The 72,089-nt window shown below is 40.6% G+C and overlaps 1 protein-coding gene across 1 annotated transcript; it reads left to right on the forward strand.

Annotated features, from left to right (window-relative positions):
• Window positions 1–5,841: 5,841 nt before the first annotated feature.
• LOC103719243 lies at window positions 5,842–28,507 on the forward strand. Its single transcript, XM_008808391.4, has 3 exons — window positions 5,842–6,181; window positions 26,401–26,728; window positions 28,148–28,507. Exons 1-3 carry the CDS (start codon window positions 6,034–6,036, stop codon window positions 28,350–28,352), a joined length of 681 nt encoding a protein of 226 aa, XP_008806613.2. The 5' UTR covers window positions 5,842–6,033; the 3' UTR covers window positions 28,353–28,507.
• Window positions 28,508–72,089: the final 43,582 nt, after the last annotated feature.

Here is a 72,089-nt window from a genome sequence, read left to right on the forward strand (position 1 = left end):
TACCTCATCGTCATTGGCCATATGACACATTTGGGCGTCTCTTGATGATCTTCCTCTTCCGAGCTTGACTCCTCACTTTCACACCATTCAGCCATGAAGTTCTTCTTTTTCAGTTTTCTTGCCATCCATTTCAAATCTGGGCAATCTATCTTATAATGCCCGGATTTGTTACACTCATAGCAAATAGGAGTTTCTTTTTCCTTTTCTTTGTCCTTACCCTTTTCTTTGCTTGAGCTATCTTTGAGGAAGAATTTCTTTTTATAAAATCTATTCTTACCTCTCATAAATTTTCTGAATTTTCTTCCAAGCATAGCCATCCCTTCTTCATCAAATTCATCATCATCATCTGAATCTTCCGATTCAGTTTGTTGTTTAGGGGTGGTAGTCTTTAGGGCAATGGGCTTTCTTCTCTTGACCTCATCTTTCGAATTTTGCCTCATTGTCAACTCATGGGTCATGAGTGATCCTAGAAGTTCCTCTAATTGCAGTGTGTTGAGGTCCTTAGCTTCCTGAATTGCGGTTACCTTGGCCTCCCAAATTCTTGGTAGAGACCTGAGAATTTTTCGCACCAATTCAGAGTTAGTGTAAGACTTTCCTAAACTCTTAAGCCCATTTATAATTTCAGTAAAACGAGTAAACATATCAGTTATGGACTTAGTAAATTCCATTTTAAACAATTCATACTTGTGTACTAATATGTTTATTTTTGACTCCTTAACTTGATTGGTCCCTTCATGAGTGACCTCAAGTTTGTCCCAAATTTCTTTAGCAGAGATGCAAGTAGATATTCTATTAAATTCACTTACATCTAATGAGCAATAAAGTACATTAATAGCTTTTGCATTTAACTGTGCCAATCTTCTATCACTTTCATTCCAATCCATTTCTGGTTTGGGTATGATAGTGCCCTCTATATTAAGTGTGGGTGTGTGAGGTCCTCTAGTAATGATGTACCATAATTCATAGTCCTCATCCTAGCTTTTCAGTATGTGTAGTTTGTGCCATTAAATAGAGGTGGTCTATTTGTGGATTGCTCCTCACTCATAGAACATCCCACTTGGGTTGTCATGATCTTTAACTCTTGATTGTGAGATCAATGAGTACTATTGGAGCACCTTGCTCTGATACCACTTGTTGCCCAAGGTGACAAGCCAAGAGGGGGGGTGAATTGGTTTCTTTTAATTTTAACTATCTTACTTGTGTTAAATGAAGAGTTAGTTAACTTAAACAAATCACAATACAAACAACAAGAAGTATAGTGGTTCGGTGCTCTCCTTAGCACCTACGTCCACTCCCCAAGCGACCCCTTGGGAATTCACTATAATCCCGCGGATTACAGTTGGATTGTTTTCCGGGCTCACAATCCAAAAATCTTTACACTTTGGTTTTTCGGGTTCACCAAAAAACTATGTTGGTTTTACGGGCTCACCAACGAACCTATGTTGGTTTTACGGGCTCACCAACGAACCTTTACAATTGGTTTTCCGGGTTCACCAATCAACCTATTCCGTTGGTTTTGCGGGCTAACCAACCAACCTTTACAAGTAGTTTAATAAACAAAGAAAGAAGATTTAAACTCCTAGATGAGCAAATATAACAATATAATCTACAAAGAAGTGTTTAGAGAACATTTATCGCTTGATGTAACTTCTCTCTTCTTTGTCAAGGATGCTTCACTCTTCAAAGGTGGATGGAGCTCTTGATGACTCTTTGAATCTGCTCAACCACTTTCTTTTGACTCTTGAATGAAGCACTTGGATGAAGAAGATTAGGGCACTTTCTCTTTCTTGTGTACTCTTTGATATGCTTTTGAAAGGATGTTCTATCTGATGAATAATGCCATTTTAAATAATTTCCTTCATCCATTGGACAAGTCCCAATGGTTAGAATTCAAAAACTAGCCGTTACTCACTGTTGGAAGGACAAAAAGTACTTCTGCAGAACTAGCCGTTATGCTTCTGCCCGTGTTTGGGTCGGCTCAACCTGTCCTTGGGTCGACCCAACTTTCACTTGGGTCGACCCAACTTTCACTTGGGTCGACTCAAACTTTCCTTGGGTCGACCCTCTCAGAAACACAGAAACTTGCAATTCAGCCTTCCTTCACTTGGGTCGACCCAACCTTTCTTTGGGTCGACTCAAGGTTCAGTTGGGTCGACTCAACTTCTTCTTGGGTCGACCCTCTCAGGGTTTCCAGAGAACCTTTTCTGTCATCTGTTCTGTCTTGCCTTTGGGTCGACCCACTCAGGGTTTGGGTCGACTCAAGCTTGGGTCGACTCAACTTCATCTTGGGTCGACCCTCTCAGTATTTCCAGAGAACCATTTTCTGAGTTGTTGAGAAACTTGATGTTTGGGTCGACTCATGCTTTCCTTGGGTCGACCCAACTTACTGTTCATCTGTGCCATTTTTGCAGAAGTGTGCCAAATGATTTTCTGACGTGCCGGGGTCGACCCAATCATCCTTTCGACTCAATCCACACTTTGCTGCATCTCAAGGTTAGATTCATTCATATAAACAATGAAATGTATCTTTATCAATTTATACAAATATACTGAGAGTAACAGACTTATAAATGAAGTATCGATTTAACTTATAACATACTCTTGATAATTGCTTGTTAATCATCAAAATAACACTATCATCCTCAAGAGAGCATCATGTTTGTAAATTATATAAATCTATCTACGGTCTGAAACAAGCCTCATAGAATTGGTTTAAAAAGTTTACCTCTATTATCAAAGCAAGAGTTAGGAGCAATCCAATGTGGATTACTCACTTTTTACGCTTAATATTGAATCAGGTTTCACAATGGTCCTTATATATGTTGATAATATTATAGTGACCGATAGTGATCCTCAACAAATTGTTACGTTTAAACAATTCTTAAACACTCACTTTCACATCAAGGTTCTTGTCTCTAGTATTTTCTTGGCATAGATCCAGAGGCATTTTTCTTAATCAACACAAGTATGCACTGGATATTCTCTCTGAGATTAGGTAGTTAGGTGCAAAACCATGTGATTTTTCCATAGAATAGAAGTTGAGGCTAATTGATGATGGTGTTGCACTAGAGGATCCTTCTGTCTATAGGGGGTTGGTTGGTTGGTTAATTTATTTGACAATCATTAGGCCAACAATTGTGTATTCAATTCACATTTTTAATTAATTTATGCAAAATTCAAAGAAGCCACACTATGATGCGCCTATTTGGGTGTTGCATTATTTGAAATCATCTTCTGGTAAAATAGTTACTTCTCCTATTCTCTAGTGATCTCACTTTGTATGTGGACTCGGATTGGGCTACTTATTCTATGACTTGGCGATCTACCACAAGCTAGTTTACTCTCTTTGGCTCTTCTCCCATCTCCTAGAAGATAAACAATCCATAGTCTTCTGCTCTTTTGCTGAGGTTGAATATAGGTGTATGGCAGCTGCCACATGCGAATTATTATAGCTCAACTCTCTATTATCTGACCTGGCTATTGCACATACCTAGCCTATGAAGCTCTACTGTGATAATCAAGCTGTACTTCACATTGCTACTAATCCAGTATTTTATGAACGCACCGAGCGAATTAAAATTAATGGCCACATAGTTCATGAACATATTCAAATGCATGATATCTCTACTACCTATGTTCCTAGTGATCGTCAATTAGCTAATATCTTCATTAAGGCACTGGCATGTGATCGACTTCTTCTTTTTAGTGTAAGTTGAGTGGTATGGACCACCACGCTCCAACTTAAGGGGGAGTGATAGAATCTTGAAGTTTCCTCCAAACTTTCCTTACTTATCATGTTTATTTGGTCAACTTGGATAGTTGCTACTATGCATTAATTTATGGGATATGTCTTCACTTATCATGTTTACTTAGTCAACTTGGGTAGCAACTATCATGAATTGATTTATGGGATTTGTTTAGCTTGACTTATGTTTCTTTTGATTTTGTACATATGCTGAATTTGTATATGTGATGTGTATGTGTGTGTGTGTATATATATAAATATCAATTCACTATACTCAATAAAATTAGGCCATTCTAGTAAACTTTTCTTCATCCATCTTCTTGATGAGTCAATTTGTCTTTAAATGAGTAAAATCTGCTTGATGAAAATAAAATTTTGGTTCAATTATGTAGTAATTTTTTGTATCAAACCAATTGTTTCACACTAAGATCCTTTTCTTTTTCCTTTTTTTTTTGCAAAACAATTATAAAAAAATAAATGCAGCCTCTACATTCTAAAATCAATGTTTGATAAATGGCGCATAACCATTAAGAAAAATATCATGAATATCATCAAAATGAAAAGCTTAGTCATTTGTTGGTATAAAATTCAATACTAATTCTTCTATAAATATTTTCTTATGGAAATTCTTTTAAATCATAAATATCCTTGGTAGAATATGATATTTTTTTAAACAATACAAATGATACTAACTTCATTAGATTCTTGTCTCTTGACTTGATATCTAACTTTGAACACCAGGCAAGAAAAATAAAAACTAATTATTCATTATAGAAGGGAGATGGAGAAGCTAAAGAGAGGAAAGAGATAATACAAGTTTGGGTGCATTGTGGGGTAGGTCTCAGGTATTGGGAAAGGAAGGATAGAGAGAAAGGAGGCAATACAAATGACGAGGGCAAGGGATGGGGTGCTTGCAGCGAGAGTACAAGAGAGAGTCATGAATTGGCAAAAGAGCCACCAAGTGGACACTCTGAGTGTATGACAACATGAATCAAAGCTAAGAGGGTGCGAGCCTTTTAGATGGTATGTCTTTGAGGTGGCCAATGGTGCATGCATGGCCTCTTGTGAGGTATATGAGAGAGGTGACAAAGGATTTAGATGATAAGATAGGAGAGAAAAGGAAAATCATAGGTTAAACATAGGAGAATGAGAGGTAATGTTGGAAGTAAGTTGGAGTTGTAATCCTGCAAGCATTGTGTACAAATATTGGATCTAAAAAAATTATAGTTGGTCATTATCATAACTATTTTCAAAATAATAAATATTACCATGCTTAACATTTAACTAGATTAGAACAAACTTGGCATACCATTTTTCTTTCTTTTTTCTAATATGTAAGAATTAAACCATCAACATCCAAATCTAGTGATGCCTCATGCCAATTACCTAAGCTAATACTTGTTGCCAGAACGTAGTCGGACTGCTATCTATGAAAAGTTTAGCCTATTTTTTTAATATTAGTTAAAATGTAAATGCATGGGATTGCTAATAATTCGGATTGAAATATTTTAATTAAAATATATACTTAAAAAGATTTGAAATAAAAATTAATAAATAATTTTTGTTCTAATGCATGATTACTTTTTTTTTCCTCTTGGTTCATTTGTTCTCTCACATATTAGTTTAGAAGTTTGTACAGATCTTTTCCTACATATACTCTCTGCTCTTCCTTTTCTTATAGACAAAAGTCAAGCAATACTAAAACTTCTTCTTTTCTTATTCCTAGAAGTCAAACAATGTTAAAGTACTTTCATCCATAAAAGTCTAGCATGTTTTAACCTTTGCAAAAGATATCTAATTAGAGGTAGAGCAGTATTGAAGTTATTCTCTTTAGAAATCTCTTATATTTTAATCCCTTTCAAAACTGAAATTTGATTAGAATTATTATATAAATATTTTAAATTTTATTTGGAGTAATCTAATTAGGATTATTTTGAAATTGAAAAACTGAAAAAAAAGCTAGTTTATATAGAAATAAGGATAAATTAATTTTTAATTAATTATCTTATGTCACAATGGCTGGTAAAAGCCGGCATGATCACTGTTTTCATATCCATCATCCAAGCGGATTTGGAAAAATAACAGCAGATTTGGAATATATTGGTATTACTGAAACATCTCGCGGTCTTACCCTCTCACTTTCTGCCACACCTTACCCGTTTCCTAATTTCTTCCTCCAAAACTTGGATCTTTCAACACCCTAACCACTCAATCCTTCAAAAATCCCAATCTTTCGAGCAGATCTCTTGATGGGAGAGGATCTATAGATCTCGGCGTCGTCGGCGGAAATGGGAGGCTTCACCGCCGAGGATCTCTCCACGATCGGCGGGATCGCCACCGTCTCGCTCCTCCACTCCTTCATCCCCACGCATTGGCTCCCTTTCTCCATCGTCGGCCGCGCCCAGAAGTGGACCCTCTCCAGGACTCTCCTCGTCAGTGAGTCCTCCTACTTCTACTTCTCTTATAAGAAAAATCCGATCTTTATCTATTAGTTTCTTCGATTCCGTGAATTTGTTAGTAGATTTCTGGTTAATAGCTGAGAAATTGACGTCATTGCAATCTAGTTTTGCGTTGCTCGATCTAGAGATTTATAATCTGGAAGAACTTTGTATCTTTGGTGATGGATTTGGAAATTAGATCGTCTAAATCTCCAGCATTTCGTTTCTCGCTGATCATGAGAACCTAAACAATGTTCCTAAAACAGGTGAATTAAGTACAAGAAGATGTGCTATTTGGACTACTTTTGGTTGCTTTGAATTATATTATGTATATTAAGCATTGGAGCTAGATGTCCAGCTCGTTTAAAGTTTGTTATAGTTAAATATGAATGCTATTGCTGGCTTCAATTTCCAAATACATTATAATGTTTAGTCCCAAAATACAGATTTATGTTTGGGAGTCTCTTTTGGTATGGAGTAACAATGTTTAAAGAGAACAATGTATAGGATAAATTTAGTATACTAAGGCATGCTTGATTGTGGAAATCCAGAGTAATATGTTACCATGCCATTCATATGTCATTGGATGGTGGAATAAAAGGACCATCATGCATAATGGTGCTAAGCATAACTGATGCAGGAGCATGGGCCCAAGTTGGAGGCGCGTGTGGTGATTGAGTTCTTTCCTTGGGTAAGCACCAAATCAAATTGGGTCCACAAAGTTCCAGCAATAAATTATAGTGGGTCCAGATTTTCAGCATCAAGTCACATTGGGTTTAGTTGTCCCAACACTTGATTTAATTGAGTCTAAGGCGTTGGAGGGTCTTGATTTAATTTAGGAATTGAGTGGTTGAGTTTATGTGTGAGAGGATTGAGTTCGCGTGAGAAAAAATTAAGTTCAAGTTGTGGTGTGATTGAGTCCATGTAATAAGTGATTTAACTTCACAATGGGTTAGTGTCTTCGACGCCTAATTAGATTGAGTCCAAGGCGTCGAGTAGGTCATTGATTAATTAGAAGTGGCCACATGTCATTTGGGATAGAGTCCTAAGGAGTTGGATTTGATTTCATGCTGCAAGATGGAGTCCCACTTGAAGAAGACTCTTGCTTGCGGCTGAAATTTCCTTCCTATTCTCCCTTCCTCACGCCAAGAAGAGCTTCCACGTGTGGCTAAGCTTCAATTGGCAAGTTGTCTAGGTGATCAATTAGGAGATTTGAATTTTAAAAAGAATCCTTATGTGGATAGGAGTCCAAATAAAATTCTGGTTGTAATTTTTATCTTTGCCAACCTCCCTCTCTATATAAGGGAAGGTATGAAGAATGAAATCAGAATTTTGGTGTTTGAAAAAAAAAATCTTTCCTTGTTTACGTTAAGAGAGACTCTTCACCTCTTTGGTGCGACACCAATTGGCTGGAGGAGAGGTGGGATGCCTCTCCCCCTTCACGCCTTCAAGTGAGTGGTTTGGATGAGACTTCTATAACTAACTCATTCTTATCCTTATCTTCTTGGATCCACACCTCCCCCTCCTTGTGTGCGCCATCTGACTTGCCACATCAGCCACCAACGAATCCCCTCACGTTCCCTTTGGAGTCCCATTCAATTAAAAGTCCAACCAATCCCATGTCAGCCTACATGCAATTGATCTAACCAATTTCAGCCACCCACTAAAATTGGTGTCCAATTTTAGTCAATTAGTTGATTTTCCTCAAACCCAATCTAGTCCAACCAGCAACCCATCTTCTTCCTCCTCCCTTCCACCAACAAAGAACCCTAGCCGCCATTGACAAGCAAGGAAGACAAAAAAAAGAAAAAAAAAATTTCTGCAACCCACCCCGACTGCGTCAATAACCAAGTATTCCGGAAGGTCTGCAACCTCAAATAACTGATTTGATTAATAGAATGTCTTTTATTTATCATAACAAATACCTTTTGCAAATTTACTTTCATATTTTGATGGTTGTTGAAAGAGGACTTTATACAAAACGGTCATTCTGAACATGAAAAAGAAAAAAAGAAACAACCATAATTATAATAATTAATATATAATAAATTTTAAATATTTAAATTTGTAAGCATGCTTCCGAGATGCTTCCACCCCTTAACCTATTGAACCTTGCATTCCCCACAGTCTCACCCATGTCCGCACCCGCACTCACACCTGCATTAGCTACTTAGGGTTCATATGTTTGAGTTGGAATTGCCAGCCTCATGCATGTGGTGTCAAGTGGATCATAAAAGATGACATCAACATGAGTAAGACTTTTGACAACATGAGCAGTCACGGCATTGGTTGTATTGTTGTTTCGGTTGGATAGATTGAAATTTATCATAATCTCATCAGGACAATTGAAGACTGCATGTTTTCAGACAATCTTTGGCTGTTGTAAATACAAACACCAATATTTGAAGGTTTTGGTCATATCTCAAAACTTATGATTCACCCCCTGTTAGATTTTCAGATCCATCAATGTATGCCATTGGAGATAGTCTAATCATTGATCAAGAACTACCAGTATCATCATCAGACAATCTGATTGCAAGGAAGTTAGTACTTGATCTTGTAATCAAATTTGGGAGATTCCATGGTGGAATCTGATGAGTTGTAGGTTGATAACTACTTTTTTTTATCATTTTTTCTCTTTGGATTTTAGTTACCGGCATAACATTTTTGGTGTTGCCAGTTGAGATCCAAGCATTCCTTTTAGCTAATTACATATGAGCTTGGATTGTCTCAATGCTAGGCATCTTATAGATTATCAGAAACATAAGACTTTAGGCCAAGTTATCATGGCCTGAAAAAGCTAAAGTGGAGTTAAGGACATGAGCACTTTGATTAGTCATAAATTTGTTCTAAGATTAGGATTGGTTTGCTTAAATTAATGCTTCGGATTAAGTATTGCCCAATTTTATATCATGTTGATGAGGAGGAGGCAATGCAATATGAATAGTAAATGTTACTTCTATTCTTTTTCTTCTTCCATATCTCAGTTTGTCTTCTTTATGTTTTCCTTCTTATGCTGGGGCTTGAGGTATGCCGTTGAGAAGAAAGATTGTTCAAACTTCAAATCATAGTAATCGATCCATATGCAGATTTTCTGTAAATTGAAATTTACTGTAAAATATTTAGATCTGAAAATAATTTAAGATTGTACAAAGTTTTACAGATGTGATCATGCCAGTCTTGGTTGCTCCAAATAACCATTCTTTATCAAATGAGAATTTTTTGGTGTTGTTCAATGCACCTTTTAATAGTAGTCGCTGCATAAAGAGTTTCTATCACCCCTATGATACTGAAAATGGAAATGATGCTCTAGTTCTCCTAGCTTCCCCTTTTATTTCCATGGGCCTTTGCTCCACTATTGTGTCTCTATCTAGCCTCTGTGAATTCCTAGAATTATATCCAAAGCCTTCAGAAAGCAACAAGGTATACTCTCTTTGATTATTCTAATTGTGTGCAGTTGATACCCAAATAATGGCAATACAAGAAAGTCAACATAAAACTGCATGAATATGTTGGCACTGCAAATTCATAGTCCATCAAATAAAAGGACAGTCAAATAAGGTAAATTAGAAATAGAAAAATAAATTGGAATGAGGGTGAGCCTTGGCGCAATGGTAAGGTTCCACCATTATGACTTAGAGATTATAGGTTCAAAAAACAAGGAAACAACCTCTCTGCATGCTGAGGTAAAGCAATATATTTCGTACTTCTGATCCTCCCCAGATCCTGTAATGGTGGGAGCCTCGTGTGTTTGACTGCCCCACTTAAAAATAAATGGGAATGCCAAAAGCACCTCCATTTTCATTTACTACTAAATTGGAATATAAGGAATATAAAGTAATTTTTTTAAAAAGAAAGTCTTCCTGTACTAGATTATATATGAAACAAAATATTAAAAATATTTGAAGTTCTATAGTTAATTAAAATTCATTAATCATCTTTCATATACCATTCTTAATAAAAAGAAAAAAAATTGAAAAGTAAGAAAGCTCTCCCAATTTCTAAGAAAACTAAAGGGGTTCTAGTGAATACAGCATGGTCAGAAGAAAAAAAACGCTTGCAACAATCCGGATTTGAACCACAAAGGGATTGGATTAATAACAATTTATCATCGACTTTTTGTTGTTAGTAATGCTTTTTATTGTTATATTGTTTGTTTTCTTACGTCATATGTTTTGTATATAATTAGCAACCCATTTTTTTACATACTTTTTATGATGTATAATTTTAGGTTGTTTCTGATTTGATTCAATCTGAAAATATTTTTTCAACCTGATTTGGTACAACTGAAGTGGTAGTTGATCGGGCTTGGGTTCCTAGGTCCAACTTGATCAAAATTTAGATTAGTTTTTGATTCTACAAAAACCAGATCCAGGTAGGTGCCCATAATCCTAGCTCTGGATGGTTGGAAATTTGTGATCATGCATACACACACACAAACACACACACACATACACACATATTTTAATCATGGATAGGATTAATTGAGCTCTTAATGGAAATTATAGATCAGCATGACTTTTTCTCCTTTTTTTCTTTTTAAGTCTCATTACTAGGTGCATGTCTGGATGACTAACTGTAATGCATAAATTGGTTTGTTAGCTAAGATCATGTCATAAGAAATTTATAGGATGGGGAGAAAAGAGATTTGTAATGTATGAGATTTGTAATGTATCTCCTTGACAAGCCATTAAGGGAATTCTATGATGTAGAATAAACACCATCCCCACCATATGTAGCAAGAGACTCTTGTCTACTAAAGATTTTGTTTAAGAACAATGTAGACAAGTAGCAAACTTCACTTTTGGTCTTCCTTGTTGGAGGACCTTAACAGAACTTAGTGGGGAAGGATATCCTATGCTAGTTGATGGGCCAAACAACAAGCAAGAGATATGTTAATAGAAATGGTGTAGGACAGCCTTGATTAGTAAAAATTCAGGGATGCTTAATAGGTTGTTTTGGGCTAAAAAAGGTAGGGAATTTGTGTAAGAAGCTAAAGTTTGTGTTGGTATATGGATGGGAAGTGATTTGGGTGCAGGGACAAAAAAAGTGAAGTTTTGAGGGTTTTGTGTTATCTGGAAAAAAGAAAAAAGGGAATAAAATTTTTGTTTGTTTTGTGAATCTAAAAGCTAATTGATGGATGGGTGGCTATGGGTTTGTTGCTTTTGGTTGCTAGGCTTTAATGGGGATGGAATTAGATCCGAATTTGAGGTTTTAGGGTGTTGTAATTAAAGAAAAGAAAGCATAATTACCTAGGAAAAATCTTTGAAATTTTTTATTGTCTTCATAATTAGAGATTATAGCCCTATTTATAGAGTTCTAGTCAAGGTTTGCAATCTCGGTATCGGGTACCGTATCGATACTTTATCGATTTGGTATGGTATGGTATGCACCTTGTATTGTAATAGCTCTGTAACCAATTTTCTCTATTTTTATCTTGGTATGCCTCAATACAGGTCGATACGCTTCGGTATGGGCTGGTACACACTTTGGTACATCTCGGTACGCCTCTGCGTGGGGCGGTACGCCTCGATACGAGGTGGTATGGTGCTTGTCATGACTCGAAGTTGAATTTTGTACTAGTTTCCTCCAAGTACGGTACGGTATTTTTCGTATTGGGCAGTTCGGGCGGTACGACAAATCATGGTTCTAGTTCTCCTACTCCTAGTAGGACTTGGACTCCAAGTAACAATTTTGTAATTTTAACTAATAAAACCCCACTAAAGAGCATAATAAACCTCCAAAACATAAATAGATCTAAAATATAACCGATAAGCCTTATAACAGCCCATGTCTAGAAAATATGAAAAATTACAAAAGTACTCCTGACCAAGATATGTCGAACCGTCCGGTTCACCCCATACCGAACCAATCCTCCTCGAACCGCTCTGAACTGCTCCGAATTGTTCCGAACCGGGCGGTTCGGAGCTCAACCGGTGGGAACCGCGTGGTTCGCACCGTTTTGAACCGGTTTGGGCCACCTACCTGTTTAAAAGGCTTGAATTATGGTCTATTGAATTGGGGTGAACTACTCTGTACCGAACTAGTAGCCGACCGGTATGAGTTCCAATATTGGTTCGGTGGACCTTGTTCCTGACTCTATAAACTTAACAAAATATTCATGAAACTGAACCAACATTATAGTGCAGCTGAAAAACATAAAATTAAGATTCTATAGTGACTAGTTAACTTGGAGCAAGGTCCTTATCACTAGCATATGTTAAATCAAAGCTTAAGCATTAGAACTTGACTCAGGATGTGTTCTATAGGTCTCAATGGTTGCTACCGACATCCTCCATCATCTCTCCCTGGGTTGAGATGACTCGACTCCAGTAAGATAAAAGCATGGAATCTATCATAAAGATTAGGATCAAGCTTTTTGAGCTCTTCATCTGTGATCCATGTATACTTCAAAAGCGGACACCCTCTCCATTTTACACTATACTTTTGGTGGCCACCCCCCCTTTGTAGAATCACTTGATGGTCAATAATGTCTTCAATCTCCTTCAGTCGTGGGGCTAGTGGAAGTCTAGCAATGGAGGTGTCATGTTGTGTAGCACGTCATGGTCTGGATACAAAGTGAGATCTTCAACATTAAAGATATTACAAATTCCCATTTCTTCAGGCAAGTTAAAGATACAAGCATTAGAGCTGATTTTCTTAAGAATCTTATAGGGACCAGCACTCTTTGAATCAAGTTTCTTGTACGTACCCTTAGGATAACATTCAGGTCTAATTTGCACCATAACCATGTCTCTTTTGAATTCAACAAATCATCTCCTCAAATTAGTATGTGCTTTATAGCCTTCTTTGCTCAAAGCAATCTTTCTTCGAACTTTATCATGTAGCTCACTAATATGCTTGGCAAAAATTTCAGCTCCTAGGACGTGCCTCAACAGGTAAAAGTACCAAATCAATTGGCTTCCTCGGAATTGAACCTGTTACAATCTCAAAGGGACTACGACTTGTAGTTTGATTTATTCAATTGTTATAAGCAAATTCAGCCAAAGGAAGAACTTGATCTCAATTATTAACATGATTATCAATACAACAATGAAACAAATCAGCCAAACTCTTATTAACAACTTCTATTTGACCATCGGTTTGTGGATGAATGGAAGAAGAAAATTGTAGCTTCGTTTTCTGCATCTTCCGTAAAGTGCTCTAAAAGTAACTCATGAATTTGACATCACAATAAAACACATTAGTCTTAGGCAGCCCAAGTAGACGAACAACTTCCTTATAGTAGAGTTTAGCAATATTGAAAGCATCGGAAGTCTTCGAACAAAGAATGAAGTGAGCCATTTTAGAATAGCGATCCACAACCACAAGGATAGAATCATGACCTCTAAGGGGCTTTGGCAACCCAAGGACAAAGTTCATGCTTAGATCTTGCCAAGGCTCATGTGGCAAAGGTAATGGTGTGTACAAACCTGTATTTTTCTTTGAAATTTGTCAAGTCTAATATCGTGAGACAATTCTTGCAACATCTTACATCAAACTAGACCTATAGAAATGGTCCTTAACCATTGCAATGATTTTATCTCTTCCAAAAAGACTAGCCATCCCACCAGAATGTAAATCTCTAATGACTTCTTCACATAGGGAAGTATTAGGCAAGCGAAGGCAAGTTCCTTTGAAAAGATACCCATCATGCAAAGAAAAATCTGAATGGTCAGCATGTTGTCCAGCCATCAAATCAGCATGTATGAGGCCAAAATCCTTGCAAGTAAAATAACCTTTCTTAAGCAAATCAAAGCCCACAACTTGGACAGCAATAGAAGAAAGAATTAGTGCCGCTCGACCCACTGCACAGTTGAGAGCATCAGCTGGTTTGTTCTCATTTCCAGCTTTATGCTTAATAACAAAAGCATATTCTTGTAAGAAAGAAACCCACTTGCCATGGAAATAGCTCAATTTCCTTTGAGAGTTGATGTATTTGAGAGCTTCATGGTCGGAATACAATACAAACCCTTTAGGAATAAGATAATGGCACGAATAATGAAGTGCTTGAACTATAGTATAGAATTATTTACCATATGTTGAATGCTTTTGCTTATTTACATTCATCTCCTTGCTAAAATAAGTAACCGGATAGCTTTCTTGACTAAGTACACCTCCTATACCAACATGTGATGCATCACAAGACACCACAAACACCTTAGAAAAATCTAGAAGGCGCAAAACAGGTGCTTCAATCATCCTTAACTTCTTCAAATGCCTTTGTTGCTACTGTGGTCCAAACAAACTGTACTTTCTTCATGTAGTTAGTGATTGAAGACATTATAGTATTGAAATATTTGATGAAATGCTCTAACATATAGCTAACCCATGAAAACTTCGAACTTAATGCAAAGTAGAAGGAATAGGCCACTCTTGAATAGCTTTGATTTTTTCTGGATCAACCTCCACTCTTTTAGAAGAAACAACAAAGCCCAAAAAGATAACACTTGAAGTCATGAATGAACACTTTTTCAAATTTATGTAAAGCTACTCTTAGCAAAGAACTCTCATAACTTGTTGTAGATGAGAGATGTACTCCTCTTTGGTCTTGCTGTATATCAAAATATCATAAGAAAACAACCACATAGTGTCCGAGAAAGGGCTGTTATATATGAGTCATGAAGTGCATGAATTTGCAAGGGGTATTAGATATGCCAAAAGGCATGACCAGCCACTCATAGAGGCTATCCTTGGTCTTAAAAGCTGTCTTTTATTCATGTCCAGGCCTTTTGCGGATTTGATGATAGCCACTCTTCAAATCTATCCTTTAAAAAGATAATAGAACCACCCATAACATCCAACATGTAGGCTATTCTTCTTGGACATTGATAACCCCATGTGACCAGGCTCTCCACACTTAAAACAAATGTTCTTGTTATCCTTCCCATTAGGTCTATTAGTCAGAACTGCTTTGTAGTTAGAATCAGCCTCATAAAAAGAAGAAGGCTTAGACCTATTGGAATGATTGAAAGATTGTGAAGGTGCTAATTTCATGCTACAATTTGCATCATTAGATCTCTCAGCTTGAGACCTGATTTTTCTAGTGATAAAGAATCTCAAATACTCCTCCCTATTTAGAGCTACTTGGAATGTATGGTGGTCTGCCGTACTGGCCCATACCGGCCGGTACGTACCGGTACCGTCCTGAACCGGTACCGGATCAGTGTGGAATCCAGTATCGGATCTTTTCATTAGAGAACCGGTACGGGACCGGTACAAGATCGGTACGGGCCGGCATGAGATCGGTATGGGTCGGTACGTGACCGGTACGGGCCGGTACTGGATCGGTACGGACCGGTACGGGACCGGTATGTGAAATCCCAAAAGTCAGCCATTTAACAGGATCGGTACAAGACCAGTACCGGCCGATACGGGGCTGGTACTGCCTACCACCGGTACGCCGACCGGTACCGGTACAGCGGACCTTGCTCCACACTATAAATTGGCTGTCGAATTAATTCTCTCCTTGTTCATCCCTTAAACCATCCGTAAGTCTAGCAAACTTTTGGTGGGGATCCTCCACAACTTGGCACCTAGTCTTCAGTTCATCAAACCTTTGTGTATACTCTACCACTGACATGTTTCCCTGTTTCAAAATCACTAGTTGTTCGCACAATTTATCATGATAATTTGCAGGCATATATTTCTGATGAAGCTTGGCTTTCATCTCTAATTATGTGCTTGTTGGTGGCTTCTCCAATCTCCTAATATCACTGTCAATACCAGTCCAAATTTTTCCTAAGACTACTAGTTTCATTTGGCCAAATCTCACTCTTCGCTCATCAGTTATGTCATAACAATCAAGATACTCCTCAATAGAATCCAACCAATCGGAGAATATTGTAGGATCAAGCCTTCGTTCAAAATCTGGAATCTGCATCCTAACTTTCTTTGTGACATCACCAGCTGTATCATATGGTTCATAGTAAGCTCTTTCCAAAAATTCTCAAGCCCACTTAAGATTAAGATTTGATGAGCTCCTTGGACATGAACAGCTCTCAAATTACATCTCTGGGGAGGATTTTCTTTCTGGTTTTCAAGCTTATTCTCTTGATTTTCAGCATTATTATTACTTTAGGATGTTTCTCTTGAGCATCAGCCATCGGGTTGCAACTAGGTTGAGAAAACCAGCTTTCAATGTCATCCAGTCGAGCACTTATCCCATCTAGCTGCTCCATGGTTCTGAACAGCATATCATCTCATTGGGTATGTGTTAGTTTTCGCCGAAAAGACCTTCCCATATGTGTCAACATGTTGCGAACTTCAGCTCCGTTACCAAACTGGTATGGGACAGCCTTAGGAAAATTCAGGGATGCCTAACAGGCTAAAAAAGGTAGGGAATTTATGTAAGAAATTTGGTTTGTGTCAGTATATGGATGGGAAGCGATTGGGGTATAAGGTAGGGTTAAAAAGATGAAGTTTTAAGGGTTTTATGTGATCTGGAAAAAAGAAAAATAGGGATAAAAATATTGTTTGTTTTGTGAATCTGAAGGCTAATTGATGGATGGGTGGCTACAGGTTTGTTGCTTTTGGTTGCTAAGGTTTAGCGGGGTGGAATCAGATCTAAATTTGAGATTTTAGGTTGCTGTAATTAAAGAAAAAGAACAAGAAAAGAGAGATTTTCTAGAAATCATTCCTAGAATCTCATAGCTATCACACCTAGGGTTAGAATTGCATCACACAATTCTAAAAGAAAGTGTAATTGCTTAGGAAAAATCTCTGAAATTTTTTATGGCCTTCATAATGAGATATTACAGCCCTATTTATGGAGTTCTAATACTCCTACTCCTACTAGGATTTAGACTCTAAATAATAAATCTATAATTTTAACTGATAAGACCCCACTAAAGACCATAAATAAAGCTCGAAAACATAGATTTAAAATATGATCCATGAGCCCTATAAGATAGCCCATGTCCAGAAAATATGGAAAATTAGAAAAATACTACTGACTCTACAAACTTAGGAAAACATTCATAAAACTAAACTAGCATTACATTACTGCTGAAATATATAAATTAAGATTCTATAATGACTAGGTAACCTTAAGCAAGATCCCAAGAGGGCCCCATATCATCCAGCATATTCCAAATCAAGGCTTGAGCCTTAAGACACCTTTTATAGGTCTTTAGTGGCTGCTGCCAGCATCCTCCATCAAAAAGTTATAAACATGCCCTACTGTTGGGATCTTACCCTATTTTTGTCTTTTTTACTGGAATATTTTGGACGCGCATAGGAAGGAAACATGTCCTAGCAAGGATGCAACTAACCACCACTTTTCATTTGTTGTTGGAGCAAGAGTTTCTATAAACACCCTTGATTGGTTGGATGGAATTTGTCTTTCCTCACTGGGTTATGTCAGATTAAGATGTGAAAGACACAACATATGGAACAGATAGATGAAAAGCAACAGTCATTCTGTCACTGTGTAGTAGTATAGATGTATGTGACCCATATGGATGCATATAACCCAAATTCTCTTTCTCATGCCAAATAACCTTTCTTTTTTATAGGACTGTGGAAGCGTACTACTTTTTCCATCTCATATACATTTCCCTATTGATTGTTGACATGCAAATTAAATGTTATTTAGAATTTCCAATGTACAAGATTAATTGGATAGTGAGGGAAGTTGGAATTTCATAGCTTAAAAGGAAGTAGTGGGTACATTAGCAGGAGCAGGAATGAACTTAGATGGTGGAAACTATAGGAATTTTGCTCGTAGATTTAAATGGCACAGGAAAATAGACAGGGAACCAGATCTAGTTTCCCTAATATAGAAAATGATCCTTCTAAATTCCATTGCCGTCTAGAACTGAAAGTCTTCCTAGAGTCGATCGTTTAGACAAATAGATCGTTGATGCTTGCTAAATTTCTAAGGCTGTATGACTAGAAATGTTGGCCTAATTACAAAGGTTAACCAATGCCTGTTTATCAATAAGTCTTTCATTGTGTTAAGGCATTGATGGTTCTCCAAAGACTTGATTCTGTATCTTTACTTGATCTTCTTTTAGATTGGTGGCCGGGGGACTAATGGTGCTAAAACTACACATAATACCTTCTTAATGGCATATGGTTTGTTGTGTACGTAAATGCCAAATTACCAACCTTCTGGATTTCTGGAAATTTGAACAGAAAAACAGTAGATCTAGATATTTAAATAATGTTTTATTGATATTTATCCAATTGCTTATGAAATGAGGCCTTGATGGTTTATTTATGTTGACATATGTCTGCTGGGTGTCTTTTCAAGCTCAGAGGATTATTATGATTTTTGAAATATCTGGAAATCTGTCAAATTTTTATATTCTCCCTTTGAGGACATTTGCTAAGTCAAGTTGAACTAGCTAAAAAGGCTCTTCCATATTGCTCAATTCCTTGATTGGTATTATATCCTACTGTCACGGCCCTAGTCTGGGGCGCACGGTATGCGCGCCCGGATGGGCGCACGGCCTGGTATTTGGGGCATCAGGTGGATGAAGTTGAGACGCGCGGCACAGTGGACCTAGGCGCACGAATGGGCGTGCGGCATGAGGCCTTGGCACTGAGGCGCGCGAGCATGCGCGGGCGTGTGCAAGGTGCGCGGGGCTTGCGGACATGCGCGGGTGTGCGCAAGTTTTGGCACGGCATGTGCGCGGGCGTTGGATGCGCACAAGTGGGAGAGCACGAGCAACTACATGGCTGGACGGCTAAGGCATGGTGAGCCTTGGCAACGTGCTGAAATGTGCGCAGGACATGAGCGTGCGCAGCCGGTTTGGTGCGCGGCATGAACTTGCTGGGGATATGTGCAGCAACCGCATGTAGGGAGACGGCCGAAGCATTACAGCACGATGCTCGGCAAGGCAGCAAGCGGCGGAGCTTGTGTGCGCGGGAGAAAGCTAACCAAGTGGACTGCTGGGTGGACTGCAACAACAGCAGGTTGCTGAATTGCAGTGGACAGCAAACACCCATAAAGACAACCGGACTTTGGGCAGCAGCTTGGAAGCCAACGTGGCAACCAATTGGGATGCTGATTAGGCGCTGATGTGGCGACTTTAGCTAGAGGTTATGCTGGGTCAAAAGGTGGTTGAAATTCTGTTGGGCTGAACCAGAATTCTGGTTGGCTAACTAGAAGTGGTTGAAGTGGTTATGTTGGTTAGCTTATGTGGCACCTAGCTGGAGCTTAGGTGGCTGAAGCTTCTTCTGGAAGATTGGAGCTTCCCCAACTCTATATATAGGGCATTGTAGCTCTCATTTGGGCAGGACTCCAGAGAGAACTCCAGAGAGAAGTGAAGTTGGGTCCCTAGTGTGCTACTCTTTGAGTGAGAAAGAGAGCTTGAGAGGGGCTGTTCAAGAGTTGGTCCTAGAGTGAGAGGAAGAGCCAAGTGTGGGCTCGAGTTCACTTGTAAGGAGCTCTTAAGTGGAGTTTCCAAAAGGAAAGTGAGGTGTCCAAAAGTTTTGTAACCTTTCTTAGTTCAATGAAAGGAGATTCTTCCGTTTCTCTCCATCCTGATGTTTGGTTATGAAATGTTTGCATGAAGGATGATCTGGTCTTGGTGAAGAGTGTTAGATCAAGTGCATAGAAGGGAGACAGAACCTCTACACGCTTTCGGGCATTGGGAAGGCTGGCTAAGTCCGAGACTTAGCGCCACACCGAGAGGGATTAAGCGAAAAATTTGTGAGCAGATTTCTACCCGGTGACAAGTGGTATCAGAGCTTCTCCAATCCAGGTTTGAGATTCTTTGGAGCTTTTATTTCTTTGCTCTAAATTCTACCGTGGATGAGGATGACTGTAGTAGAGGCAAAAGAAAGGATTACCTGTCTAGAGGCTATTGTTGGTGATCCTATGGAGAATTATGTTGACTTGGTGACTCAATGCAATGAGCACCATAATCAGATTGCTCTTTTGCAAGGTTCGCATTCAGATTTGATGCAGGATCTTGAGGCCCGTTATGATCATCAACGGGAGGAGCAAGAGCACAATGAAGCTCGTATGAAAGCTATGGAAGAGGAGATAGCTTTTCTTCGAAAAGTTTTGATCTCGTCTAGGGGAGACGAGGGATCCATCCCTAAGCTCAAAGTACCGGAGCCTAAACCTTATGAAGGGCTGCGGAATTCCAAGGAGCTTGAGAATTTCTTGTGGGACATCGAACAATTTTTCAAGGCCACCAAGGTGCCGGACCATGAGAAGGCGAGCATTGCTTCTATGTTTCTTGTAGGCGATGCAAAACTTTGGTGGAGGACTAGGGTCTCGGAGGATCTTAGTTCGGGCCGATCTCAAATTGTGAATTGGGAGTCCCTTAAGCGGGAGTTGAAGGATCAATTCTTGCCATCAAATATATCATGGTTGGCAAGAGAAGCTCTGAAGAAGTTAAAGCATACGGGCTCAATCAGAGAATATGTGAAGGAGTTTAGCTCTTTACTATGGGATATCCACAATATGTCCGATGAAGACAAGGTATTCAACTTCTTGTCGGGTCTACAAGGATGGGCGCAGGCTGAATTAAGGAGGCAAGGCGTCAAAGACCTCCCCACTGCTATAGCAGCGGCTGAAGGACTTGTGGATTACCGCAGCAACTCTTCCACATCCATGGCCGAGAAGAAGAAGAAACCGCCGATAGAGGGGAAGAAATCCAAGCCAACGGTTGGCTGGAAAAAAAAATCTGCTGCGGACAACAAGGGCAAGAAACCGCAGCGAAGTGACAGTCCAAAAGGGTATCCCCAAACCAAAAATCTCAATTGTTTTATCTGTGGAGGTTCACACTTTGCTAGGGAGTGTCCAAGGAAGGGTTCCCTCAACACCCTAGTGAATGATGCTGCTGGAAAAGAAAGTGAAGTTGCTGCAACTTACCGAGTAAATCCACTGCAGTTGTTGAATACAATGGTAGCAGAATCATAGCCAAAGGAGTACTCGGGGCTGATGTACGTGGCAGCGGAAGTTAATGGGAAGATGGTGCAAGCAATGCTAGATACCGGGGCAACAAATAGCTTTGTGTCGCAGCGGATAGTGGCTATTTTGGGACTCACAGTTTGCAACAGCAGCAGCAGGATAAAGGCTGTAAATTCTGGGGCAATGCCGGTGTTTGGAGCTGCTATGGTTTCACTTCGGTTAGGCACTTGGGTAGGTGAGTGCCGTCTTATGGTAGTACCTTTAGATGACTTTGATCTTATACTTGGTATGGAGTTTTTTGTGAAGGCCAAAGTGACTCTCATGCCACACTTGGGTGGTGCGCTGATTGGAGATGAAGCGCAGCCATGTTACATTCAAAGCATCAAAAGGGCTGATCAAGATAAAGGAAAGGGCACTATTGTTTCAGCTGGTCAATTGAAGAAGGGAGTCAAACAAGGGAACACCACTTATGTGGCAGCTTTGGTAGAATTAAAGCCTGATCAAGTGGTGGAAGTGCCGGATCAAGTGGTTGAGATTCTGCAGGATTTTCAGGATGTGATGCCGGCTGAATTGCCAAAAGAGTTGCCTCCATGGAGAGCCGTAGATCACAAAATTGAGCTGGAACCTGGAGCACGACCACCTGCACAAGTTCCTTACCGAATGGCTCCATGTGAATTGGCTGAGCTGAGGAAGCAATTGGGGAAATTGCTTGAGGCCGGACTCATTCAGCCTTCCAAGGCACCTTATGGCACACCGGTCCTTTTCTAAAAGAAGCAAGATGGTAGCTTGCGGATGTGTGTGGATTACCGAGCTCTAAACAAGGTAACCATTAAAAACAAGTACCCTATACCAAATGCAGCTGATTTGTTTGACAGATTAGCGGGGTCTTCCTACTTCACAAAACTTGATCTAAGATCCGGCTATTGGCAAGTGCGGATCGCGGAAGGTGATGAAGGGAAGACGACTTGCGTCACGAGGTATAGGTCTTATGAGTTTCTTGTAATGCCATTTGGACTTACGAACGCTCCAGCTACATTTTGTAACCTCATGAATGATGTCCTTTATGAGTATCTTGATCGTTTTGTTGTGGTTTACCTCGACGATATTGTTGTCTATAGCTTGTCTTTAGAAGACCATGTAAGTCATTTGAGACAGGTCTTTTCAAAGTTAAGAAAACATAGACTTTACGTCAAGAAGGAGAAGTGTATTTTTGCTTCCCAAGAGATCCACTTCTTGGGGCATGTGATCAGCCAAGGGAAGATCCGAATGGACAGCAGCAAGGTACGGGCTATCATGGAGTGGCCGACCCCTTCAAAGGCTACGGATCTTCGTGCCTTCTTGGGATTAGCCAACTACTACCGCAGATTTGTAGTTGGTTATTCGAAGAAAACAGCACCCCTCACTGATTTATTGAAGAAGGATCGCCAGTGGAATTGGTCCCCGGAGTGTCAGGCGGCCTTTAACACTCTTAAAGAAGCAGTCTCTTCCGAACCAGTCCTTGCCTTACCTAACTTTGCAAGCCTTTTGAGGTACATACTGACGCTTCAGATGTTGCTCTTGGTGGAGTTTTGGTACAGGAAAACCATCCCATCGCTTATGAGAGTAGGAAGCTCAAGGAGGCTGAGCAACACTACTCCACCCACGAGAAGGAAATGGCTGCCGTGGTACACTGTTTGGACAAGTGGCGACACTACCTGCTTGGAACCAAATTTTTGGTGGTGACCGACAATGTGGCCAACACCTATTTCTCTTCACAAAAGAAACTAACACCCAAGCAAGCAAGGTGGCAAGAATTTCTTGCAGAATTTGATTTCCAGTGGGTACATAAGCTTGGGAGGCTCAACCAGGTGGCTGATGTGTTAAGTAGGAAGCAAGCTCAAGGATATGTTGCTGCAATTTCAACTTTTCAAATGGATTTCCTTGAGCGGGTGAGAAGGCAAGCCATACATGATGCCGCCTACACCAAACTTGTGGAGGAGGTAAAGGCAGGTCAGGTAAGAAGATTTTGGCTAGAGGATGGGTTGCTTTATGGAAAAGGAAGGAGATTGTTTGTTCCTTCAGAGGGAGGAATAAGGAGGGAACTTCTTAAGGAGGCTCATGATTCGCAATGGGCGGATCACCCTAGAATAGAAATAATGGTTGCCTTACTTTCTAGGGATTATTATTGGCTGAACTTACAAGATGTGGAACTCTATGTTAGAATTTGTCTTGTATGTCAGTTAGATAAGACGGAGAGGAGGAAGGCAGCTGGCCTATTGCAACCTTTGCCCATTCCTGAGAAGCCTTGGATGTCAGTTTCAATGGACTTTATCTCAGGGTTCATGGAAGTGGGAGCTGAGACGACGGCAGAACTCTTTTTGAAGCATGTCGTCAAAGTCTTCGGTTTGCTTGGTGATATTGTGAGCGACCGAGATGCAAGGTTCACAGGACGGTTCTGGACAATTCTATTCAAGTTACTGGGTTCAGACTTGAAGTTTTCCACTGCAAATCATCCTCAAACAGATGGCCAAACTGAGAGAGTGAATGCACTTCTTGAAGAGTACTTACGGCACTATGTGACTGCAAGCCAACGCAATTGGCTTGATCTCTTGGATGTGGCACAGTTCTGTTACAATTGCCACCGGTCATCTTCTACAGGGCATAGTCCAGCGAAGCTTTGTTTGGGTTTTCAGCCAACTACACCGTTGGAAGTGGCCAAGAGAAAGGACCAAGGGGTTTGTCCGGCTGCATATCGGCTTGCAAGGGACAAGGCCGAGCTCCTTGATTCGGCGCGGGAGAGTTTAGAGAAAGCTCAACGCCGAATGAAGAAATATGCAGACCGTAATCGAAGGCTTTTGGAGTTTCAAGTTGGGGATAAGGTATTGTTGAAACTTACTCCTCAAATTTGGAAGAAGATCACTGACCGTCGCTACCACAAGGGACTTATCCAGCGCTATGATGGACCGTTCGTGGTGGTGAAGAGGATTGGCAATGTCGCCTACCGGCTCGCTCTTCCGGAGGTTAAAAATTCATCCAACTTTTCATGTTAGCTTTCTAAAGCCTTTTCATGAGGATGTTGATGCAGTAAGAACTCATCCTAAAAGAGTGCCACCAGTAATCCGAAAGGAGTATGCCACGAGGGTCAAGAAAATACTTGGCCATCGCGCGGCCGGAGAAAGTTCATCCAACCGAAGGTCCGAATTTTTGATCCATTGGGAGGGTGAAGAAGAGGCCGATGCAACTTGGGAGAAGGCGGCAAACCTTTGGCAATTTGAAGACATGGTGCAACTCTTCCTCGAGAACCTCCCGATGAGGGCGTTGTCAAGCTTTGGCGCGGGAGGATTGTCACGGCCCTAGTCTGGGGCGCACGGCATGCGCGCCCGGATGGGCGCACGGCCTGGTGTTCGGGGCATCAGGCAGATGAAGTTGAGATGCGCGGCACAGTGGACCTAGGCGCATGAATGGGCGTGCGGCATGAGGTCTTGGCATGTGAGGCGCGCGAGCATGCGCGGGGCATGCGGACATGCGCGGGTGTGCGCAAGTTTTGGCAAAGCATGTGCGTGGGCGTTGGATGCGCGCAAGTGGGAGAGCACGAGCAACTACATGGCTGGATGGCTAAGGCATGGTGAGCCTTGGCAACGTACTGAAATGTGCGCAGGACATGAGCGTGCGCAGCCGGTTTGGTGCGCGGCATGAACTTGCTGGGGATATGTGCAGCAACCGCATGTAGGGAGACCGCCGAAGCATTACGGCACGATGCTCGGCAAGGCAGCAAGCGGCGGAGCTTGTGTGTGCGGGAGAAAGCTAACCAAGTGGACTGCTGGGTGGACTGCAACAACAGCAGGTTGCTGAATTGTAGTGGACAGCAAACACCCATAAAGACAGCCGGACTTTGGGCAGCAGCTTGGAAGCCAACGTGGCAACCAATTGGGATGCTGATTAGGCGCTGATGTGGCGACTTTGGCCAGAGGTTATGCTGGGTCAAAAGGTGGTTGAAATTCTGTTGGGCTGAACCAGAATTCTGGTTGGCTAACTAGAAGTGGTTAAGTTGGTTAGTAGCTTATGTGGCACCTAGCTGGAGCTTAAGTGGCTGAAGCTTCTTCAGGAAGATTGGAGCTTCCCCAATTCTATATATAGGGCATTGTAGCTCTCATTTGGGCAGGACTCCAGAGAGAACTCCAGAGAGAAGTGAAGTTGGGTCCCTAGCGTGCTACTCTTTGAGTGAGAAAGAGAGCTTGAGAGGGGCTGTTCAAGAGTTGGTCTTAGAGTGAGAGAAAGAGCCAAGTGTGGGCTCGAGTTCACTTGTAAGGAGCTCTTAAGTGGAGTTTCCAAAAGGGAAGTAAGGTGTCCAAAAGTTTTGTAACCTTTCTTAGTTCAATGAAAGGAGATTCTCCCGTTTCTCTCCATCCTGGTGTTTGGTTATGAAATGTTTGCATGAAGGATGATCTGGTCCTGGTGAAGAGTGTTAGATCAAGTGCATAGAAGGGAGACAGAACCTCTACACGCTTTCGGGCATTGGGAAGGTTGGCTAAGTCCGAGACTTAGTGCCGCACCGAGAGGGATTAAGCGAAAAATTTGTGAGCAGATTTCTACCCGGTGACAGAAAAACAGTAGATCTAGATATTTAAATAATGTTTTATTGATATTTATCCAATTGCTTATGAAATGAGGCCTTGATGGTTTATTTATGTTGACATATGTCTGCTGGGTGTCTTTTCAAGCTCAGAGGATTATTATGATTTTTGAAATATCTGGAAATCTGTCAAATTTTTATATTCTCCCTTTGAGGACATTTGCTAAGTCAAGTTGAACTAGCTAAAAAAGGCTCTTCCATATTTGCTCAATTCCTTGATTGGTATTATATCCTACCATTTCCAGAACTCTTCCCACGGTGTAAATACTGTGGATATGGATATGCAACAGATATGCATGTACCTCTCCATATACAAGTATCTAATTGTATATGTTCTTCGTATTGTATTTCTTATATTGAGTAATTCCACCAAATTGCTGCTTCTGAATTTTTTTAATTTTTTGGCAGATACATCTCAGACATCCATATTTGTGCCTCCATTCAGCACTTTCTTTTTCATCCTTTATGTTGTAGGTTTTGTGAGGCTAATTTTGGATGTTCCTTGGAGAAGTAATATTATGTACGACATTCACATGATTCTTATGTATATAATTTTATATTATTTTGCTCAACATTGTTGTTATTTCTCTTGGTTCTGTTATCTTTTTTGCCAAACTATGAAATGGATTTAAGCCGACCCTAAATAGTTTGGGACAAGATTTGGTGCTTCTGATGGTTATAGTTCTTTTTTCTTACTTCCAAGTGCACTAATGAAACCTCATCAACCTTACAGCGGCATTTGGAGCCGTGTTGCATGTAATTTCAACATCTCTTCTTGGCATGACTGCAATCACCATGGCGAACACTATTGCTGGGGAGGAAACAGTGCACAGACTTGCTTCCCTCTTGCTCATACTTCTTGGAGGAAGTTATGTCCTCCTGTTTGCACTCGGAAAGGGAGGCCATAGCCACGCCCATAATCATTCCATGGAGAAGATGGCTGTGGCAGGGCTTATTCTTGTACCAGCATTGTCTCCTTGTGCAACAACACTTCCTGTCTTCCTTGCAGTTGGGAACTCATCCTCTATGATGATTCTTGCCATCATTGTGCTACTATTCAGGTATGCTGTTTTGTTTCTTGTAATTTGATCAAGCTAACTGAAGGCAAGTGATGAAAATGTATTAGGTGCTTTACAACTTCTAAATTGTAGGGGAAATAATTAGTAAGTAGCTGGTATGCTTTCATATAAGCAATTAAGGGGTGCATAGATTCTACAGCATGCAATGGAGAAATAGATTCTAGTTGGGCTGGTAGTCTTAGAAACAGAGAGGCAGAAGGGAAAAATCATTGAGAGGATGTAGATGCTTTAGACACTAAAATATTATGACACCATTGAATCACCTTAGTAGAAAAATTATCTTGTACTTGACGAAGATGTTGGAAGTTTAACACATTTCTTCATCCAGACACTCTTATTGTAGTATAGGAAGTAGTTAATTTGTTTGATTGTTGATAGCATGTTGGATGGTCTGGTTAGTGTTGCTAACTTGCAATTGTTTTAACATCTTGGCTTTTGATTATTTCATATTTTATCTAAATATGATTAATGGGGCTGTACTGGAACAGGTTGGCATAAGATGACAGTTGCAGAATATGAGGCTATGGAATATGGATGAATGTAGTATTTTTTACTGAAGTATTAATGCTATTAAGGTTTGGATTTTGCATTCTGACATTGTTGATCTAGAATGTGTTTACAAATTAAGGGGATTTCGAAAGCATGCAATATTTAACAAGTGTCTCAAAGGAGCAAGGTAATTGTATATTATTTTTAAAATAGCAATGCTAAAACGGTGAACAACCCTCAGCCTGTATGAAATGGGGTTATACTCCCAAAATTTCTGCCTTTAAGGCAGCCTGCTGCCCTGGCATGGTCCTTCAAGCCTGACTTTGGTTACTTGGCGCTGACTCTGATTCAATGCCATATCATTTTTGTTCTGAAATGCTAATTTGGCTGTTCCAAGTGATGAAATAATAAGTGTCTGAGTATTTTTTTCAGAACAAATTGTGGACGGTATGAAACAATCTGTTGTTCATGCTCAGAAGTGTGAGAACATTTTCCTGTTCAGTGATTGTGCTTGTCTTGTGGGTGAAGCATCTTAGTTTTGTGCTGCTATATATGCGGTTCTTTCTTTCCTTATATTGGCTTGCACATATAGCATTAGCTCCTCAAATTTTAGGTTATTAGTAGAATCTCTCAAAATTGTGGCAGATCAGAGCCACCAACCTTGGAATATAGAGACGTGAGAATGAAAATTGTCAGAATAAGGGGAGTGAATCTACAATACATAATATGGCAGTTGTTTCATATGCTAGAAATTGATTCCACTTTACAGGGTAAGAGCACTTCAATAGAGATTAATTTCCTTAACAAGGTAGAACACTTAAATCTGGTTAGACTTATTGCACCGTTCTTTTTTAATTTTTCGTTTTGTTATGAGTGTTTAATGTATGCAAGTTTTTGTCTGTGGATCTGCAGTACAACAACTGTGATGACCTCATTGGTAGCTCTCTCATTCTATGGTGCCAGCCATATCAAGTTTCACTGGGTGGAACGCTATGATAAGCTTCTTGTTGGGTCAGTGTTGTGCCTGGTTGGAATACTAACATTTGTTTTCCATCATCACGATGGTGAGGTGCATCCCACTGGAGAGAATTTGCATAGAAAAATTATTGGTTTATGATAGTTGATTGTGCTTTGTAATTGTCATTATGCTCTGTATCAGTGAATTTGGGGTTGTGGCAATTTAGTCAACAATGTGGAGAAATCATATGAAATTAAAAAAAATCAGACGAATGGCTGCCTTTTATTATGGTATGACCACATGTGATTTATAAATTCCTTGACATGGTATGTAATAGATTATAGCATTATCATCTGAAAGGAAAAAAACTATAACTAATTTTTTTAGTTTTCTTTTGCTTAAGTATGTTAATGAAAATTATAATTAAGTAAATAGTGTCACGTGAAATAGTATCATCTGAAACTCAAAAATATGGGATCTATAGGTTTTGATGGCTTAAAGGTATTTTTTAAGTAACTTAATTTTTAATAAAAAAATATATTTTATATATTTTTTTTATAAAATACAAAAATTTAATTTTTATACCAATGTTACTTTCTCATCTTTAAACATTCTAATCAAATAGGACTTTTTTTTTTTCATGGACCAAATGAGAGAGCCAGAGAGAGATGTATTTTTTTTGTTTTATTGTTGACTACATTTTTTTTTTCTTTCTTTTTCCGTGAACCAGTCTGTGTCCTCTGAGAAGATAAAGGTGACCGGAAGTGGTGTCTCCCGTGCTCTTCGGTGTTAACAACGCCAACTCGGCGCGTCGAGCCCCTTCGCATCGCCACCATTGCCGAGGATCTCAACCTCGACTCCAAAACACTAAGATATCTGCGGCAAGTACAGGGCCAAGGTATCCTCCATTTTATTCCCAAACCAATCGCAAACTCGTTCTCCTCTCATTCTTGGTGAATTATGGGGTTTTAGGTAGGGATCGGAGGATGGAAGTGGCTTGCCTTCTTCCAAAATCTCCTCCTCTCCCCTCCTTCCCACCCGAAACCTTCCCAAAATACCCCTCAGAGGTCCTTCCCCTCTACTGGCTCGCCACACTCCATGGCCCCCTCTTCAGTCTTTGCCTCGGCTCCACCCTCTGGATCATCACCTCCTCTTCGGACGTCGCCTGCGAAGACCTACGACACTGCCATCTCCAACCACCCCCAGACTGCCGCCGCTCGCCGCTTCGCCTACGATGCCGCTGGCTTTGCCTTCACCCCCTACGGTCCCTACTGGCGCTTCGTCAAGCACCTCTGCATGTCCGAGCTCCTTAGGCCCTGATTGTCGACCTCCTCGGTCCTCGAACCGTCGACCTCCTTGGCCTCCGGACCGTCGACCTCCTTCGCCTCGTCCGCCACGTCCAGCTCCTCGACCTCCTGTGCTCCGTTCTTGACCAGTCGGCACGTCGTGAGCTAGCAGAAGGATGGCGGCCAGCATGATGTCGTTGGGGCCGAAGGGGAGACCGAGGCTCAGGAGCTGGTAAAGCATGTGGCCGGAAGGAGACCGACTTCCATTCTGTCGCTTCTCTCTCCCACTCCCCTCTCCCTAATCGTTTCATTTCTTTGTTCTATAGCCGTAGTGGAAAGAGGGGGCAGTGACATCTTGCAGCCTCTCCCTCAAAAAGTTCAAAAAGAAAAAGCTTCTTGTCGTTAGCTTCTCTAGCTAAGCAACCTTGGAAATTTATTAGGATATCCCGCAGCTACAACATGGGTCGTAGACCGAGGTTGTAGGGAAAAAAAAGAGTGGAAAGTGATATCTTGTCAGCCTCTCCCTCCAAAAATTCAAAAAAAAAAAACTTATCATTAACTTCTTTCATCAGGCAATCTTGGAAATTTATTAGGGCACCCATAGCTGCCCGATTTAGCTCACAAAGTCAAAATGTGCATTTATTATGATTTGTGTGCTAGAAGTAGCGCAGAGTGACAGCGGATTCTTAAAACCCAATTTATTTATTATTTATAGTAATACTTTAATACTTTAATGGGTTGCTTGAGTTGAGTTGGGTTGGGCCGGATCGGAATTCAATAAATCCAAACCCGACCCGAAAATAAATGGATCCAATTTTAGGACCCGATTTGGCCCCATGGGTCCTCCAAAATGGTTCGGATCGGATTGGGTTGGGTCACAGGTCAACCCGATCTATTTGCAGCCTTAAAGAAGAACAGTAAGCGGCGGCGGAGGGAGGGGTGAGGGAAGTAGGGCGGCCATTGAGATGAGTTTTTATGTGAGTGTGGGAGGGATGGTGGTCTCTAAAATATTGAGTAAACTAGCTTGTAACGCTAGGCAGCAAAATTTAATTAAATAATAAAAAATAGAAATATGATAGTAATCACAAGTTATAGTTGTATTTAATATTAGATGCTATATAATTACATGATTTTTTCATAAAAACTGCTATTATATCATAATTTAAATGGTGCATAAATATAAAAGTAGCTTTTCCTCGCAAAAATATAATTACAATTAAAAATTCTTTTGCACAAAAAAACCTCTATCTTTTTCCACCTAAGTTGAGAAGATTGTCAGTCTTCACTTTTATTTTGCTTCTTCAGTCTTATCCGTATTAGTGGTAAAAAAAAAGAAAAAAAAAGTTGATGAAGATTATTAGCATTGACAAAAAAGAATAAGCAAATTTGATGAAATCCTTTTTTTCTCTTTTTATTCTGTATCGTTACATTTGGGTACTTTATACAAAAATATAAGTTAAATAATTTGTAGTGGGATCATTGTTGCCACTAGGAACTGACTTGATTAAGGCATCGAGCTGACGGGGTTGCTGGAGATCTTGGCTCATCTGTTATTCAAATCAGGAAGATCAGATTGGGGTCGCTACATGCCTTCGCAACGATGATCTGGTGGCCACTGTGCTCAATCAGTGGTGGTTCTGACATCAAGTGCCTCCGAGTTAGCATTGGATAGTAGAGGTGCTACTCTGACTGGTGTTCCGATTGGCTCTAACTAGAAATAGTAAAGATAGAGAAGTCTACCCATCAGAGCATGTCTAGCAGGGCACTCTTCAATGCCTAAATAAACATGATTCTCAAAAAATAGAAGGAGACTTGAGAGGGGCAAAGAGGTAAGTAAGAAAGTTAAAAGAGAACTTACCTGGAGGGTCCGTAAGAATGCAATAACTGGAGCCCGTCGTCGAGTAGTTTGAGGCTATACATTGGTGGGTATGGTAACAACCCACATATCTAGCTTGTGAATCATGCCTACGCTTCTAGGTCGCGGGGATTTTCTCAAATATCACATTTGTTAGAAAATAGCTAGCAATCATAACCGAGTTGTTGCTAGCTAGGGGGAGTGCTTGAAATGCAAAGGACTCTCCATAAGCATTCTGGGTTGGCCAAATGACAAGCTGTGAATGATTAGCATGCTGGTGAGATTTCATTGGTTGGTTTGCCTCATCAGCTGAGGTCGGTTCTGAGGTGTATCATTTGCTCCCCACTCCGCTTCCAAGGCCAAGGTGACATGATTAGCTCGGGTGAAGGAAGTAGCTTTCCTTGATAAAACCAACAGAGGCGAGTTGCAAAGTTGATCAGCCAGGGTTGTCATGTCAGCTTTGAAAATCTTCTAGAGACAATATTTATGATTTGCCCTTTTCAAAATGGTATTATTAGTGGCAGGATTTTTGGGGCGATGATTGGACGCTTTGCCGACAGGAATCTTAGTGATGGTTCAGAATTCGAAATTAAATGCCCGGCCGACAGAGATCGAATTGATTGCTTGAATGATATTGATCTGAGTCACCCGAGGCTCTGATCTGAGTCACTCGAGGCTCTATATAATCCTAGTGACCTATGCTTCATCTTTATTTTGAAATTTCTGCAACCAGTCATCCTAAGAGTGTGCCCGAGGGTGAACTAGTGCTCCATCCCCAAAATCCTTTCATTTCTTCGTTCTCGACGAGATGTTTCTTTGTCAAGGATGAAATTAGATGTCAAATTCTCTAAAGCTTAACTGCCCACTTAGTTAGCTTTCCAGACACATCCAACTTTTGTAGAACTTATTGCATCGATTGGTCAGACAACATTATGATGGAGTGCGCTTGAAAATATAGTTGGAGTCTTTATGCCGAGATAAGGAGAGTATAAGCCATCTTCTCAAGTTTGAAATATCTTGTCTCTGGGTCACAAAGGACTCGGCTTGTATAGTGCACTCCTTCCTCTCATATGAGAACTAAGCTCTCAGTTGAGGGGGACAACGAAAGGTAGAGATGTAGTATGTCTTTCAGGCCCTGCTTGGTGAGGAGGGATGATGAGCTGATGTACTGCTTAAGTTGGTTGAAGGGAGCTTGGCACTTTTTGGATCATTGAAAGTTTTTGGTTTACCTCAGTGCTTTGAAGAAATGCAAGCATTTTTCAGCTGATCTGGCCATGAACCTGCCAAGTTTTGGACCTCTTCTTCATCCTTGGGGGTATCATTTCCATCACCACGTAGATTTTTTATGGATTGGCTTCGATCTCGTGCTAAGTAACCAAGAATCTAAGGAACTTTCCTGCAATGAATCTAAAAGTACACTTGCTTGGATTGAGCTTCATATGGTGCCTTCTCAAGCAAGCAAATGCCTCTTGTGAGTCGGTTATGTATTGCTTGGCCTCCTTGCTTTTTACTAGTATATCATCAACATATACCTCCATATTGCGACCGATTTGGTCCTCGAAGATCTTGTTGACCAAGCATTGGTACGTACGATATTTTTTAGTCTGAATGGCATGACCTTGTAGTAGTACAGTTCTGTATGGTGATAAAGGAGGTTTTTTTCTTATCCTCAAGTCCCATCTGAATTTGATTGTAGCTCCAGAATGCATCCATAAAACTTAGCATCTGGTGCCCCGATGTTGCATCAACAAGCTGGTCGATTCTTGACAATGGGAAACTTTCCTTGGGACAAGTTCTGTTGAGATCAATGAAGTCAATACACATCTGCTGCTTCCCATTAGCCTTCTTTATGGGGATGACATTTACTATCCAGTCAAGGTGATTCTTAGATAAAGTCGGCTATAAGGAGCTTGTCCACCTCCTCATCGATGGTGTGTTGCCTCTTTAGGATGAAGCTCCTTTTCTTCTGCCAACTGACTTGTGTGCCGGATCCATGTTCAACTTGTGAACAATCACATCAGATCTTATACCTGGCATGTTGGAGGCTAACCAAGTGAAGACGTTGCTTTAGTTTGAAGGAAATCCACCAGCCAAGTTTTGGTAGCCTCATCGAGGGTGGCTCCAATCTGCACCATCCTGCTTAGGTTTACTTTGTTGATGGGGACTTGGAGGAGTTCCTTGGCTAGTTCTCCTCGCTTCTGCTTTTGCTCATCCCGAATATTGAAGCTTCAATGTGAAGTGTTTCCATGGGCGTCTTCCCTTGCAAGCCAGTGCTTGGTTGCCTTAGACTTCTCCTACACTATGTCCAGTCGGAAACCTCATGAGTAGATAGGTAGGTGGATCTACGACATGAAAAATGTTCAATTCAGGCTGACCCAAAATGGCGTTGCATGCAAAGGGGACCTTCATGACCTAAAAATCGAGTATCAAAGTCATTTTCCTTGAGGATCGGCTAGCTATGACTAGGAGGGAGATAACTCCTTCTACGAAGACTGATCTCCTGAGAACTAAATCAAAGGAGAGTTCACCTCTTCAATCGATCAGTAGGTAGATTCATTTTACAAAATGACTCATAAAATAATATGTCCATCGGGCTTCCATTATCCACTAAAATACATTACATCATAATTAGCGACAATTAAAGAAACTTCAATAGCCTCATTATGTGGAATCTGCACACCCTCAATATTGACATGTGAGAAGAAAATCATCTCACCCATTCTTCCTCTTTGGATTCAGGCCTCCTACTTGAGTAGAGCGCGTGCAGCTGCTTCACGCGGACAAGCTTGTTCCACCAGCCACTAGACCACCTGAGGCTAATAATGCCTATCGTAGGCTTGTGTCAATCTCCTGCTTGGGGCATGCAGCTCCCGACTAGTGTCATTCCAATCTCGTGGGTGGTCAACAAAATGATCAAGGTATCTTTGCTGGATGAGGGTCTCGATCTCATTCTTGAGCTATTGATTGTCTTCGTTGTCATGGTCGAAGTTTTGGCAAAACTTGCAAAATTTGCCTTTGTGTTTCTTAGCAACTTCCTTCATCTTCTGAGGCTATTTCATGTAGCCTCGGTTCTTGATATCCATCAGGATATCAAGAGGTGTTAAGAGGAATGTACCTCTCAAATTGTTGATTTGGACTTCTTAGACGATGGAGAATTTGGTTGCCTATCCTTGGCTTCCTTTTAGGCTCATCTTTGTCCTCTTAAGCCTGTTAGTCTTTTTCTTGCTAGGCTTATTCTCGACTGACTCTTGCCAAGCTACCATAGCTTCTTCTGTATTTATATATTTTTCAACTCAGGCGAGGAGCTCGGAAAAGCTTCTCGAGAACATCTTCTCGAAGGAGAGAAGGAACCAAGACGTCTTCAGTCTGTGCGTTAATGCAAACATCATGATCGATGTGATTCTAGTTGCGCACTTTCAAGGTTGCTATATTGAAGCGGTTAACATAATTCATGACCGACTCTCCATGTTGTTGTATAATAGTGAACATGTACTTCAAACCTTTTCTCTACCTATGGCTGTTAATGAAGTATGCCATATATAACCAGATGAATTGCTTGAAGGAGTGGATCGAGTTCGACTATAGCGCGGCATACCACAACCAAGCTATCTTCCAAAGAGTAGCTAGGAAAGCTTGGCAGAGTATTGCATTAGTGGCCCTCTAGAGTATTATAAGGACCTTAAAGCTCCCTAAGTGGTCAAGGTGGTCAGTAGTGCCATCATAGGTTGTGGCATCTTGAAGTGAGGGGAAGGGGTTCCTCCATGATCTTTACATAAAATGGGAGGTCGGTCATGAAGTCGACATTATCCCTGAGCTCAGCATTGCGGCCTCTCAAAGCATTGAGGCAGTGATCCATTTTCTCAATCCTGTGATTGAGGTCGACCTCCCTCTTGAAGATCCTCTCCGATCAGCAGTAGAATGAATGGCCCGATGTTGATCCCTCCTAAGATTGTAAGCTCGGTGATTGACACCTTCTCTCTTATCTTGTGCTTCATGGGCGAGAGTAATGACTGTGTCGAGTCTATCCTAGACTTTGCGGATGGGTATGACGATTTGGCTGTGCTAGGTCCTCCTGGTCTCCTGGCATTTAAGTCTGCTGTATTGCTACTATTATTGCTGCTGTTGTTGCTGCCGATTAGCAGCCATTTGTTATAGGTTATGGATGGCAGTGGTCAGTATTTGAAACTGCTGTATGAGCAGACGGAACTACCAAGTGGTGACTCGTAGCTTTGACTGCGGCTCCTGTGGAGGAGGAGCCCTCTAAGGGCCTCTATAAAGAGTCGTTTGACTTCAGGGTGCGTCCTATTGGGTAGTTGCGATATTGGGTAGTTGTGATCGCTGCTTGTGTTCTCCTTGACTTCATAGCTGTGAGTTGTTTATTTAATTGATAGGACATCCAAAGATGGGATCAAGAATCCCTTTCTCTTGCGCCAATTTGGTGCCATTGGGAATCAACCCGACTAAGATGCCGAGCTGATGAGGTCAGTCAAGATCTTGGCTCGTCTGCCATCCATATACGGAAGATCAGATGGGGGTCATTGCACGCCTTTGAGGTGATGATTTGATGGGCACTACACTCAACCAGTGGTGGTTCCGACATTGAGCACTTTCAAGTTGGCGTTGGATGGTGGAGGCGCTACTCTGACCAGTGCTTTGATGCTAGCTTCGACCTGAAACAGCAAAGATAAAAAAGTCTACTAATTAGAGAATGCCCAACGGGGGATCCACCGATGCCTAAATCAAAAACAACTCTTAGAAAATAGGAGGCCTAAGAGGGGCAGAGAGGCAGCATAAGAGAGTCGAAAAAGAACTACTTGAGGGCCCCCAGAAACGCAATATGTAGGTGAGGGTTGGAGCCCATCATTGAGTAGTTTGGGGCTATATGCTGGTTGGTATGGTAATAACCCGCATATCTCGCCCGTGATTCATGCCTCAGTTGCGGGAATTTGCTTGGGTATTGTGTTTGTTAGAAAACTGTTAGCGATCATGGCTGGGTTATTGCCAGCTGGAGGAGAATTTGAAATGCAAAGAACTCTCCGCATACTTTCTAAGCTAGCCATGTGGCAAGAGTGAATAGCCGACTAGGTGGCGAGCTTTTATTGGTCGGTTGCCTCGTCAGTTGAGATCGGTTTCGAGGTGTATCAACCGTCATTGCTAGGACTTGGTAAAAGCAATAGCTAAGATGTATGTGCATGGAAAATGATATAAGCAACAAAGAAAATTAATGAACAAAACAAGTAACATAATGGCATAATATTAGTTCAAGGTAGATCACCTTATATGGGTTTTATTTTTGTGGGCAGTATTGGGAACAGGTCTCTATGAAGTTCATGGAAGTTCATAGGTGATGATGGTGTGATAGTAGAACTAGAAGAATGTAAATGGTTATTGTTATTCTTTTTGATGATAAAATATAAGGGAATGTTATAGTAAGAAAAGGCTAATAACTAAAATTAAGCAAAAGTTAAGTCGTATTGGACATTAGGTGATTTACAAAATGATGATAAGTTTGTTTGAGGCTAAAATCACTTCTGTACCTTGAATTTCTTTTAAAGTCATCCTTTGTAATGCTTTTCAATTATCAGCGAAATATCCTCTAAGACCCTACAGTTAAAAATATTTTAATATTTCTAAAAGCACAAGAAATTTGCCAAACCTACTGCAAAGCTCTATTGAAATACTTTTCATATAAGTGGGTAATAGTTCTCCTCATAAAGTGCAAAACATAACATACATACTGAAGCTAATGCTTAAAAGTTTTAGAAACTGAAATTCAAAAGTTGTATAATCAAATTTAAAAAAGCAAATAGTTACCTCCAACACCTGTTTGATTTTCTCAACAGAGAATTTAGAAAATTTCTATTCAGCATCAAGATTTATCAGTAAAGCTTCTGGATCATGAAAATTCTGGAGCAGAATGAAAATTATTTATTTATGAAAAAATAATAGAAAATACATAATGATTCGGAACATTATAAAAATACCAAGAGTTACATGTACATAATCACATTCAATTAGTTGTTTTACAGACTCAATATACCTGTCATGACATACAAAAGAAGGCAGACAATGACATATGTCATTTAATACACACCTTGTGAGTACAAAATACAAATGTCAATCGACTGTTTCTCGCTCTCACGACAAAGAACAAGAGATATCACCTGTCAAATAACATCACAAAATACTATCAACTAAATAAAAAAGCGTTAAGTAATGGAACTTAAGCAAAGGCAAAGCTTCACCTTATAAATAGTTGGAAAATAATAAAATCAATTTATATCAATCTGTCAGATATGAAGGCAGTAATAGCAGACCTTGGAAGAGTATTTTTTTCTTCTTTTCTATTACAACTTCAGCATAAATAGGGTTGTTACTCTAGCCACCATACTCAAACTATATAACAAAACAATGTCTTAAAACAGTAAAAGAGTGCCCTCAGAAATAAAATACCATAATGCAGAGGCAAAAATCACCACTGTACCTTCAAGCTTTCTTTAAACCATCCTTTGCAAGGCTTTTCAATTATCAGCAAAAGATCTTCTTCAAGACTCTCCAATCAAAAATATTTTAATATTTATAAACGCACAACAAAATTTACCAAACCTACAAAAAGGCTCTATTGAGATACCTTTCATATAAGTGGATGATAGTTCTCCTCCATAAAGTGCAAAACGAAATATAGATACTGAAACTAATCTTAAAATGTTCCAGAAACTGAAAAAGTTGTCACCATCAAATTTATAAAAGCAAAAAGTTACCTCCAGCACCTATATAGGATCTTGTTTGTCAATGCATGGTCATCTATTATTCTATCATATGTATTGCATGTGCCAACAAGTGCCACACTTTTTATCTCTACATTTCGATCCAAGCATAACATACATGCATGGCATATTTTGAGGTCGTTTCTTTTCTCTCTCCTTTCTTTTTAGGTATCTTGCTCCATTTTCACTATATAATTAGTGACCAAGAAAGAAGAAAAAGATGAGCAAAAATCTGCTGCTAGTGGTAGTTCCATTACCACCAAACTATGATATGTGGTCAAAGTTTTCTTAAAGGATAACAATTTACTTGTGACATGTCCAATGCACTTTTCAGATAATTAAATACACATGTTATTTTTCAAGCATGAGTTGACCGCAAAAATTTTATAATGCTACAAATGTTTGTTCTCCTAGAGTAGCATGGAACCTCAAAAATATTTTTCTTTAATCACCTTCCACCTCCTGCAAATTATATTAAACTTTTTCCTTTAGACATGCTTCTAGAAATGCACTCTTAGCATATTCCATCTAATACCTAATATCAAACCTATGCTTACCATAAATTACCACCCATTCTATGTCTTTAATAATTATTCACCATTTAGTCTCCTAGCATCTTAACTCCATTATCTGTATTATCCTTCCCCACATTTATAAGCTTGCAGTCATCGCCATACGTACATAGTCAATACTTCTCCTTAGTGTTTGATATTATGAAGTTTGTAATATTAGTTATCCCATCCACCATCATAACAACTACTGTTGTATTTATTAATGATTAAATGTTTTATTTTTATTGCAATCCTTTGATGGTACGGTTGGTTTGTGTGTGGGATTTGTTCTCACAAGGTTGTGAGTTCGAGTCCTTCTTCCCACGGTTTTTTGTGTCACCCTTCTTCCCGCACGACCGTGCAAGCCTTGCGTAAAAGCACTTGCTTGCGAAGGATCGCGCCCACGAGGTCACGAAGAGTCGTGCCCATCCACGCGAAGGTTTCGCGCCTCACGCAAAAGGACGCACCCCATAGGCATACATCTGGTAGAAGTCTATAAATAGACGACCTCTACATATTAGAAAAAATAAGAAGATAAAAACAAAAAATTCCTGATTCCTTTTCTTTCTCTACTCTCTCTTCCTATATTCTCTCTTCCTACCAGTTAAATATTTCTTTCAAAATTGTTTAACGGGCTTGCTGCATATTGATTCTGGGTTCGAAGCCTTCTTTGATCCATGCAAATCATCGAGGCAGAAGGAACAAGAGGCTGTTGTATCTCAGAAGTAGAACACCATCCAAGCCTAGTGCACTGTAAGGCGACGAAATCTACTTCAAGAAAAGTGACCAACATACCACGCCTCAGCATCTCGGGTTCCATTTTTCCTACTTTTACTTTTAATTTTTTGTTTTAGCCTATTACTGCCTATTATTTATTAAAGTAGAATAGTTTAGTTTTATTTCTGCTTCAAATTTATTATTCAACAATCTTGAAGTAGATTTCCCTACGTATAATAGGCTAGTAATTAGAGTTACCCCAATGGCCAATGCAAGTGACGCGGTTCCTCCTGAAAAGTTTAATGGAACTAATTTTAAGCGTTGGAGAGAGAAAATGAAAATCTTCTTAACCATGCTTGGATTATTTTCCATAATTTTTGACTCTCCTCCAAATGAGGATGAGAATGAACCGGCTAGGACTTGTAATTTAGAGGAATTTAAGAAGAAAGACTACCTGTGTAGGGGTAGAATTTTGTCCTATCTTTCTGATCCCCTTTTTAATGTCTATTGCACTTTGAAAACCTTCAAGGAGATTTGGGATGATCTTAATAAAAAATATGGTATCCAAGATGCCAGAATGGACAAGTATACTGCTAGTCAATTCCTGTCTTATAAGATGGTAGACACCAAGCCCATAGTTGACCAAGCTCATGAGCTAGTGATTTATCATGAATTAGGTTTAAGGGGAATGGGTATAACTGAGGGCCTTCAAGTTGCTTGTACCATTGACAAGCTTCCACCTTCTTGGAAAGATTTTGGGTTGTCCCTAAAGCATAAGACCGAGGAAATGAGCATGAAAACCCTACTATCTGCCATTAGGATCCAAGAGCAACATCTTGAGAAAGATAATGAAAACCTATAGGTTCAAAAACTCCAAATTTGAAAAGGGTGGACCTAAGAACAAAGAAAAATCCATGAAGCCAAAACACCAGATCAATAAGAATGATCGGAGGCCGATTTGCAACAATTGTGGAAAATCCGGTCATATGGCACGAGTATGCCGGACGAAGAAGAAGAAGTATCAGAACTATGAACATGCACCTCCTCAACCTGCCAATCCACAAACCAACATGGTGTTATCCAGTACTGGCCCTACTAGTACTGATGATCGCTATGTAACTTTAAGTTCATAGTTAAATTTGGCAATTCATTCTATCGATTGGTTAGTGGATATAGGTGCGAATGTTCATATGTGTACTGATCGTACCCTTTTTACTGTTTATTAGGTCCGGAGCGGCCTAATAGTGACTATGGGGAATTCTATCTCGGCACGAGTACTTGGAACTGGAAAAGTACTTCTAAGGCTTACATTTGGGAATGTGCTTCCTCTATTTAATATGTACCATGTGTCCGAAGAAAGGAGGAATCTGATCAGTGGATTTCTTCTGATAAGGAGTGGCTATTTTTTGTTATTTCAATCTAAGAAAGTGATTGTAACAAAGAATGGAACATTTGTAGGCAAAGGCTATGAGTGTGATGGCTTATATGTAATTAATAAAATAAATAATGTACCTTTGGATATTCCTTCTTATAGCAATAATAAAATTATTCTTTTAGTATGTTCTTCATTTCTTTGGCATGCTAGATTACGACATGTGAATAATAATATTATTAAAAGAATGATTAGTTCTGGTTTATTGCCTAATGTTTCATTAGATGAAAAAGAAAAGTATCTAATTTGTGTTCAGTCTAAGCAACCTAGAAAACCATTTAAAATGGTAAATAGAAATTCTACCTTATTAGAATTAATTCATTCAGATGTATGTGAACTAAATGGAACTTTGACTAAAGGGGGAAGAAGGTATTTCATAACCTTCATAGATGATTATTCTAAGTATTGTCAAGTTTATTTGATGAAAACTAAAGATGAAGTAATTGAGATATTTAAGTCTTATAAATCTTTAGTAGAAAATCAATTTGACAAGAGAATAAAGATTCTCAGGTCAGATAGAGGAGAAGAATACACCTCTAATGACTTAAATGAATTCTGTAGAGTTAATGGAATTCTACATAAAGTAACACCTCCCCATTCACCTCAGTCTAATGGAGTGGCTGAAAGGAAAAATAGGACTTTGCAAGATATATTAAGATCTTTGCTTGCCAACTCAGGTTTACCTGAGGTTTGGTGGGGGAAAGCAGTGCTTACTGCATATTTCCTGCTTAATAGGGTTCCATTTAAAGGTTCTAATGAATCTCCTTATGAACTTTGGAAAGGAAGAAAACCTAACCTAAACTTCCTAAAAGTTTGGGGTTGTTTGGCTAAGGTTAATATTCCTTTAATTAAGAAAAGAAAATTAGGACCTAATACTTTTGATGCTATATTTCTTGGTTATTCTCTTAATAGTGTTACTTATAGATTCTTAGTCATTAGTTCTGACATTAATGGCATAGATAAGAACACTATAATTGAATCTAAAGATGCTTCTTTCTTTGAAGACATTTTTTCTTTTAAGGATAAAATAGAAAAGCATATAATAGATAGATCTAATAATGAATCTTGTAATTCACCTTCTAATGAAAATGAAAATGAACTTATTGATGTTAATGAACTTGGTAGAAGCAAAAGAATTAGGAAAAAGAAAGATTTTGGATCTGATTTCTATACCTTTATGGTTGAAGATGATCCTAAAATATATAAAGATGCTATGAACTCATTAGATTCTATATTTTGGAAGGAAGCTATTAATAGTAAAATGAATTCACTTATGACTAATGAAATATGGTTTCTAACTGATTTATCACCTGGTAGTAAGGCTATAGGTTGTAAATGGATCTTTAAGAAGAAATTAAGACCTGATGGTTCAATTGAAAAATATAAAGCAAGATTAGTTGCTAAGGGCTTTACTCAGAAAGAAGGTATTGACTACTTTGATACGTATTCTCCTGTGACTAGAGTAACCACTATCCGTACTTTAATTGCACTGGCTTCAATCCATAATTTGATAATCCATCAGATGGATGTCAAGACTGCCTTCCTCAATGGTAATTTAGAGGAAGAGATTTATATGGATCAGCCAGAGGGATATGTGGCTCAAGGACAGAAAAGAAAAGTTGTAGGTTAGTCAAATCTCTTTACGGTTTAAAACAAGCTCCTAAGCAATGGCATAGAAAATTTGATGAAATAATTCTTTCTTATGGCTTTAAAGTAAATGAATCTGATAAATGCTTATATTCTAAGTTAGAAAATGAATCATGTGTTATCTTGTATTTATATGTTGATGATATCTTAATTTTTGGTACTGATATGAATATTGTAACTGATATCAAGAATTTTTTATCTAATAATTTTGATATGAAAGATTTAGGTCAGGCAGAGGTAATGCTTGGTAATAGGATTACCAGAATACCTAATGGTATAATCTTTGATCAATCACAATATATTGAAAAAATTTTGAAGAAATTTGATAAGTACAACTGTAAACCAGTGAGTACAAGTTCATTAACATATGATGAACCCAGTATTTTGCATTTGTCATGGGTGAAGTATATGGAAATCTGAACCAAAGGATTTGGTTCAAAGCTTTTTAGCTACCACTATTCCTTTCAGATGAAAGTATACTTTTACTAGGTAAAGGTTCAAAGCCGAAAGCTATCTTTATTGAAGTCGTGACATGCAAAGCCCGGTATGACTATTTTTTTATAAAATTTTGAAAACATTTAATTAGGTGGGGGATTGTTGTATTTATTAATGATTAAATGTTATATTTTTATTACAATCCTTTGGTGGTATGGTTGGTTTGTGTGGGGGGTTTGTTCTCACAAGGTTGTGAGTTCGAGTCCTTCTTCTCGCAGTTTTTTTGAGGGACGCAAAGGATCGCGCCCGTCCACGCGAAGGATCGCACCCACGAGGTCGCGAAGAGTCGCGCCCGTCCCCGCGAAGGTTTCGCGCCTCACGCAAAAGGACGCACCCCATAGGCATACGTCTGGTAGAAGTCTATAAATAGACGGCCTCTACGGATTAGAAAAATAAAAAGATAAAAACAAAGAATTCCTGATTCCTTTTCTTTCTCTACTCTCTCTTCCTATACTCTCTCTTCCTACCAAAATTGTTTAACAGGCTTGCTGCATATTGATTCTGGGTTCGAAGCCTTCTTTGATCTGTGCAAATCATCGAGGCAGAAGGAACGAGAGGCTGTTGTATCTCAGGAGTAGAACGCCATCCAAGCCTAGTGCACTGTAAGGCGGCGAAATCTACTTTAAGGATAGTGACCAACATACCACGCCTCAGCATCTCGGATTCCATTTTTCCTACTTTTACTTTTAATTTTTTGTTTTTAGCCTATTACTGCCTATTATTTATTGAAGTAGAATAGTTTAGTTTTATTTATGCTTCAAATTTATTATTCAACAACTACATCACCACTTCTCGTTAAAGTAACAATATGTCAATAAAAAATACTACCCATTTTCCACCCTCTTTCCATTGGTCAGATGGGTTTAAAAGTTCTTCAAGGCTCCAAGTTAGTTCTTTGATTCTAGTTATAGCAAATTTCCACCATCAATGCTACATAGATCACAAAAAATATATTGAACTACAGAAATATATAAAACATTTTAGTTGAAACAAAGAGGTTTATGTTTTTCTGCTTCATTCACAACCATAATCCTAGATCAAGAAACTACGATTACCATACAAAGAAATAGGACATTAGTTTAAAATTTTAAGAACAAAAACCAAGTTTTCTAGAGATAAGAGCAAGTTTATTGGTTTTTTAGCAAAATAGAGCAGATTTTACCCAAAAAAGCAAACTTTTTAACTTTTTAACCAAAACTTACATTAAATAGTGTAAAAGTCAACGAGAAAAGAGAACAACATATTTGATACCTTGAAAGCAGGGGATTCACCTTGACTGTTCTCAAAGAAGATACATCGCTTTTTTCTCGACGACCCTACCACCCTCCTCCGCCTCTTCCCCCGACAACCTGCAGCCACCATCATCTTTCGTAACGCTGCCCTCCCTGTCGCCCTTGTCGGCCCTTTATGTCCCCCACTTGGTCCTCTAATCCCACAACTCACTCGAGGCCGCCTTCGCCTCTCTCGTGCTGCCTCCTCCTGCTGCCTACCAACCTTGCTGCCTTCCTCCTCCTCTCCACCACCATTGGCACCCCCTCTAGTGATGAGGGAGGACGCACACTAGAGGGGGGAAAGGGTGGTGGTGGTGGTTGAGGAAGGAAAAAACAGAGAGCATGTATATGGGGAATGGAGAGGTGGTGAGGGGCTAACCTACAGAGGAGGTGTAAGGGTATGGAGTGTGTTGAGGAGTAGAAAGCATGAGGAGGGTGTACGGAGGTACGACGGAAGCATCCCTACTTCTAATCAGATGGAGTAGTCAACCTTGTGTTGGCATGCAGAAAGCATCGAACGTAACCCATGGGGAGGGGTGAGCTGAACTCCCATCACAATCGTCAAAAAAAAAAAGAAAAAAAAACACCGTAGGAGAGATCATGTGCTGTTAATCAAGAAGAGGCTAAAAAAAAGAAATCATGTGGTGTATCCTATGCTCGATACATGGTGTACTGAGAAAGCACGCAATTAATATGTGAATGATGACACGTAGTAGGTGGGGTGAGCTGAACTCCCGCTGTATCATGCAGAAAGAGGGCGTGTGTCCCTCTCCATGCTGCTAACCAAGGAGAGGCCATCACAAAAATAAATTAGAAAAAAACACATTACTCGGAATGCTGGACATGTGGCGTGCTTGGAGAGCACCGACTCCCCTTTAATGTATGTAGTATAAATGATAGATACACATGTGGAAAATTAGTGGGTGAGGTGTTTAATGTGAAGGTACAAATGCTTCAATTTGTTTAGTAATTGTAACTAATCCTTTCCCTTTTAGATGGCAATGTTATAATCTATTAGATGCCATATCGGCAAATTTACGAGTCACATGCTATCACATGATGCTAAAGGATAGACAACGTTGAGGCTCATCTATCTAATTTCTTGATGTCACATGATCTCTATATTGTTGATTAAATTACACACCACAACTTCACTGACTCGATTGCTAGTACTACCCAAAAGTTGATGGTATAAAAATATATTTTTTTCTAGTTTTTACAACGGATGGTCATAGAAATTTTTTTAACGATTATAACATCATTATTTAAACCTTGTCGGCCAACAAGAGGATCCTGTTTGCTTTGCTTGGATCGGCGATCGCCAACAACGAGAGGGTTGACGTGAGGGTGCGGCTAGTGTTAGGTTGGAAGTGGGGTGAAGAGGTGGAGAGAGCAAAGGGTTGAAGGAAATTAGGGATTAGGGAATTAGAGATCGAAGGTTTGAGCCTTCAGTCCTCACCTTTAGGCGGTCAGGCCTTATAGCTTCAACCTTTGGCCAACTGGATTCACCCAAAAGGATAATACCAAATGAGCCTTAGGTTAGGATTGGATATATGGTCGGGTCGACCTTGAGCTAGCTTTGGGTCTGGTTCTAAGCGGCTTCAGACCCGACTTCAAGCCTGGCTTTCTCTGAAAAAGGACAGGCCAAGCATCAACCTGAGCACGGCGGCGAATCAAACTACCCTCGAATCTAGCCCATGGCTCGAATTGGAGCCGGCATGGCCCAATGGGCCTTGTCCTGGCCCAATACACTTCCGGTGCTAACTGGAACCGCTATAGGGGCAATACAGTAATATAGCGCTGTGTTACAACTTACAACGTCGATATAACTAGCACTCAGAAACCCTAACCTCCTCCCCTTTGCAGCCACCGCCGAGAAACAGGTTTTCGCCTCGCGCATCCGCTCCCTCGCCGTCCCCCGCCGCCGTCTTCGTCACGGAGCAAACCCATGGGGTCGCGAAGAAGACGGTATCCTCTTCGCCTTCTTTCCTTGTCATTTGATTTAGATAATCCCATTCTCCTCAGATCGTGGAACCCTATATTCCTTTTTTCGTCGATTTTTGTGTATATTTAGAACATTTTGATGCATTTTATGGCTCCATTTCTCTTTTTTCTTTAATTGGCAGAAGAAGACCCAGAGAGAGGCATAAACAACAGGGCTCGCTCATCGTTATGAGAGCGGGAAGTATTACTCCTGGGGATTACAAGACCGTCCTCAGGACTCTTCTTTCGGAAACAACAAAGGTTATTACCAATCGTTCTTCCCATTTCTTTTTTTTTTTGATTCGTGGATCATTAACCTAGGTATCGATCACTGCTTTTTGTATTCAAAGTTTCTCCTGGAATCGTTCTCTGCTACCCCTCGGTCATTTAGTTTGAGCGATGGACTCGTGTTGCATTACAATCTCCTACAAGTGTTATTAGCTTTCTTTAATCAGTAGGACATAGTAGAAAGGTTGGTGCTATCAGTTAATTTGTTCTAAGGATTGGTTATTGCTGAAAATATGTTTTCTGAAGAAGAAAATAATTAATTGTGTTGGTTTGGGGGCTGAAGTTTGGCTCTCTGGCCTTTTGATTCATGGCCTCAGAGATGAATGCAGTTCCTAGATTGATTTCATCCTTCCTACGCCTCAGAATTCAGCTAGACTTCTGTTTACTTTGAATCTCGGTGAATATGTGAAGGTGAATACAGTTATTAAATGGCTAAAGTGGACAGTTTTGATTGTGCAGTCTTATTGTGAACTACCCATAAGATGATGAATTTTACCAGAGAGATGTACGGGATTGTATGAATGTTCTTCTTCCAGGCTTTCCAGTTAATTTGTCCTTAGATTGGTTATTGCTGAAAAAAAAATGTTTTTTGAGAGAGAAAAAAGAAATTGTTTGGATTGGGGATGAAGTTTGGCTCTCTGGCTTTGATTCATAACTCAGAGATGATGCAGTTCCCTAGATTGATTTCTTACTTCTTACTCCTCAAAATTCATCTAGACTTCTATTTACTTATGATATCGTGCATATGTGAGGGTGAATACAGTTATTAAATGGCTAAAGTGGACAGTTTTTGATTGTGCAGTCTTATTGTGAACTATGCATGAGGACGATGATTTTACCAAGACAGATGTATGGGATTTGTATGAATGTGTGTTCCGTGCTATCAGTTATTTGTTACTAGATTGGTTATTGCTGAAAAAACTGTTTTTTTGAGAAGAAAAGAATTATGTGTTGGTTTGGGGCTGAAGTTTGGCTCTATGGCTTTCGATTCATGCTCAGAGATGAATGCAGTTCCTTAGATTGACTTCTTCCTTCTTACCCCTCAGAATTCATCTAGACTTCTATTTACTTTGATTGTGCAGTTCTTATTGTGAACTATGCATGAGGACGATGAATTTTACCAAGACAGATGTATGGGATTTGTATGAATGTGTGTTCCGTGCTATCAGTTAATTTGTTACTAAGATTGGTTATTGCTGGAAAAACTGTTTTTTGAAGAAGAAAAAGAAATTATGTGTTGGTTTGGGGCTGAAGTTTGGCTCTATGGCTTTCGATTCATGCCTCAGAGATGAATGCAGTTCCCTAGATTGAACTTCTTCCTTCTTACCCCTCAGAATTCATCTAGACTTCTATTTACTTTGAATATCAGTGGAATATGTGAAAGAATGATTTACAGGTTATTAAAATGGCTAAAGTGGACAGTTTGATTGTGCAGTTTTATTGTGAACTACGCATAAGGATGATGAATTTTACTGAGAGAGATGTATGGGATTTTTGTATGAATGTGGTGTTCTGGGTGTAGTAGCTAATGAAAACTGACTGAGCCCATAATTCCTGATTCAATATTTAACCAAATTTCCTGATGTTAACCTCTGTTACTTTCCATAGTTCAATTTAGTAGAGTTCCTGTCTAGCTTGTAATGAGCAAATTATATTTTATCCATTCTTAGATTGTATCCTGATATTAATGTTTGATGTCTTTGTTCATTAATGATAAAGAATTTTACTTAGTTCTGCATGCATGTGATGTAGTTGGCTTAAGGTGTTTCCTGTACAATCTGAGGATTGTGGGGGAGTATAGTATTTTGGAAAGCAGAGCATATGATATGAATGCATTGCTACGTGGGAGTTTTAAGTTACGACTTGGACTTGCTCTTTGATACTGATTGTATCTGTGCCTACTGGTTATTTTGGATCATAATAGTATTTTAACAAGAAGTCACATAATGTCTTTCTTTATGGTGAATTTTGGAAATATATTGCATAATGTGATATGAAATGTCAGATATTTTCTTTTTGTGCTTGCAAGACACACTTTAATCTACATATTTCACCTTGATAGATTTTTAATGTCATTACTGTCTCTCCTTCATCTGCCTCGGTGATAGTATTAGTTAATAGCCTTCCATGGAGGGGGTCCTTTTTATCTCTTGCTGGTGAAGATTTGTTGATTATTGTCCAATAAAACCCATGCTTTATTTGAAAAATTGAATTCCTTGCATGTATATGATATTTTAACACTGCAGTACATTACCACCTTTCCTTTTTTACCAATAGGTTTTTTCTGCCTTCATGCCAGACAGACTAGTTGTGCGTTAATTTTGTAACTGTAAGTGGAGTATATGATTGATATAATGAGCACGACATTCCATGGAATCAATTGAATCATAAAAGTTATGTGACTGGTAAATTGCACTGTCTTGTTCTCCAAAGTTTTAATAGTCTTAAATTATTGAGCCTTGTTATTTTAGATTTATTAAGTTTGGAAACGTAGCCCATGACAATTAGTTTCTGGTCGTTTTGCTTTTGTTAACAGTCTAGTTTGTTGCTGAATTATTGCTTTAGTATGCATTTCCGCTTGCTGACATCTCATTATTTGGTCCCAATTGTGTATCTCTAGGGAAGTTTGGTACTCATTGCAAACAACTGCCCTCCTCTTCGGAAGTCTGAAATTTGAGTACTATGCAATGTTGGCAAAGGTCGGAGTCCATCATTTCAATGGAAGTAAGTTTATCTGGCCCTCTCGTACAGATATTTTTCTTCATGATATTTAGTTGTTGGTTTGTTATTATTGACAACAGTTGTTGTCTATGGTCTGCTATCATGTTTGCCCTTCTTTCTTTCCCATGTTTTCTTGTTGTCATATTTGACAGTGGCTTTTATCATGTTTGTTGACATGTTTTCTTAGTGGCTTTTCCTGCAAATATGATTACTAGTTTGTTTGGCACTCAAGCATTCAACACCATTAAAAATTTGTAGTCCATGTACGTAAATGTTCATGTCCCTTGCTCATGATTCCACACTTTCCAGTTAAATCTCATTGAAACATTGTTGTTGAGTGACATCTAGCTAAACTCATATTCAACTACAGTATGTGGAAGTCAATTAGCCAGCTCATTGAGGTTGGAGCTTGGTTTGATGCCCCATTTTTGCTTGAAATGAAGAAAGCTGATCTTTCTTCCTTTTCCTTATATGATGAATGCCATTGCTTGAAAGCAAACATTGCATGTCGATATCTTTTTTTTTTTTATAAAAAAATAACAGAAATACTTTGTTTGTTTTGTGGAGAAATACTATGGAAAATGCCAGCTTTATGGGGTTTGAACCTGGAACCTCTCCCTAGCGCACACACTGCACAGTGAGGGTGCCAAGAAAATGACCCAACTCTTGTTGGCTTATGCTGTAATCGTTAATATGCACAAATTACAGTCTAGTGCCACAACGAAAAGCACCTACACCATGACAAATCTGTTATTTTTTGTTAATCTGACTTGTATTTGTCTCCTGGTTGGGAAAAGTGGTGCCCTTTGTTGGTGGTTTGGGATATTTGGATCTGTGTTCAAGGTTGGAGGAATTCTTGTACTCGCATTTAGACAGTACCTAGTGTGGCTATACTTGTTTTAATATTGTTTTGAATGCTAGCTCCTTTTTCATCAAAATTTCTTAGTAGTTCAATTTCTATCTGTTATCAGATAATGTTGATTTGGGAACAGCCTGTGGCAAATATTATCGTGTCTGCTGCCTCAGCATCATTGATCCAGGTATTCTTTTATGAAATCTCGCTCTCACACCCCCCTCCCCCCCTCTTTTCTCCTCTCTCTCTCTCCCCACCCCCTGATATTGGTCATTGGATGATCGTGTTTACTGTGTTTCAGGTGATTCTGATATTATCAAGAGCATGCCCGGTGATCATTGAGGACAGACCATTTCTTTTGGGTGGGTCATTGAGTAATGATCTTTTGAGGGGGTCTGATTGGTTAGGTTTTCTTTTTTATTTTTTCCTCTGTTAGCTATGCAAAATTTTCGTGGGCACGAGAGGTAGTTATTTGAGGGAGAAGTCTTGCTTGAATACATAGATTTGAATTGTCTTTTTATTATGACATTTGATACTTTAATTTCTGCAGTTGTCTATCTAGTTTCACTGACTCATTTTCTTTTCTTCTGATGTTTTTTACGCTTCGCATAAAGATAACTACTACAAAATGATGTGGTCACTCTATTATCTTACAAAAAGTTTAGGCCTGTTAATGGATCTGAACGCTATTGAAGGACTTGTTCATTGTCAGGCCTGGCTTTTAACTTTCATGGGTATTTATTTGCCATGGTCTTTTGAGGTGATGCGAACCTCTAATGCTAGGGTGATGGAGAATATATTTTTTCATGCCTTTTTTCACTTTCTGGTTTTAGTTTCAGGGGGATGCTCAGTTTTTTTTTTTTTAAAGTTCTCATAAATTTTTAAGATATTAATGTTCGGTAAATCCTTCTACAGATCAAAAAAGATGCTAGAAAACCTTTCTTCTGTCTGCTTCCATACTTTCATGCGACTGATGATTTCATCAGGTTATTAAGGTTCAATATTCAGATATGTTCTTCCCGTTTTGTGTGGCTCAATTGTGTTGCTTAGAAAACAAATCCAAGAGTTTAAATCAATTGAATAAAAAATTGATGCCTAATCAAATGTAGTCTTGTTATCTCGAGTCCACTATTTATGCCCAAAGGTTAAGCCCCAGAAAATATTGGTTTTTTGTTTCACTATCCCAATCTCTTTTTTTTTTTTTTGGTGGACGATCTCCTCTTTTGATGATGGTTGAAAGAGCTATCTCTACTCCCTTAGGACCAGTCTACTTAATAGAGGTTATATACCAAAGTAGCAGACACCAAGCCTATCACATACCAGAGAACATTAAAGAAAACTAGACAACCTCTACATTCAGGTGCACCGCACGTCGCATGGTTCCCAAACTCCTGAATCTCATGGCTCCTCGATCCTGAGAGGCTAGGTGCCAATTTTTTGATCTGTTTAATAAATATATCGAATTCGAGTTGACAGATATTTGATCTTTTACTCGTAAGCATCACTGAATTCTAGTGAGCTATGTCTTAATTTCTTTAGAGGGATTTTTTTGGGATATATGAAGAGAAATATATTAATTAAAGTATGGGATGCTGTAGTTGTAATTGGAGAGGCGGGCGATTGCACTTCAATAGGAAATTGTTTAGACCCAAAATTAACCAATTTATAGAAGAGGCCGTATATTGCTTGTTTCTTATTATATTTAACTATCTCGTAGCAGTTGTCTGGACAAGAGTAAGTTATCAATATAAAGAACTATATGCAACCACTGCGAAGAGGTTATCAAGAAAAGAAACGATCCAAAAGAAGATCGTTCTTGTTGAAAATAAGTATCAATTTGTAACCTCAAAAGGGAAATAGGTCTTCTTCAGGATCTCTTTCATACTCTATAAACAATCATGGACAATTGATATCAGCACCAACATGAATAAGCATTCTATGCCTCTCATTTATCCATTTTCCTCTAGAGCATAGGAACAACCCTATTGTAGAGCTTACCTAGATGATCTCGGTCATTCTATCTTGCTATTTCTCAATTATTCTATGTTCCTTGATTCTTGCGTAATTGATAAAAAAAACTATTACATATCATCTTGTTATTTGGATAATCATTATTCTTATGTTAATGATGACTAATTCTATGATGATGTTTATGATGAGAGTTTTCAATAATGATTATATAATATTCAAATGCTTGAGGATGGACTATCTCAATGCATCTTCAATGCTACAACACTATTTGGATTGCACAATAAATGATAATTCGTAGACTTGAAAAGAATGCGTTACTTTTCTAATCGATCATCGCACGCTCAATATTGACCCATCCAAATTATTTGTTAATAAAAACAAAATATAGTGAGAACTCAACGTCTTCTTTGTCCTTGGTTTCCAGGAAACTAATGATATGCGTAATAGATTTGGGAAGGTACCTATCCACTTCGTTTTGGTGGAATCAGCTTTCCGGCATGCACATCTCCCTTTTAACCCTAGTTAAAGAATATGTTAATAAGAGAAATCAAATTAAACTCATCTTCTTTCAAAACTAAAATAATCTTCTCTGTCTTATAAGGGAGCCCATACAATTCTTGCATGTTCTTTATTACTCCGAAGATATCTGGACTCATCTTCGACCTGTCACATTGATAACAAGACAAGATCTTCACATTGCCTTATGCTGTGATTCCCTAGCAGTTCTTGATCAATGAATTGATTGCCGGAGCAACTTTATATGGGTGCAAAAATAAAAACTAGCACAAAGTCATAGGACTAAGCAATGTCATTCATATAGCTTCATAAAACGTTTAAAATCATCAATGCAACTCACTTATTTGACATTTATTTAGATCCCCTTTCCTTCCATTTCAATGCATATATCGCCATATAATCATGGCATTGTTCCTATGACACCTTCATACAATGTTGGGATCGTAAAAGCAATGTTTGGAAGGGAAAGAAATAAATTATGTTTTAAAACAAATCTTCCGAGAAAAATCTCTACTTGCCCAGTAGACCAAGTCCTTCCTGTTGGACAACCTTCTTGGGCATTTAAAAAGGCCGATATGGATCCAAGAATTTATGGTTAGGACCATTTAACACCAGAGATTTTCAGTTTGCAGAAACTCACTTTGGACATAAAATTTGGTGCAAATCATCATGACTAGTCCAAGAAAAACACAACAATAGAAAGAAAAAAATAATAAAAAGGAAAAGAGTTTAGCTCATATTAGTTAATTATGAATTGTTGATCTATTAAGCAACACTTTGGTTATTAATCTCGCCCTCTAATACAATGCTACAGAATTACCTCTCGACATCTCGATACTCCCTACTATGTTCTACTAAATAGACTGGAAGATATCCGAGCTGCAACCTGAAATTCCTAAAACCAACCTCTTCTATTCCATTAGGAAGGAGCAAGAAAGAAGCGTAAAAGGAACTCATCAGAAGTATGAAAAGAGCTCTTGTTTCTCTCTTTCCAATTAACAAATCTCTCATGCTAATTGCGTGTTGGATTTGAGCTGCTTAGGGGCAATCTCTTGAAGCTTGCACTGAATGCCTTCTCGGGCTGCTCGGTTGTTGAATGCATGCTCTTCCGAGTAGTAGAATTTGAAGCCAAGAGCTGCAGCAGCCTTCTTGGTTCGTTACTTTCTTTTACAGACTCCATTTTGAGGGAAACAGTTGATGGAGAGCATAGAAGGAAGTGAAGAAGAAGCAAACATGAAAGGATAGCCAGCGCTCCGTAGATGGTTTTCATGGTGGGTTGGGTGCATGAAGGAAATGGATGGTCAAAAGAGGATTTCGATCCAAATTATGGAAGATCTTTATGTGCCAACTTTATTATCTTCTTCTTGTTTAAAGATAAGTTTCTGATTTATGGGCACTGTCAGCTTCTGTTAGAATATCCAAGGCAATATCGAATCAGTGGAATTAAACCTCTGAGAAGAGAAACTAGTAATCAGGAGAGAGAAGCAAAGGTAACCACACCAACCCAAGGGAAAACAAAAAGAAATATGTCAACCTCCCATGATGCATGTTTCTAAAGAACAGAATCACCACTGTTTGTGCTAAAAAATACATGAATCAGCAGTGAAGGCATGAAAAACTTGGAATGCTTTCCGCATCAATGCATGTGATTGCATCAAGACTCATATCAGAGAATACGAAAGGCATATGATACACTGTAATAAAAACCATAAACCTCTTCAGCAAATTATAATCATAATCATCAAGACTTGTCCAACTATTTGGGACTGTGTTTTCAAGAATTCCTATATAGGGCTACCTATGATATTATTCCAAAAAGGCAGTTAAAATATTATAAACATAAAACAGCCTACGATCCTCAATCCTCCTATTCTTACAACTGAGGGAAAGAACAAATTAATGAAAAAAATATGTATGAAGTCTTTACCAATATGGCAGTTTTACTACCGAATTTATTACAATACAGTGTGAAAAGATTACTTTGTTTCATTTCAGTATGCTCTTTGAAACAAAATATTCAATATCAAAGCAATATGAGGATTAAATATGTTTAATTTGTCTTTTTTTTTAATATAGGTTGTGCTGTGGTTCAAATCTGGCCCGAGGGTGACCACGCCGGAGGAGTCGTAGTAGGGTATGCTCCCTGCTTGATATATCGTGGTGTGGCCGACAAACAAAGCATGGTATGGTGAGGCTGCTGCAGGGCATGGCCACAGCATGTGGACGACCTTCTGGGATCGGCCTTCTGAGCTCGGCCTTCTGGGATCGGCCTTTTAAGCTTGGCCTTCTGGTTGGCCTTCTGAGCATGGCATCCTGGGCTCGGCCTTCTGAGCATGGCATCTTGGGCTCGGCCTTCTGAGGTCGGCCTTATGAGCTTGGCCCTCTAGAATTGGCCTTCTGAGCTTGGCCCTCTGAGCTCGGCTTGGCTAGAACTGGATGACTTTATGTCGAAAATAGGACGATCCATTTTGTCCCCCATCATTTGCCCCCCGACTTCCGAGTCCAAGTTGTCTTTTGGCTCGGACGAACGAAGTAGTCCAGTCGTTGATCGTCCTGTAAATATCTATGGGGATGTATGTGCCGAGTAGGGTGTACCTCTCGCGCAGTTGGAGCTAATGGCTTTAGGCCGAGCTGTCCAAGCCGAGCTAAGCGACTGCTCCGAGGTCGACTTCAGCGGCCTTTTTTTAGCTTGTGGTCGACTCAGCAGGGCGCCTTCATTTAGATCGGGGCACGTCGTCGCAGAAGGCATTGAATGGCGTCGAAATGGCGTCGGATGTCGTCGAATTGGCATCGAAATGGCGTCGTATTGGCATCAAAATGGCATTGAATGTCGTCGAATTGGCGTCGAATGTCATCGAAATGTCGTTGGAATGGCGTCAAAATTCAAAATGTCGTCGAAGTAGCGTCGAATGGCATCGAAATGGCGCCGAATTGGCGTCGAAATGACGTTGAAATGGCGTTAGAATGGCGTTGCAATATCGTCGAAGTGGCGTCGAATGTCGTTGAATTGGCGTCGAATTGGCGTCGAAATGGCATCGAATTGGCGTCGAAATGGCGTCGAATTGGCATTGAATTGGCGTCGAATTGGCATTGAATTGGCGTCGAAATGGCGTCGAATGTCGTTGAATTGGCGTCGCATGTTGTCGAAATGGCGTCGAATTGGCATTGATCACTTAGATGAGCTCGAGAGTAAAAGAGCTCGAGTACTTAGATGAGCTCGAAAATAGAAGAACTCGAGTACTTAGATGAGCTCGAGAATAGAATCTAGCTCGGGTGTAAGCATCAGCCTGAGAACATAGATGAGAGGGGGCGACGTTGGAGATGGAGATACCTGTAGGTCGTCTTTTACATTCTCCGACCTTGAAATATGTGAAATATTGAAATTATTTAAAGCCGAAGTGGTGTCTCGTACCTTTTGAAGACATTGACAGCTTCTGAGCTTCGAGGTCTCTCAGGACTTGGCTCAGCACCGGTTGGGAGTCGTTGGAGGTAGTTATGCGGCAGGCGTTGAGCTCTGGGCCGTGCCGCTGCCCCCCGAGGTCAAGGAGCCATAATCATGCAGGATCTATGGCTACCCAAGAGCATTTTCTTTTGCCAGGCTGGACCCGATCTCGTTGTTGCCTTGGTTGGCCAAGAATTGCATTGTAGGCCGAGCTGACCTGGGCCATAGAAGGTTTAACTTCATAGTACTTTCTTGGGATGGAATCTCCTATGAATCTGGCCAGAGGAGCGCTCATCCTTTGGAAGGCATTACAAAATAAGGCATCAGTCGAGCTTCCATTATGTACTAAATTTTTTTTAAAGCCTTACAATGATAAAGAAAATAGCTACATCGTCATCATAAAGAGAGCTCAACACCCTTTTGGTCTTCATCGAAAAAGGAGATGACTTCTGCAGTGCACGAATGCTTTGAGGAAGCTCCTTCTCCTGAGCTTGATGCTTCAGGTGCCTCTACTCGCCCGCCCTCTGATGGTATTGATGATGCCCATGAGAGGTCGGTTGTCATTCCGCTCCTCACGTGACACTGGATTTTGTTCCTCGGGCTCTCTTCTGTAGGCCTGATCATGGACAAAACAACTCAACCGACTTCGGCGGATAAATACCTCGATCTCATCATGGAGCTCATAGCAATCCTCCGTATCATAGCCACGATCTCGATGGAAGTGGTAGTACTTTTTCGAGTGCTTCCACGACTCTGTCGGTCGCATCATCAATGGAGGTCGGAGGTAGCCCTGACCCTCAATCTCCATGAGGATCTCTGTTCGGATGGATGTGATGGGAGTGTATGTCTGAAACTTTTGGAGGGGAGACCTCGGGCGAGCTAGGCTCTTGGGCCAAAGAGGCTCTTTCTCATGCCAGGAGAACCTACTGCTTGGTTGGGAGCGCTCCTCGTGGCACTTCTTCTACATCTTGGCAGGTCGTTCGGCTGCCTCCCACCGAGAGCCATGGCTTCCTCAACCTTGGCGTACTTGCGAGCTCGGGCCAACATTTCAACAAAATCGGCGGGGAGCTCTTCTCAATGGAGAAGAAAAATTTGTAGGACCGAGCTCCAGTCTTCAATGCCGACATGGCAATTGATTGGTCGAGATCACAAACGTCCCATGTAGCTGAGGTAAAGCGATTGATGTAGTCTTTTAAGGATTCTCTCTCCTTCTGCTTGATGGCAAAGAGGGAGTCCGAGGTCCGGCGCCGACGCCGGCTAGCGGCAAAATGGGTAACGAGCTGCCTGCCTAGCTGCTCGAAGGAGAGAATTGAGCTGGACTTTAGCCCGAAGAACAAAAGAAGAGCTACCTTGCGGAGAGTCGTTGGGGAAGGCTCTACAGAGTAGAGCGTCTGTGGCCCTTGGAGTGTCATAAGGGCTTTGTAGCTCTCCAAATGACCCAGAGGATCGGATGAGCCATCATATGGCTCAATCTGTAGCATCTTGAACCTCTGGGGGATTGACTCATCCACGATCCATTGAGGGAATGGAGACTCTATTGTAAAGTCGAGGTCAGCATCTCACTTCGGGGCTCGGTCTCGAAGCGTCTGTATTTGCCGCTCCAAGTCCTCGACTTTTCTGCCGAGCTCGGACGAGGCTCCCGTTGTAGCTCGGCATGGGACAAACCCTGCCTCATATGGTTGCTCCCATGCTCGAGGCATCAGACTTCGATGTGAGCTCTCAGGATAATGGCTACACGACAAGCCCTCCCAGCTTGGGGACCGAGCTCGGTGGGAGCTTCGGTGATGGTGATGCTCTGCAGGAGAGCGACGTCGCGAGCACCATCCTAAGGACTTTCACCCATGAGAAGGAAGTGTAGGGTGGGCTCCTGCCCGCTGTAGGCCTTCAACAGCCGTAGTGAGTGCTTGGACTTACTGGACAGGCAGACTAAAGTGCTCCAGCTGGACCTGAGGAGTTTGGTTCGCCAGTTCTGCAGGAGGTGGACTTCGGAGGGAGCTGCCTGGAGCTGTTGCTCGGCTTCTTGATGCATTTGAAGCTCCGTGACCCCTTAACCTCATGATCACGACTTAGGCCCTTCCTCTAGCACCAAATATGTTGTGGTTCAAATCTGGCCCGAGGGTGACCACGCCGGAGGAGTCGGAGGAGCTGACGGAGTGTGCAGGGAGAGGATGGGGGCCACCTCCTATGCGGTGATGTACCTGCACAAAGCCTCACCGGTGAAGTTTCGGTGATGGCCTTCCGACGATCAAGTTAGAGTGGGACAAATTTGGTCGAGCCAAAAGTCCATTAGGCATTACTTGATGGGGCTATTTATAGTCCCTATAGAGGTGCTTAGGTAGTGGAGGTATGGCCCGTCCTCATTATGGGAGGAGATGGTGCGTGCATGGCCAGAGTTTGCTTGTGGCACATGGTGCAGTCCGTCCTTGTGAGCAGTAAGGCGTGACAGACATAGCAGGGTATGGTCCCCAATTGATATATCGTGGCGTGGCCGACAAGCAAAGTATGGTGTGGTGAGGCTGCTGCAGGGCATGGCCGCAGCATGTGGACGATCTTCTAAGGTTGGCCTTCTGAGCTCGGCCCTCTAAGCTCGGCCTTCTGGGATTGGCCTTCTGAGCTCGGCCTGTTGGGATTGGCCTTCTGAGCTCGGCCTTCTGAGCTCGACTTCCTGGGCTCGGCCTTCTGAGCTCGGCCTTTTGAGGTTGGCCTTCTGAGCTCGGTCTTCTGAGTTGGCCTTATGAGCTCGGCATCCTGGGCTCGGCCTTCTGAGCTTGGCCCTCTGGGGTTGGCCTTCTGAGCTTGGCCCTCTGCGGTTGGCCTTTTGAGCTCGGCCCTCTGAGCTTGGTTTGGCCAGAACTGGATGACTTTATGCCGAAAATAGGACGATCCATTTTGTCCCCATCAGGTTGAGATTGAGAAGTGACCGAGCATGTGATCCTTAATTGACAATTCCATACCTCTGACTCCCTCGCAACACAATTGATATTAGTTTAAAGAGTCATGTGACGAGGGACCTGATCTCCAAATAGGAAAACTAATTAGTTATCTCTTACATTATGATCAAATGTCGCGTTAGATTTGGATTGGCTAGCCTAATATAGCTTTGAGTAAGCCAAACAAGTTTCCACTAGGCATATCAGATACATAAAAAAAGGGCATCGAAAGTACCATGTCCATGAGTCTTCATCACACAGATTTCTGATCCAAAATGTCATGTATCTTGTGGTGAGATAATTGCTTTTAGACGCAGGGTTCAACTAGAACATCAATTTGTTTTTTAATTGCCTTCTGTCACTCTGAACAATCTTGACATTTTCTAAGGAACACCTTGTTTGCAAGAAGATTCCCAAATTGTAATGGGGAAAATATTAGCCACCTCGACTTCGGGCTAGACCGACCTCTTTGAACTCGGATAGAAGTCGAGGAGAATAACTTTGGCCTTGGTCGAAGAGCCGATTAGCCAAGGAGCCACCAGCCGAGAAGCTAATCAGCCGAGGAAAACAATCAACCATGTTGAGAAGAACTGACAGTCCTAACAACCAATATCCCTGGTAGCCTGTAGTTATGGAAGCACCACGGCCTGCGCCCCACCAGAGCTACACGCTGTCCACCCGGACTGGCTCCCGTGTCACGGTTGTACTACTAGCCGTTATCCAGCCATCAATGCATGCCACATTAGACCAGGTAACGACAAAACGGGCTCCCCTATATAAAGGGGCAGCCTAAGGGAATTTAGGTACGCAAGATATCACACACGCATTACAATTCACAGAGACCATACTCTGCTGAAATTTTCTCTTTTACTATAGTTTCTCTATTCTGACTTAAACATCGGAGGGTTCTCTGCCAGAAACACTTTGACAAGCAGACTTCTTGCAGGCCATCCCCAGAGGAAGCCAGTTCCAACACGCCTCAACCAGCCTACTCAGCTCGGTTCCATCTAGCTCTAGGGTCGTCCAAGCTGCAGTCCAACCTCGGACCGACATCTGCAGCAACATATTGACACTAGAGAAAGGGTCCTGCCCTAGCTACATCGATATCTAATGAAAGAAGAGACAACTAGCATGAGCTCACGAGAAGCTTGCGGTGCATTGCACACCTCCAATGCTTCGCTCCGACCTCTTGAGGGTCATTATATAGCCCTAAACCTACTCCAACAAAACAACCCATCGTTCCTGTGGGCATTGACCATTTTGGCCTGCTCATTCAACACGGGCAGGCACTGAACCGCGGCAATCTAGGGCCTGCAGCAAGCAATGACACAATTGGAGCTGACCTAGCTAGAATGTGGAGAGCCCAACCACCACTCTCAGTCACCGACGCACTACATGCGCCTGGCCAGCCACCTCTCTCGGAGCCATCTCGCTAGAGCTGAAGTACTTGGTGGAGCAGTCTCAACCGAGATGGAAAACAACGTACTCTAAGCCCCCATTTCGATAAGGACTCCATCTAGAGCCTCGAGCCTATTCATCTCATAGAGTCTCCGCCCCAGCAGGATGCCGATCCGATCTCGATAGGAGAATCAAATGGAATGGCAAATCTAGGCCCTCAAAACACATGATTCGAGGGTGAACAACGACCTCAACTTCTCCTCAGAGGCCCCATTTACCAGGTAGATCATGAAGGAACCGATCCCACCACGGTTCAAGATGCCCCAAGTAGAGCTGTACGACGGTACTTCAGATCTTTTGGATCACTTTGAGAGCTTCAAGGCTCTCATGATGCTGCACGGAGCCACCGATGCCACGCTTTGTAAGGCGTTTTCCGCAACCTTCGCAAGAAGGCTTGGTTCTGGCTCTCCGGACTTCATCCTGAATCCATCCACTCCTTTGAACAGCTCGTTCATCTCTTCGCGATGCACTTCGTCTCCAGTTGGAGACGATACCACGGTTCGGACATGCTGCTCGACATCAGGCAACAAGAGAGTCCCTCAGGGACTATGTCGACCGCTTCAATATGATGACACTGGAGGTTTGCGAGCTAGACTAGTCGGTCGCGATTTTGGCAATGAAGAGCAGCTTACGGCCGTCATACTTTCACGAGCTTTGCCGAAATCCTGGCGCAGGCCGACAAGTATGCAAATGAGGAAGCCATGGCCTTCCATCGCGAGTCCTTTGGAGAGAGACTTCCTCGAGGGGCCAAGAGGCAATGTGAAGAGCAGAAGGAGCCTAGGGCTGCCTCACCTTGGCACAAGAGGGGCTCATGATGCCTTAAGAGCCCTCCTGGAACTTCGAGAAGCATACTTTGCTCTTCACCTTGAGGACTCAAATTCTTATGAAGATTGAGGGTCGAGTCTACCTTCGCTCTCCATGTCTGATGAGGACCTCGGCGACCAAAAGAGAGTAGAGAAGTACTGCTGCTTCTATCGGAGACACAATCATGACACTAAAGAGTGCGTCCATCTCAAGGATGAAATTGAGGCCCTCATTCGGCATGGGCAGCTGGATTGGTACCTGTGTGCTCGGCAGGACTAAGGAGTGCCCACCTTGGCCTCTGATCCGCCACCTCCGGAGTTAATTGGCAATCGTCTGACGATAGACATCATCAACACCATCGCTGGTGGACCTGCTGAGGCCCCAAGTGCCTTGGGTAGCCGAGCTCTCTAGAAAGCCAAAGCTGTCCCAAAGAGACGGCATGCGGGCGATGCCATCACCTTTTTTTTTGTTTCATCACCTTCTTTGACGCCGGCCTAGAAGGAGTATAGACTTTCCATAATGATGCTGTAGTTATTTCTCTTACTATCGTAAAATACGATGTAAAGAGAATACTTGTTGAGAACGTAAGCTCGACTGACGTATTATTTTATGATGCCTTCCATAGAATGAGGTTGCCTGCTGAACAACTCCGAAGGGTCAATACTCTTATGGCTGACTTCTCGGGAGACTCGATTTCTGTAGGAGTGATCAATCTGCCTGTCACCATGGGACAAGATCCCTGAAGCAACACTTTGAGGCTAGACTTCCTTGTGGTTCCTCGTCTTACAACGCAATTTTGAGCCGACCTAGTCTAAATGCTTTCTGAGCCATGGTATCTACTTACCACTTGCTCATGCAATCCCCACGAGGTGCAGAGTGAGAGAAATCCGAGTTGACCAAATGATAGCTCAACAGTGTTGTATGGCCACCATCAAAGGGACGAAGCCAGTGGAATCCCTACCGATCAAGAGGCTGGATGCAAGAAACGAGTTGAAGAAGCAGTGAGGAGAACCGGCTGAAGAGTTGGTGCAGGTCCCCTTATTGAAAGATGAGACTGATCGAACTGTCCAAATGGGCTGCGACCAATGTGAAGAAAATTGAGCCGAAGTGATGAACTTTTTCCATGCCAACGCGGATATCTTTTTCTGGTCGGCTGCTGACATACCAGGTATAAACTCCAAGATGATGGTTCACGAGCTCAATGTAGACTGGACTCACCGACCTGTGAGGTAGAAGACAAGAAACTTCACCGTGAAAAGACAGCAGATCATAAACCAGGAGGTCGACAAGCTCTTGGAGGTCAGCTTTGTCTGCAACGTAAGCTACCATGACTGGCTAGCCAATATTGTACTTGTCAAGAAATCTAATAGGAAGTGGCGAGTTTGTGTTGCCTAGCTATGCAACCAAGAGGAGGTGGGGGTAAATTGGGTTTTACAAAACTTTATCTAATAATACAGCAGAATGAAATCCTTAACAGATAAGTAATGATTTCAACAAGTAAGTTATAAGTAAATATGCAAGATACTAAAGCAAGAAAAACAACCAAGGCAAACACAAAAAAATTATAGCGATTCGGTGCCAATTTTGCACCTATATCCACTCCCTAAGAATTCTTGAAAATTTTACTATAATCTATAATCCAGATTATAGCCCAGTTGTTTTTCGGGTTCACAACAAAATTCAATTGATTTTTTAGGTCAATCAACCAAAATTTTTTTCGATTGCTTTTCGGGTTCACAACCAACCCAGTTGATTTTCTTAGATCAATTAACCAAAAGCTTTACCAATTATTTTTCGGGTTCATAACCAACCCAATTGATTTTTCAGGCCAAACAACCAAAATCTTTCCTTTGCCTCTCCTAGGCTCAACACAATTCAATTTAAGATTTAGATGGACCTTTTTTCAAGTTTCAGTTTTTGTAACTAGTTGCAGCAAAATATAGAAAGAAATAAAAATTATTACAATGAATATAGCTCCAAAACAATAAATACACAATAGTAAAGAAAGCTAGACTCTTGTTGGTTGACTTGAATGCTCTTAAAGGCACTTCACCAACTCTCTGATGTTGAATATGATCTTTCAGCTCATAATAAAGCTCTTGAATATGATCTTTTCTTGGCTCTATAAAGCTCTTGAATATGATCTTTCTTGGCTCTAGTAGATTTCTCTTTGTAGTGCTTGAGCTCTTGCTTTTCTTTGGTGTTACCATGCATTTATACTCTTTATAGAAGGTTGAAACACTTTTCTAGCTATTAGATAGTTAATAGAACTGTTGTAAGATGAAAACGACAGTTTAAACTCACAAAAAAACTAGCCATTACAATTGTCATGTGCAGAGAGCTTGACTCACTATCTTTTAGGGTTGACTCAAGATTTTCAGGAGTCGACTCGTGATCTTTAGGAGTCGGCTCGTGCTTATTTTCATTTTTATTGCGCTCTTTTTTTTTTCTATGGCACTTGTGTAGTCATCTCTCTCTGTTCAAGGGTCGACTCAAAATTTTTAGGAGTTGACTCGTTGATTTCAGAGGTTGACTCTTCAATAGTCTGTCTTTCGTTACTTTGTCTTTCCACTATGGCCATTCTAGGATGGACTCGACTATTTCTAAGGACAACTCCTATTTGTCCGGAGTCGGCTCGTAAAATCTATGGGTCGACTCACCAATGAAGTAATTTTCTTAGCTCTCTATCTGTTCTTTGTGGCTATTCTGAGTTCGACTTGCTTTTATCTAGGGTTGACTCATGCTACGCTAGACTCGGTTCAAGTACTTTATGGGTCGATTCATCAATGAAATGAATTTCTTGATTTTCTATTTGTCATCTAAGATGGTTCTAGGGTCGACTCGCGATTTGTTAGAGTCGGTTTGTGAAGGTGTATCAGTCAGCGACAACATTCCGAGGTCGGCTGGCTGCAGACTTTGGGTGTACTCTTGAAGTAGCTTAGGATGAAATCTTCTGTGCTTATATGTGAGCTTCTAAATAATATATTCATGGCCTTTTGGGAGTTTCCTTCTTGATGTAAAGCTTAAGATAGATGATCTTCTTTTGAAAGTGATTGAATGCTTTCTTCTTGCTTTTTAAATTTAATCAGCTATATTTCCAAGCAATAGATTAGTCAACTTTTAACTCAACTGTTTTGCATCATCAAAATCAACTCTTTAGGGTCAATAAGCTTTCCCTTTTGATGATGACAAAACTCGTGTTCCAAAAGAAAATGATGTGAACAATGATAACATCTTTTAGAATAGTATAAATTTGTGAAATTCATACAAAAGGAATAGGCATTAAGAATATCAGAATTTGAGTTTATAAAGTTCATCGAGTGAAAAATGATTTTATGTTGCTTGATACCAATCACTTTTATGCTTGATTGAAATTTCACCAAGTCATTTAAAAGATTAATTTCTCTTCCTTTTTGATGTAATAAGAAGATTATTTAAAGGATTTCAAATTATCAATTGCAGAGATTTTCAATTTGCTTTAAGCACATTTTCTCTCGTTCCTTTCTTTTACTCCCCCCTTCTTGCATTTCTTATACTTTTTTTTCTTGAGTTTGTATCTTCAAACTTTAACTTTACTAATGCTATTCTTTACCATTTTTCCTTCTCCCCCTTCGTCCTCTATTTTTTTCCTTTTTCTTTCTCCCCCTTTTGTCATTATCAAAAAGGAGGGTTCATAAAAGAACAAAAGCTTTATTTCACAGGACTCCATTTCATAGAATAAGCAGAATAAACAAGAGAAATATGTAAGTGTTCAGATTAATATATTTAATGCAGCATATTACATAAATAGATAGATAAGCATTAATCATTTCATTCAAAGAGATTACCAAAAAGATATGCACTTGAATTTTCATTCATCATAAGCACATCATATAAATCATTAAACACATTTCACTTGAACTGAGGCGGTGAATTTATTAAACAAAAGAGTTCAAGTACAAGCATGAGACTTTCAAACTTGTGAAAATGAGGTATATGAGTTAAGATACATTTCAAAATGGCTTAAGAACTCATACGAAATATGTCAAAGAAAGATTCTAAGCTCTAGATTTATTGCAAGAGGCAGATGATGATGATGAAGATGAAAAATAGGATGGGCCACGATATGGATGATGGAAAGTAGATCTTCTTTGTCTAAACCATAGAGGAGGTTGAGGAGGGCGAGAAGGAGCAGCTTAACAGACTTGATTGGCTCTTAACTCCTTGGTAAAGCAGTCGTTGTATCAACAAGAATAGAAGCCGAAGTAGTGAGAGATTCCCTCAGGTGCCCTATTTCACTCCAAACTTCTTTGAGCATTTCTACAATTTGCTCACTGATTCTCTATGCACTTGCAGTGAATTTATTGATATCTTCTGATGGATGCTTGCAAGTGCCTATTCTCTCTCTTAATGTCTGCCATTCTTCTGTATTAACTGGTCACCAGGAATCTGATGTCAGAGACATGATGTCTCAATTCTGCTACTATTTTTGTCAATGAAGATATATAAGGCTCCAATCTTTAATTTGTCGGTAAAGTGCCATGCGGTGACTCAGGGGCTGTTGTTTTCTCTGATCAATGAATTCAGAGCTCATCAATCTAGCTAATACTTGTTCAATTATGGTCTTTATCTGATCCTAATCCAATCTAAAGGTGTGACTTGAGTTGCTTTGTGGATGTGGTGGCTGGAAATCAAAAGATGTCATAAAGTCCTCACCTTCAGGCTCTTCAGCAGTGTGCATCTCCATGCGAGCAGATGGCTCAGCATATTTTTCTATAGGGGCTGCAAGCTCACTTGGTCCATCCTCTGTACCCTCATTATGTTTGCCAGCAATACTCCTTCGCACACAATGACTGTTGATCTTAGAGTAACCTATTCGCTGTAGAGACCGATCATTGTAAGTGTCAATGTAACAGCGCTCCCGAGGTTTTCCTTTCAAGCATTACTCCCTGTTCTATGAATACGAAAGACGAAATCAAACTGTAAGGCAAGGAAGCCTTCGACCTGGTTGCTAGCTCATGTATATGCCAGACTCACCTTGAGCACGTGGTACATCACTAGAATGTCTCTTTCTACTACAAAATCAAATCTTTCCATCTTGGAAAAGAATATCCGGCTAATCATATGGTGAAGAAGCCTCATTTCTACTGAGAGTTGGCTCACAACGATTTCTTCAATCTCATTCACTTTTTCTCTTTCCAAGATGAGCTGCAATCCTAACCGACAATCTTCTAGATAATCATTTGAACCGACAATCTTCTAGATAATCATTTGAGGCCCCAGAGGTCGGCATATGCAGTAATCTTTCCAAACTTGGAATATCCAACTAAATGTGGGTTCCTTTAATATTTGATTCTAAATTTCCAAAACCAAACCACACAATCTCATGGAATTCTCTAAATAGATTTTGGTATGTAGGTAGGTTAACTGAACACATGAAGTCCTAACCCATTTCCTTCAACTTGCTTCCAATTGAGAAGTTTTCTTGCTCCAAAAATTCAAAATCAACTTTTCACCCGGTAGTGACCACTTTGGTGGAGAGAGGTACCTGAGTTGGAGCGGCTTAAGGGGGAACATGCGAAGTTTCTTCAGTTTGAGGAGATATTTTGTCCATTCAGGCCTTTGTTCTTCTCTCTGACAGAACTAGGGTTTTCGTTCTTTTTAACTGTTGTGCAATTGCTTCTTGGGAGCCATCGAGAGTCCAAGCAACCCAAAAAGAAAAAATTTAGGTTGAGGGTGAAAGAATTTTGGAGGAAGGGGTAGAACAGGGTATTGAATGGAATGAGGAAGAGATGAGATGAAATGGAATAGAAAACGTTCGAATTTATCATCCATCTCTCGACATAGTGGTCGGCTCGAACTCATTTTCGAGTTGGCTCCTGAGTGGTGGGGTCGTCTTTTCAATTTCTGAGAGTCGACTCCTCCACTGCCATAGAACTTTGAGTAAACTCTCGAGTCGACTTGAAGCTCCCCCTTACCTTTAAGGGTCAGCTCCTCATTATTTAGAGTCGACTCCTCAAGCCAAAGGTTGGCAAACAAGGAAAGAGAATCAAAGATTTTCTGTGAAGTCCCATAGAAATCGAATTAATTCAAAAAGAATACTCATGAGTTTAGCAACATGATTACAATAGAGAGGTTTGCAAAAGCTAGTTCCTTTCCAATTAAACAAACTTTATTTCCATTCAAGTTCTGGTAAAGATGTTAGCAAGTGATTTTTAGACTATGCAAATTCAATCATTATTTTGAGTACATTGTTCCAATTAGATATTTATGTATTTTTTTGATGATAGTTAAGATTGATTCCTTAGGATTAGACTGATACATTGCATTTAATCAAACATTAAAATATGATATTAGGTCTACTTCCAGTTAAGTATAATGAGGATTCTATCATGCCTTGGTAGAGTTTTAAATTAATGCCTTTACCAGGCACATATTTATTTAATTTACAAGAGGATCTTGAGCTCTCACTTTTCTTTGGTGTTGTTCCTATGCATTTATACTCCTTAGATAAGGTTGGAATACTCTAGCCATTAAACAAATAATAGAGCCGTTGTAAGATGAAAACAACCATTTAGACTTGCTGGAAAAATAGCCATTACAGTTATCAGGCGCAGACGAGTTGACTTGCCATTTTTTACGGTCGACTCAAGATTTTCTAGAATTGATTCGTGATCTTTAGGAGTCGGCTCGAGCTTGCTTCTGTTTCAGCTGCGCTCTGTTCTTTCGTCTGTGGCACTTCTAGAGTTGGCTCTCTTAGTTTATGAGTCGACTCGAGATTTCAGGGGTCAACTCTTCAACGGATTATTTTTTACCACTTTCTATCTTTCCACTGTAGCCGTTCTGGGGTCAACATGACTGTTCCTGAGGATGACTCCTGTATGTCTGGAGTCGGCTTGTAGAATCTATGGGTTGACTTGCCAATGCAGTAATTTTTTCAACTTTCTATCTTTTGACTGTGGCTATACTAAGGTCGACTTGCTTTTCTGGGGTCGACTCGTGCTACGCTAGAGTCAGCTCGAGTACTTCATGGGTCGACTTGTTAATGAGATGAATTTTTTGGCTTTCTATCTGTCCTCTGAGACTATTCTAAGGTCAACTCACGATCTATTGGAGTTGGCTCGTGAAAGTACATTAGTCAGCGACAATATTTCGGGGTTGACCCGTTGCAGGCTTAGGGTTGACTCTTGAGGTAATTCAGGACGAAATCTTTTGTACTTGTATCTGAGCTTCCAAGGAATGTATTCATGGCCTTTTGGGAGTTTGCTTCTTGATGTGGAGCTTCAGATGGATGATCTTCTTTTGAGAGTGATTAAAGGCCTTCTTCTTGCCTTTTGAAATTAATCAACCATACTCAAAGCGATAAATTAGTCAACTTTTAACTCAACTATTTTGCATCATCAAAATCAACCCTTTAGAGTCAACAATTTGTATCGACTATACGGACTTAAATAAAGCCTGCCCATATTCCTGCTGCCAAGGATCGATCAGCTTGTAGATGAAACCTCAAGGCATCAGCTGCTAATCTTCTTAGACGCATTCTCTGAGTACAACCAGATTCCAATGTTGCTCGAGGACGAGGAGAAGATGGCCTTTTTTACTGATAGAGGCCTCTACTGCTACAAGATAATGCCCATTGGCTTAAAGAATGCAGGGACCACTTACCAATGTCTCGTCAACAAAATCATCAAAGAGCAGGTCGACCGAAACATGGAGGTGTATGTTGATGATATGCTCATGAAAAGCCGAGCATCGGAATAGCATATTGCCAACCTAGAGGAAACTTTTGCGACCCTCAAAAGGTACCAAATGAAACTTAACTCGATGAAGTGCACCTTCCGAGTCACCTCAGAGAAATTTCTGAGATTTATGGTGATCAGTGCGGCATTGAAGCGAACCTAAAGAAAATTCGAGTAGTGCAGGACATGCAACCCTCAAAGACCATCAAAGATGTCCAGCGCTTGACTAGTCGGATAGTGGCACTAGCCAGATTTGTTTCCAAATTAGCAGAGTATTGCCTTCCATTCTTCAAGGCTCTAAGGCATCCAAAGGACTTCTAAGGGACCAAGGAGTGTTAAGATGCCTTCGACCAACTGAAAGAGTGCCTCGCCTCATCGCCTCTTGTCACAAAACCATAGATCGGATAAATGCTTTACCTATACTTAGCCATTTTCTTTTCTGCTGTGAGTTCAGTACTGGTGCAGGAAAAAGAAAGGTGCCAAAAGCCGATCTACTACACAAGTCAGATCCTACAAGACACTAAAATTAAATACTCCAAAATGGAAAAAACGGTTTACGCTCTCATCATCTCAACTCGAAAACTTCGGCCGTACTTCCAAGCCTATTTGATCGCAGTCCTAACCGACTAGCTGGTGAGGCAAGTCTTGCAAAAGCTCGAAAATGCAGGTTCATTGGCGAAGTGGGCGGTGGAGCTCGGCGAATTTGACCTGAAGCATCGATCTTGGCCATTAATCAAGGCACAGGTGCTGACAGATTTTCTGGTGGAATGCACCTTTCCTGATGAAGATCCCACTGAGCTCCCTAAAAAGAAAGCCATAGAGTGGCCATGGATCTTGCATGTAGATGGTTTGTCGGGCTTGGAGGGCAGTGGTGCTAGGCTCATACTCACTAGACCGGACGGAGTAATCATGGAGTATGCTCCACGATTCAAGTTCTCGGCCTCAAATAATAAAGCTGAATATGAAGCACACATCACCGAGCTCAAGCTCGCCAAGGAGCTCGGAGTTTAGCAACTGAAGGTCTTCATTGACTCCCAACTATTGGTTGGTCAAGTGCGAGGAGAATTCAAGGCTCGAGGGCCATCAATAATCAAATATCTATAAAAGAAAAAGGACATGTGAGATACTGGGCTGAAGCCGGTAGCCCCAGCCGACTTCAGCCCAATGCCCCTTTTGGAAGGGGCAGAGCAGGAGATCGCAATTGCGATCCCCTCCAACTTCTCCGGGCACAGGGGCGCCGCGAGCACTCCGCGGCCGCACCGCAGCTATCCCGCGTCCACTCCACAGCCACTCTGTGGCTGCCGATTTCGCCAAACCGTCGCGGGAATTGCGGCTGTGAGCCATTTAAAATAATTCTATAAAACCCTCTTTCTTCTTCGTCCTAAGACCATCTCTGAGCCCTGTCTTTCTTTTCCTCTCCTCCCTCTCCTCCCTCTCCCTCCTCTGCTCTTGCCTCCCAAGTGGCTGGCGTGCCGCCTGATCAACCACCATCACCAACCGTGCCTTCCCTATTTTGAGATCCACTTCCCCTTCGAAAAGCACCGCTGCCATTAGCCGCCGGACCGAGCTGCTCCTCTACTGAGATCCCTCCTCTCCACCGCCTCTGTTGCCCGCTGGTGAGTCTTCCTCCTCATTGTCTTCGTTCTATTGCCAAATAACTTTATTTCTTCCTCTGCTCGACCCTAAAACGAGACACATTTAGTCTCTTCTTCACGCCCGTCGTTGTAGCAGCCACCGGCCACCACTGCGGCAGACTGGTCGTCGACTGGGCAACGACCCCCGACTGCCTAGGCCGGCCACCCAGCCATCCCTTTCCTCCTCCTCTCAGCTCCCTTCTTCTCTATTTGGGGTAAGGCTTGGGAAGGAGGAGAAGCCCATCGTGGGCTGAACCGGGCCAACGTTTGGCCCTGTCCATTGCGGGCCCAACTTGGGCCCAATCCAGCCCAGTTGGGCAGTACCCTTTGTAGGCCCAATTTGGGCCCATTTCAGACCCGAAACCCAGTTCAGACCCGAAATCTGAAACCCGAAACCCAGTTCATACCCGAAATTCGACACTCGAAATCCAAAATCCGAAACTCAAATTTGTTTGGCCAATTAAAAAAAAGAATTTTGCAGTTAAGCCTTTAGCAGTATATTATTTCACAAAAAGGGTCTTCTGTAATTAATGTTTGATCTCTATAAGAAAGTTTTATTACATAAAGGTCCTCAAATATATTATTTGGTCCCTTTACTCAAATTTTATTACGGAAGAGTACTCTGTAATTAGGTATTAGTCCTTTTTTATTGCATAAATGAACCAATTAGAGGCCAACCTTGGGGGCCCTATTGGGCCGGATCTATGCGGGCCCATTAGGCTGTGTCCGATATGGGCTTATTGGGCCATGCCTATTATGGGCTAACTCTGGGCCCTGTTGGGCCGTGTCCAATGGTATTATTTTTGATTTTGCTTAGCTCTGAAATTAATAAAGAAATTAATTAAATTTAAATAGGTGAACCTGATCCACCTACCTGAAGTAGGAGTTAAACGAGAAGAGATAAGTAACTTAATACTTCAAGTGTGATTTCCAAATTATTTGATAAATTGATTAAGTTTTGACATATATTTTGTATTCAGTAAAATGGATCAGGCATGTTAAATTCTATTTGAAAATCATGTTATATGCTCTGAAATCCGTAAAATATGACCGGATAGTTTATAAAATCTATTTTTGTATATATGCATTCTCAGCATGGTTATGACCTATTCTATTCTGTTCTGGCCCTGCCAATGGGGATTATACGTTGGACCTATCGACTTAAAATCTGTGAGAAACCGATTTCGACACCGCGCCACCGGTGATTAGAATAGTGATTTTTGGACACCGTTGCCATCGATGACTAACAATAGTGGTTTTTGGCACTTTGTGCAACCCATGCCACTGGGTTACGTGGTCGTAGCCTATTATGTTGAGATTATGATATCAGAGTTTTTGGTAAAAATGATAATAAGTTTTGAAAAGAGCAAAATGATGTTATTTGTGATTTATTTCTAGTCATTGTTTTGTATTTGATCTGATATGCTTTGACCCCACTCTAGGATATTTTGTTGTTTACTAGGCTAGTGTAGCTCATTATTCTATTTTCTATATTTTTCAGATCCAGAGACTTGATCGCACGGGATTGGGGAGTGCGCTAGACTTTTCGATTATTTC

This window comes from Phoenix dactylifera, chromosome 1 (assembly GCF_009389715.1).
Source record: "Phoenix dactylifera cultivar Barhee BC4 chromosome 1, palm_55x_up_171113_PBpolish2nd_filt_p, whole genome shotgun sequence".
NCBI classification, from domain to species: Eukaryota; Viridiplantae; Streptophyta; class Magnoliopsida; order Arecales; family Arecaceae; genus Phoenix; species Phoenix dactylifera.

Bases quoted from the DNA above. Each gene is read 5' to 3' on its own strand.
- LOC103719243 (XM_008808391.4), top strand. From the start codon at position 6,034: ATGGGAGGCTTCACCGCCGAGGATCTCTCCACGATCGGCGGGATCGCC. The intron at 6,182-26,400 runs GTGAGTCCTCCT...TCAACCTTACAG, and splicing joins CTCCAGGACTCTCCTCGTCA to CGGCATTTGGAGCCGTGTTG. The intron at 26,729-28,147 runs GTATGCTGTTTT...GTGGATCTGCAG, and splicing joins ATCATTGTGCTACTATTCAG to TACAACAACTGTGATGACCT.